Source organism: Schistocerca nitens, chromosome 8, assembly GCF_023898315.1.
Source record: "Schistocerca nitens isolate TAMUIC-IGC-003100 chromosome 8, iqSchNite1.1, whole genome shotgun sequence".
In the NCBI taxonomy this organism is placed as follows: Eukaryota; Metazoa; Arthropoda; class Insecta; order Orthoptera; family Acrididae; genus Schistocerca; species Schistocerca nitens.
In genome coordinates this window covers 407,536,132-407,608,220 of record NC_064621.1, presented here as the reverse complement: position 1 = coordinate 407,608,220, position 72,089 = coordinate 407,536,132, and positions in this window count along the sequence as shown.

Here is a 72,089-nt window from a genome sequence, read left to right as displayed (position 1 = left end):
GTGATGCTTCCTAAAATTATTACTTACATTCTTGTGATTACATGTCGATGCTGCTCTGCTGTCTGACCACATGGGTCGACAGAACAAACGATTGATTACAAGCAAGCGTTTCATTTTCTACTGTAGCTTAAAACTGAACGTTCTTCATTTGTTTGTTGCGATTTCGAGACAATGTCTGGTAGTGACCTGACAGTGTTACCATACACTAATGTGTTTGTATCTGCAGAGTGTTTAGTGTGAACCTCTGCGTAAAGGAGACTACAATAGAGATGCAAACAGTCTGCAGGGTAGTGAGAGGGCTGGCAAACCTGCAACCACAAACTGCTCAGTACCACTCTAAAAGTACAGAGAAGAAGCCAGAATATACGGTGTAGTAATAACTGTATGAACAATTCTCCCAGATTGGAGATTTCTGTGAAGGCAAGAGACAATTCTCTGCTACGCTACCGCAGCTTTTGTTATTCTTTTCTGATGTACGAACGCAAAATACTGAATGCTTTCTCACAGCATTCATATCACAAACTGAAAATCTGTTTGCTTTCCGGGCAGTAGGCACCAGCAACCTAATGTAAATATTAAATGTGTTAACTATTTATATGTAAGAATTAAAAACTGCATTATATAGTGTGGAAAGGTGAGGAGGTTTTCCTCAACAGTTTTTGTTTAGTATTTTGCCTACAACGATGTACTTCTTGAGCACTGGTAACTTTCTGAAAATGAGTACTCTTTTCGATACTATTCACCTATTACGTAGAATATTGTGTATAATTGGCTTTTAGCGGCACGCATCACTACCAACCACAGCAAAATTTACTGGGTAAGAATTTTTTAATTTCAGAGGACTTCCTTGTGTGACATTGTAGTTTCAGCAGTGGTGAGAAACTGCTTTTACTGATGCTTGGGGTTTTCACTAATACAATCGAAAATAACATTACATAAACTTTGGGAACGTTACGGTCCAGTTTGCTTTTATCCCATCGGTTGTTTCAGTAAGGCTGAAGGGGAACCCAGGCGCTGTGGGGAATTTGTGCACCACCCACCAGAAATTTCCGTTAAGCATTTTTGTTGATAATTATTACTGTACCTGCGAAGCAGAAACTATAGAGAATTTTCAGTAGCAGCTCAGTGAAATAATGCTTCTCATCTGAAAATATATTTCCGTGACTAACTATAGGAGCAAAGTGCAATTTTCTCTTGGCAGTAGAGTCCTCTTGTTAATGTTGAGTTTGTCGATTAGAATCTTCAGTCGAGAAAGGCGGCCACTTCAAAAGAATTTCCCGGACTGTAGTCAGAAGACACATTAAAAAACGTCTGTCAGAATAGGCTTGTAAAATAGTTCGTAGCTGTATCTGTCAAGTGCCAAACTGCAGTAGCATTGTATATGCTTCAGCGTTTTCAAAGATAGGTATGAAAATATTTGGTTACTTTCGAATGAATTATTACCTTGAATTGTTTAGAGAATATACGGGGAACATATGTTAGGATGGTATGATAATAATTTACATCCCATTCTCCAGGAATCTGGTATCTTAAACACTGAGGAACCTCATTCGGAGATAATAATTTTATCAATATAACCATGGTTCCACAGTTACTACAGCTTAATGGAGATCGTTAGAACGCGAATATTAACCTACTCGTAAATCTAATTCTGTAGGGAGACAGGGAGATGAAAAAGATGCGATCGAATCCCTGTACATGATTGCTGGTCAGGTACATTGGTCAGCCGCAGAGTGATTTTCGGTTTGGCAAATGCTGAAATGGGCTCTAAACGACGCCAAAGAAAATGTGATACAAAAGCAGTTACAATATGATAAAGCACTAAAAATATACAATGACTCAGAACTACAAAATACATAAGAAAATTAATTGCTTCTTCGAATAAAATAAAAATTTATATACGTGCGTCAAATTATATGGGATTTTTATGTGAGTGGTGCCTGCTCGTTCGGACAAGGCGGAGAGAGAAATCACGGCTCAAATACTGAAGACCCAAAGAAACTGTACACCAGCCTAATATCATGTAGGGCCCTCGCGTACACACAAAAGTGCCGCAACACGACGTGGCATGGACTCGACTAATATCTGAAGTAGTTGGGTTGGGTTGTTTGGGGTCATCGGTCTTCTGAAGTAGTGCTGGAGGGAACTTACATCATGAATCCTGCAGGACCGTCCATAAACCCGTAAGAGTAGAGGCCACGTTGCAAGGCATCCCAGATATCCTCAATAATGATCATGTCTGGGTAGCTTGGTGGCCTGCAGGAGAGTCCCTGGAATGTTCCTGGAGCAAGTCTGTAGCAATTTTGGACGTGGGGAGTGTCGCATTGTCATGCTGGAATTGCCGAAGTCCGTCGGAATGTACACTGAACATGAATGGATGCAGGTTATCAGACAGGATGGCTGGGTACGTGTCACCTGTCAGACTCGTATCTAGACGTATCAGGAGCCCCATACCATTCCAACTGCCACGGCGCACACCATTACAGACACTCTACCAACTTAAACAGTCCCCTAGGGTCCATGGATTCATGAGGATGTCTCCATACCCGTACACGTCCATCCGCTCGATACAATTTGAAACTAACTCGTCCGACCAGCCAAAATGTTGGCAGTCATCAACAGCCCTGTGCGGTGTTTACGCTCCCATGCGAGGCGTAATGCTTTGTGTCATGCAGAGATCAAGGGTACACGAGTGGGCCTTCGGCTCCGAAAGCCTATATCGGTGATGTTTCGTTGAATGGTTCGCACGCTGACACTTGCTGATGACGCTATACTGAAACCTGTAGCAATTTTCTGAAGGGTGCACTTCTGTAAAGTTGAACGACTCTCTTCAGCCGTCGTTGGAACCATTCTTACAGGATTTTTTTCCCGTCATGGTGATGTCGGAGATTTAATGTGTTACCGGATTCTTGATTTTCACTGTACACTCGCGAAGTAGTCGTACGGGAAAATCCCCACTTCATCGCTGCCTCGGAGATGCTCTGTCCCACCGCTCGTGTGGCGACAATAACACCGTGTTCAAATTCACCTAAATCCTGAAAAGCTGCCATTGCAGCAGCAGTAACCGATCTAACGACTGCGCCAGACACTTGCTGTATTACATAGGATTTGCCAAACGCAGCGCCAAACTGTGGCTGTTCACATGTCTCTATATTTGAATACGCATGCCTATACCATTTTCTTTGGCGAAGGTGTATATGCACCGTGAGAGCTAATATGATCACTCAGTGCAGGACACTCTTCGCCCTACATCGTTCATGACTTTGCGTAATGCGACGAATAAACGGAGGAAAAAGGACTAGGGGCGCTACTTTCGTAGTGTTTCGGGAATAGGAAACTGGACTGAAGGAGGCAAGTGTGCTTGGCTAGCCCGTACAGTGCACCTGACCACCGCGTAATGGTGGTGGTGTTAAGTTCCTGCTGGGGTCACCGGTCCCTACGCTTACACACTATTTAACCTAACTTTAACTAAGTTATTGTAAGGACAAGACACACACCCATGCCCGAGGGAGGAAAGGAATCTCCAACTGGGAGAAGCTGCGAGAACCGTGACAAGGCCCCCAAGACAAAGTGGCTACCCCACGCGCCTCGTGCAAAGGGGGCGTAGGTGGTTAATGCTACTATCGAGTCATGTACTTGGTGATTACTTTGTACAAGTTTTGCTGTACAAAGTAATCACAGATGGCGCTTCAATTGATACAAAACCAAAAGTAGCGTAATAATTTACTTTTAGCAAACTTGCCAACAAACGCGGCATTGCGGGATATCCATTCTGCCAGTTTTACATTTGAAGCGAAAACAGAAAAATGAACTGTGTTTGTATCGCACTATAGATAATATTTCATTTCCTTGCATTCCTAGAAACGCCTTTGCATCTTTGAAATTATGAACCAGTCTTACGGAGATATTTACGTAATGTGCAAATGTTTAAGTACCGTATTCAGACAGTTTCTGTACACTGTGCACAACTGCTTCGCGTGTCCACAACGTACTTTCGTAAATATTTCAAAGGAAAAGACTGTTAATAGCTCTATAGATTGCTACTGTTTTCGGCTACAGCCGATTGCGCTTCGCAGTAGGAAGCTGTTAAATGCGCTGCCAGGTCAAAAATTCCTTAAGCTGCCTACACTGCAGGAGTGGCTTACTAGTAAAGAATAAATTTATTAAAACTTCATGAATGAGAGGGAATTTTTTGATGCATCGCAGCGTTTATGATGTCATAGCTCTTGAACTATATGCCGTAGAATGCTATATTTTTGTGTAGGTACATTCAGGGCAGACGTGGATACTGTCTGCATCAAATGTTGCGAAAAGAGTTCTTAGCAAAGAAGCAAATAATTTATACGTCACACACAATGCGACACTTTTCACACATCTTATTGTTTATGAAATATCTACTGAACTATGATAGGAAGGTGGTTCTAAACCCCACAGCGATTGCTGCGTGAAAGCGAGGGATAATATCGAGTTTGTTTTAAATTGGCCCAGGGGCTTAGGAAAAGATGTGGAACACACACACACACACACACACACACACACACACTCACACACACACACAAATACACACACACACACATAAACATACCCATTGTTATAATATAACATTACGCAAGAATAAGGGACAGGTTGATAGTACACGTGTTGTGACACCAAGGAATAAATTCCCTGGTATTAGAGGGTAAAAATTGTAGAGGAATACAGAGATTGGGATACATCCAGCTAATAATTGGGGACATAGGGTGCAAGTGAATCTCTGTGAAGAAAAGGTTGGCACAGGAGAGGAATACGTGGCGGACAGCATCAAACCAGTCAGAAGACTGTTGACTCAAAACAAAAAAAAAGCGTGTTTAGCATGTAGTTTGTCATTAAATGACAGTGCATGACCAAGTGTTCATAAAATGCCGTCCATAGCATTTGAAGATGGCCTTAAAAGGTAGGAACCCATAGGAACCCATATTACCTTACAAGATTACTATGTCAGGAATAAAAACAGAAAACAATTATGTAAAAAACAGTATGAGTATCTTACAGTAAATTAATCACCATATCCACAAACGGAGTGTTTTTCCGAAAAAGATTTTCAGCATATCAGTAGGTACGCTAAAGAAATTGCCTTCGGATGATGCCTTCCAGCATCACTAATGGGGTTGGATGATCGCGGTAGACTTGTGACTTCAGGTAACCCAGCAAACAATAAAGCAAAAAGATCATAGATCCGGTGACCTGGGAGGCCAAGAGTGACGGACATGGCGGCTCAGCATGTGATCCTCACCAAGGCATGTGAGCACGATCTCTTTCAGACGTGTAGCAAGCAGTAGTGATTGTTAATATTTACTTAGGCCATAACTTTCAGAAACCAAACGTAATGATTACCAATGGAGGAACAAACGTGATGTAACATTAAAAAGAAAAGGCTGTGAATCTAAAGAGTGCAGATCGTATATAACAGTGGAGGAAATAGAAAAGAAATAAAATCACCGTGCACGCTGTTCTGCCGAGAAAGACATGTTATTGAGAACTCGGAGAGAAGTAGTAAAGGCAGTGATGACGTTTTTGTACTAAAAGTACGGTTTCTCAGCAGACCTAGATCCTCCAGTGGCTTGGGATATTACAGCGCCCAGTCAATCTCTTCTCGAAAAAAGTAATTACATTCCTCGTTAATTACTGCCGCGCACCGTCTACTACGAATCGGCATTTGTATTCGCTCATCCTAAATTAATTTCTAAAAGCGTACTCTAAAAGAAGTTATTTTCAAAGAAAATCAGGCTTCCAACCTTCCGTCTATCCATTTATTTTTCCAATCATAATGACAGCTTTCTCATTTTGTGTTGTTCACTGCCATGGCATTCAAAGAAGTGGCCACACAGAAACCAAGAACTCGGATTTCCTTTTACCACTCGACACAACCACACGTTGCCGCTCTGTGAAAGTAGCACTGACGTGCACTTTGTGACATGTCTAACCACAAGCGACTTTCCCCCTTCTCCCCATGCGCTATGAATCGCTCTTTATGTGTAAATAGGCAATTAGGCTAACTGATGACAGTGGCAATGGTAACTACCTTATGTCATAACTGCTTTTAATTTACTCTGGTTGATACTGCCGTTAATATGTGGTTAAAATTTTACAGGAAATGTTAACATTTCTGTAGCTAGGTATGCATCCTATTCTACAGGGACCTACAAGCAAACAAAAATGTGTCACTCTCTACGAGTTGACCGAAGCTGTAGAGACAAAACACAAATTCTGCACAAAAAACAAAGTCGTATAAGTTATTCGCACAAGTACATCAACAGAGTACTTCAGTCTTGTTGTGTCTGCCGATCTGAAGAGTGTAAAGTAGTAAAACTAGTGTCTTCCGTGTAAAACACTAAGTCAGCACAGTTCGTTATGAGAAAAACTATGTGAAGTCCTACCACAGAACTGATCATTCATATCACATATATAATTTTAAACTGCTGACTTTTCGCGAGAGAATTATGAAAGGGATAAATCGCAAGCTGATATGAAGTGACACTCTTTAAATGTTTATACTAGGGAATTTTTTGATACTGACGAATGTCAGTCAACAACTGACAGTGTGGTGGCATAGATGTGTTCTTACCTACCCCCTGGCTGGTATGACTGCCACCATACCCTCGGTGGTGACGGTTCGTGATCTCGTTGATCACTGGTCCGGAGCAAATACAGTGAAGCTAAATTATATAAATCATTTGGAGCAATTCAGTAACCTAATAATACTATGACGTCTGCTCTTAAGAGTCACAATGCAAAAAAACACACTAAAAAAAAACAATTTTCACTGCTCCACCATAAGTTGTGAAAAGACGCCACCGACCACTGATTGTTGAGAACACCACCCGGTAGGAATCTTGGGCAGCAGACTAACTAACACTTTATTATACAGCTCACGCATTTTTCCGTATGTCTCACAGTAAAGTAGCATTTGACTCTCGGCTCAGTTATGACTGAATCTAATCATGCAATAAAATTTACGATACCAACGACAATAGTAAACTGTACTTGTCTTAGCAGCGTAATAGACTCTCTTTTCCAATATAAATTTCACTAAAAAATGTGGATGTATGTTTTGTGTCCCGTCTGGAAGGTGGCGCGTGGATCTGCTCCTGAAAACTGACAACAAGGCCGAATGAAAGGAAGCGAGTAGGAGCAGGTGAAGTAAATCACGTCGGTACTACAAGTAAAGTAAGAGATTTCCTACTGGTTCATATACAACTGAATACGTATCTTTGTACAGACGAGCATGTAGGTGTGCAGCTGAAGTCAAGATAAGAAAGTCTCAATAGCAAGCTAAGGTAAAGCGATGGTTCTCGGCCGTCTGCTCTTCATGAACTGGGCGAAAGTGGAGCGGCGCTTGTAGAACTGCACAGCGTCGGCTAGAGGACGCTGTGGTCGGCGAAGATCTTCTGCTCTCGTTGTGCCAAACTATGCTGTGGCATCAGAACTATCGATACTACTTCCCTCCCCACTGAAACGGCGCACCGTCGTGAAATACGGCTTCCGAATGCAGGTGGAGGGACCCAGGGGTGGCGCAACTGAGAGGATGGATAGCGAAACAGCCTTGGTGTGCTGCCCACTCGCATCCCCGAATTGCTTGTGAGGGGGTGAGGAAAACGCACCGTCGAAAACCTGGCCAGGACACGCAACGCCACTAGGTATGCTCGGATGAGGAGGCGGAGCAAGAACCACCATGGGCGACGGCGGCGGCGGCATGACGACAGCCTCAGCGTCCATCGGTTCTGGCACCGTGGGGGAACACAACGGCAGCAGCGACGGAGGCGGCCGGAGAGTGTGGCTGTGGCGGCGGCAGTGAGACGCGCCCGACCAGTGCAGGAGACCAGATCTGCGGAGGCGACAGGAGCGCCCGCCACGGAGGGGCGAGTGGCATAGGTGCCATCGGTGGAGTCGTGGGCTGAGGCGGCGGAAGCTGCGAGGCATCCAGTTCTGCCAGAAAAGAACCAGCGGCAAAAACCGAGGACGGTACAAACGGATCTGGTTCCGATCTCGATTGACAGTGCCAGAGGGAATATAAATTAAAAATAAGGCGCAGCCAAGCTGGCGAAGAATGTGCCCCTCCTCCCAGCGCTGCCTGCCAGAGAAAACGGCATAGAACATAAAATAAAGCGGCACCAAGCCAGATCAAGGCGAAGCAGTGGGTGCACGCAGCGGCGAATGCAATAGATACAGGAGCGGTTGGGCACGGCTATGTAGCAATTCTACTGGGAAATAGGTACCACACGGCTAGAAGCGAAAGGAAGCAAGGAAAGTCCACAGTGTGCACTTGCGAGAGTGCATGGCACACAACTTGTTCATCTGCCACTTAAACGTATACACAAAGCCCTCAGCCTCGCTGTTTGACTGGGGGTGGGAAGGTGCTGAGGTCAGATGGCGAATGCCATTAGCAGCACAGAACCCTTAAAACACTGAGGACGCAACTTGGGGGCTATTGTCGGAGACAATAACTTCAGGAAGGCACTCAATGCAAAAAGAGTCAAAGCCCGAATAGTACTGGCTGGTTCAAATGGCTCTGAGCACTATGGGACTCAACATCTGTGGTCTTAAGTCCCCTAGAACTTAGAACTACTTAAACCTAACTAACCTAAGGACATCACACACATCCATGCCCGAGGCAGGATTCGAACCTGCGACGGTAGCAGTCGCGCGGTTCCTGACTGAGCGCCTAGAACCGCTAGACCACCGCGGCCGGCCCGAATAGTACTGGCAGATGTAGTAGAAGACATAGGCACAACAAAAGCAAAGTTGTTCTACGCATCAGTAACGATCAACCAGCGGGTGTTCATAAAAGGAGCCTCAAAATCAATATCAACATGCTGAAAAGGTGCACTAAGTGTCGGCCACGGAGATAAGTACTGGAGAGGAGCAGATTGATGCTCCGCGCAAAAGCGACAGTTAGCAAGCAAATTCTGAATTTGTGTATCAATGTCAATCCAAGTGCAGTGATTATGCGCTAATTACTTCATCCGCACTATACCCCAATGACCAGCGTGCAGTAATCGGAGGATTTCCGACTGCAACAAACGACGTACAACCACACGAGACTGGTCATTGTCAGTTTGTACAGACAAGTTGTGACGTTGCGCAAAGTAACGTCGAACAAGGGGATCACGAATCTACATAGCAGACGGAGGTCATTGAGTACGAATATACTGCGAAAGCATCTGCAAAGAAGCATCGGCGGCTGTCGCGGAAGCAATGCGACGAAAATCCACCGGATAACTATCAGCTAATTCCTCATCCCTCGAATCAATAAACATGCGTCATAAGTCGGAAGAATCAAATTCGTCGTCAGGACCGATAGGAAGGCGAGATAAAGCTATGACACCGCCATGCTGGGCCGTAGGCTGAAACAAAATTTCGTAATTGTAGCTAGACAAAAACAAAGATCAACGTTGCAACTTTTGTGCAGTAAGGGCTGGAACTGGCTTTGAACGGTGAAACAACGACGTCAGAGGCTTATGGTCGGTGACCAAATAGAACTTGCGACCGTACAAAAAATCATGAAACTTTGTCACTCCATATGCAATAGCTAAAGCTTCTTTCTCGATTTGAGAATAGTTTTGCTGGGCAGAACTGAGCAACTTAGACGCAGAAGTGATCGGGTGATCGACAGAATAAATGCGGTGCGAGAGTACCGCTCCGATACCGTGAGAAAATGCATCAACAGGCAAAACAACTGGTTTGCAGGGGTCGAAAGGAGTCAAACAGTGATCACTCGAGAAAGCAGATTGGAGTTTGTAGAAAGCAATGTCACATTCCGAAGATCAAACAAAAGGCACGTTCTTACGCCTGAAGCGATGCCAAGGCGCTGCAATCTGCACTTCATTTGTTATAAACCGAACATTATACGTAATTTTGCGCAACACAGGCTGAAGTTCTTTCAAATTCCCGGGCGCTGGCAAGTCTCTAATCACACGGAGATGTGACGGTGAGGGGTGCATGCCCTGTCCGTTAATCATATGTCCTAAATACTGAATCTCAGTTTGAAAAAATTTGCACTTGTCTATGTTACACTTGAGTCCTGCCTGCAAAAGTATAGTAAATAATTCTACAAATGTTTGTCAGGGGTGTGACCTGAGACGACAATATCGTCCAGATAATTGGAACAACCAGAGACAGTGGCACACAACTACTGCAAGTAAGATTGAAAAATAGCAGAAGCCGAAGCACAACCGAACGGAAGGCATCTAAACTTGAACAATCCAAGGTGGATGTTGATCTCAAAATAGCGCTGCGACTGTTCGTCGAGTGGAATTTGAAAGTAAGCGTCCCGCAAGTCAATAGTGGATAAGAATTTTCCCGCACCAAGCTTATCTAAAATATCTTCAGCATGATGTAATGGGAACGTACCTATCACTGTCTGGGGATTTACCATAGACTTAAAGTCAGCCCAAATACGGAGTTGACCGTTTGGTTTCTTCACACACACTATAGATGAAGGCCATTGCGAAGCAGAAACAGGTTCAATGACACCACTGTCTTGCAAATCCTTAAGTTCAGCAGCTAAGGTGACGCACAGTGCGTGCGGTACCGGGCGTGCATGCCAGAAAATAGGCATGGCATTGTCTTGAACTACAACATGCGCTGCAAAGTCTGCGGCACAACCAAAACCATCAGAAAGGAGTTCAGCAAAATCATCGCATATTGCGGCAACAATGTCTGCATGGTCACTAGCGTTGATTCAAAGTACATTGTTCTGAATTGCGAGGCCAAAAAGTTCAAATGTATCCATGCCAAAAATGTTCGTAGCGTGACTAGAGCGGAGTACACGGAAAAATATGCTGTACATGTCGTTGCACCATATGTGGCTTGCAAACTAAACACGCCGAGCACTGAGATCTCCTGTCCAGTAAATTCAGTCAACGTGGAATGCGAACGACGAAGCGGGGGCGAACCAAGCAAGTCATACGTTGATCTGTTCAGTAAAGAAACAGACGCACCAGTCTACAGCTGCATGCGAACAGGGCGTTCATAAATGTTCAAGGTAACAAAAAGTGTCCTCGCATCGCGCGGAATGTAAGAAGAAGTGTATGGCAAAACTTCGTTTATTCACACGATGACCTGTAGAAGCAAGTGAAGCAGAAGGTTGTGAATAAATGGCATTAACGTCCATAGGCTGAAGTGAATCATGATCACGGCGGTTGCCATTGTGTTGACGCCCACACGAGTCACGGGAACGGGAGACAGGTTGTGAATTAGAGTTTCTCTTACTACACACAGCTGTAACATGACCTTTCTTATTACAAAAATAACGCTGTGCTAGACAGGATGGGCAACTCTTCCACCCGGGGTTACGTCGAACGCGGAAGTACTCATATCTAATGTATCTTGTTTGTCTAGCAAGTCCACCTCTTCCTGCAAAGACGGGTTTTCAAATCGTATGGTTTGCTCGCGGATGTGCCACATTCTGCGCAATAGTGTCTCTAATCATGATATCCGCGTATGAGCGTCCACAGGAACAATTAAAGTCACAATCAGATATTAGTCCCAAAAAGTCAGATAACCATGATTTATTTCACTGAGTAGGGCCATGCCGTAGACGAAAGAATTTGTAGCGTGCAGCTACCACATTTACACTGTCATGGAACTGGGAGTTCAATGCATCAATCACTTCGTCGTAAGTTTTAGTTTGTAGGCGGGTGGTGGGAAGCAATTTTACGAGCACACGTTGGCAATGAAAAAGGCAAACCGCTCTGTAACTGAAATGTTGTAAGCTGCGAAGTGTGCCTCGAGCTGGGCAATGTATTCTGGCCAGCGTTCAACGTCATGATTGAAGGCACGAAATGGCGGCGCCGGAGGTACAGGTGGAGGTGTCGGAGGCACCGTAGTAGCTTCAGTTTGTAGTGTGACCAGTCTGTTTACAGCAGCAAGCAGCTGCGTCATTTCTGAGCCTGAAACCATACAAGATCGGACAGCGAAGCCTGTTCCTGTGGCGAAGCCATCGTTGATACGAACTTAAAGACTTATAGCGAAGGGTGGAAGCATTCATACACTGACTCACACAGGTAAACTTACAAAGCTAAAGCAGTACCGATTAAAAACGTACGACCAGGTACACTACAAACTATGGTTAACAGAGGGCAGGGAACTGTGAGCATCATTTAATAACCCTACTCCGGTGCACCTATACTTTATCCTTTCAGCCTGATCCAGGCGGCAACAGAAAACACACACTGTGGGCGAGGGGATCGGAGAGCGGGGCACCTGTAATGTTCTCATGCGTCCACGAAAACTTGCTAACTGACGTTCTGATTATTTAGAAGGCGCAAAACTTCCCTATCACACCCGTGAAATCCCAGCAGATTTTAGTGTGAGATGCACGCGTTCGCTGGTCTTGCCAACCAATCTGACTCACAGGCACGACAGTGCTTCTTGGAATTGTCAAATGTCACACGACACAGGACGAATAAGTGCACCGTCGTGACACACGATATGTCTGAGATGATATGCGGTTCCACTGTCGGTACAAACGGAAACTGTACTGGCTCATAGCCCACCACAAGTTGCATCCGCAAGTCTCACCCACTAGGGAAAGATTTGAATTTATCCACCACGGGAACACCAGAAGAAGAAGAAGCAAAGGATCAAAATCACTTTCTAACAAGCCTCGTCCAGGGGCTGAATTAGCAAAACAGCACGTTGTACCAACCAATCGAACTATCCTCCACTGATTAAATCTCCCCCCCCCCCCCCCCCTGTTTGTTTGGGTTGCTGACCTGGTATCCAAACCAGACACAGGACAGGGGTCTCAACGCTGAAGGAGAAAGCCTCTGTTTTGTGTATCCTGACGGGAGCCCATAAACGAGTCAACATCTCTCTTATCTCAAAAAAGACGATTTTTAGACTAGGGAGGCGTCTTTCTCACGGTAGACGTGGCTGTGTTTCTTCAAAAAACGTCTGCCTTGATGAGACCACAGTCCCTCATTTTGGAAGAGATTAAATCTTTACAGGTCCACCATTTCCAGTTTCAGAAAGAAGGCCATTAAGCTTACCTTTCAGTCGTGCCTGTGAAATATATGTTTCTTTTTTATGCTCACTAAAAGAACCTGGCGAATTTCTGGCATCAGGGGCGTTGCAATCCTGCTTCACTAAACACGTGTACCAACAGCTCTGATCGTAATGTCCCATACTCTAACATGAAATTACTTATACAGTGAAGCGCCAACGAAAGTGGTATTGGTATATGTATTCAAATATAGAGATATGTAAACGGATAGTATACGGCGCTGCACTCTGCAAAACCTGTATAAGACAGCAAGCGTCTGGCGCAGTTGTTTGATCGGTTACGGCTGCTACAATAGTCGCTTATCAAGATTTAAGTGAGCTTCAACGTGGCGATACAATTGTTGCAGGAGCGATTGGACGCAGCATTTCCAAGGTAGCGATGATTTGGGGATTTTACCGTACGACTATTTCACGAGTGTACCGTGAATATCAGGAATGGGGCAAAATATCAGATTTTTCGACACCGCTGCGGCCGGAAAAAGATCCTGCAATAACTGGACCAACGACGACTGAAGAGAATCATTCAACGTGACTGAAGTGCAACCCCCCTACAAACTGCTGCAGGTTTCAGTGCCTGGTCATCAAGAACAGTCAGTCTGGGAACCATTCAACGAATCATAATCGGTTTGGGTTTTCGGAGCCGAAGTTCAACTCATGTACCTTTGATGGCTGCACGATACAAAGCTTGAAGGCTGGCCTGGGTCCGTCAACATCGACATTGAACTGTTGATGACTGGAAACATGCTGCCTGATCGAACGAGTCACGTTCCAATTTGTCTGGAGCAGATGGACGTGTACGGGTGTGGAAACAACCTCATGAATCCAAGGATCCTGTATGTCAGAAGGGGACTCTTCAAGCTGGTGAATGGTCTGTAATGGTGTAAGGCGTGTTTAGTTGGAGTGATATGGGGCCCCTGATACGCCTAGATGCGAGTGTGACAGGTGACACGTACGTCAGCATGCTATCTGATAACCTGTATCCAATCATGTCCATTGTGCATTTCGACGGACTTCTGCAACATCAGTAGGACAATGCGACACTCCACACGCCCAGACATGCTACAGAGTGGCCCCAGGGACATTCTTCTGAGTATAAGCAATTTCGCTGGCCACCAAACTCCCCAGACATGAACATCATTGAGCATAACTTGGATGCCTTGCTGCGTGCTGTTCACAAGACATCTCCTCCCCATCGTACTTTTACGGGTTTATGGACATTCCTGCAGGATTCATGGTGTCAATTCCCTACAGCACTATTGCAGTCATTAGTCAATGGCAAGTCGTGTAGTGTCACTTCTGCGTGCTCGCGGAGGCCCTAAGTGATATTAGGCAGGTGTACCAGTTTCTTTGGCTCCCCATTGTAGTTTTATGACCATTCCACAATTTGCACAAAACCTCGGATTACAGCAGTCTCTTTTAAAAGGCTTTCTCAGCCCACTTTCTGTCATGTGGCACCCTTGCGATGGATTGTCGCCAAGACCATGTAAAATGTTTAGCGAGCCGGCGCCCTCCTACTCCGTCCCCCCAGCGGGGAACAGCAGGGTGCCAGGCCCTGAGGTCCCTCTCAGGCACAATTCGCAGAGCACTGCTTCCCAAATCGTTACCATAGCCAGGTCACTGGACACAACTTTTGTGGCATACAATCCACCTTTCACTCTGTTCACCATTTCGTCCTCTACGGCCCCTCGGCTGCGATGCACTGGCGGAATTACAGCTTTGGGGGCGTGTCGTGAGTCGTTCTTGATTAGTTCAGTCGGCGGAGCAATTGTACGCGAATGGCAAAGGTCTCGATTAGAGCGTCGGTCCGGCACATACTTTTGTAATGCCACGTAGTTTCATATCAGCGCACACTCCGCTTCAGAGTGAAAATTTAATCCTGGAGAAATTCCTCAGGCTGTGGCTAAGCCACGTCTCCGCAGTATGCTTTCTTCCTGGAGTGCTAGTTTTGCAAGGTATGCAGAAGAGCTTCTGTAAAGTTTGGAAGGTAAGAGACGACGTATTGGCGGAATTAAAGCTGTACGGATGGGTCGTCATTCATGCTTGGGTAGTTAGTTCAAAAAATGGTACAAATGGCACTGAGCACTATGGGACTTAACATCTCAGGTCATCAGTCCCCTAGAACTTAGAACTACTTAAATATAACTAACCTAAGGACATCACAAACATCCATGCCCGAGGCAGGACTCGAACCTGTGACCGTAGCAGTCGCGCGGTTCCGGACTGAAGCGCCTAGAACCATTCGGCCATCGCGGCCAGCACAGTTTTAATCTGCCAGGAAGTTTCAGGTACGATGTATATTTGGTAAAATTTGTGCCACAGATGCTTCTGCTTAGTCGATATTCGGAAGTGTTTGACGAGGACTTTTTGTCCAAACTGAAACTCTAGATTTCCAGCTTTCCTGTACCACGTATCCTTTGACTTCGCACCTGCCATCCGCAGACATCCTAAAACCAGCTGTTCAATATATTGTTTCCTGAAAGTCAATTACCTCCGCGAGTCAGGCCGTTGAATTGCCTATTTTTAGCACAGTCAATGCTCCATTCTTGTGACACCGTGTGGCAGCTCATTCATTAAGTCCTGAAAATCATGTAAGAAGGTATTCCAGGTGGTGTGTCTTTTCGTGCAGTAGCTGCGGCAGATATTCCCGAGGCTTTTCAATTCTCACGCTACAGGCGGTCATTCGGGATGCTTTATGAATGCATAGATTGGTCTTATCCTGTGCCATCTAAGCATGGACGTCTATTTATTTGAGCTAAACTGTGGTCCATTGTCAGAAATGATTCTGTCCGCATGTCCTACATGTGACAGGAAATATTTGCAAAAAGCTTTGCTCACTGTTTGTGCGGTAGCCTTCTTCAGCGGGGCCATTGTGACGTATTTGGACGCTAGCTCCACGATGACTAGTGTGTAGCAGTATCCCCTACTTGTAAGCGGGAGAGGTCCCACGAGATCTGTGACGGCCATATGCTTTAATTTCGTCGGAATAATAAGATACTGTGGCATCTGCGCTGTGACTGTTGAGTGTTTCGAAATTCGATATGCAATACTCACTGCCAGTACTCTCCTTATCCTCCTTTCCCTATCACTAAAATAGCACATTGTGCGTAGCTTCAAATAGCTCATTCTGGCACCGAAGTGCGCGTATCTCAAGAGTGTGTGCCATATCACTTTATTTACTAGTTCATCTGCGATACAGATGCGCCACAATGCATGTTCCCTTGGCTACGGTAGGAAAGCACTCCTTTACGTAACAAATAGATCTGCTTAGTTTTGTTTCTGCGCGGTCCTTGACTCTCCCCAGCAAGACTAACAGAACTGGATCTTTCTCCTGTTCTCTCCCAATGACTTTGAAGCTCACGGTCACATAATTTAATAGCCTATAGTACAGACTGAAGGGCTCCTCCTTCAGTGGATTCACACTATTTCTCTCCAGGTATATATGTGATAGTGAAAAAGCACCAGCAATGATATTATGTTACTCAGTGAGTGACTGTAAACCGAAATTCTTATAATGAGGGAACCTATTTTGTCAGTCTTTCATTGCAGAGTTTTGCTGTGAGAAGAAATTGTAACGCGTTTTGGTCGGTGTATACTCTCATTTTTCGACCATACAAGAAGAATGTGAGTAGCCCAGAGTACCTTTGGTACTTCCAACTCGGCGACTGAGCTTTTGCTCAGGAAACGGCTTTCGAAAGATAAGGTTTTGTGTACCACATCACCACCTTCTTTATACCTCTGGAAGATCATAACCCCCAGACCAGAATAGGAGCTGTCCGTGACCATAAAAAATTCCTCTTCTAGAGTGGGGTGAGACAGGATTCACGAATTAACGAGCGCGTTTCTGAGTGCCTGAAACTCATTCTCAGCCGCGTCGTCCCATACCCACGTAGACTTCTTTCCAGTATGTAGGCAAAGCCGTGTCGTTGCCAGTTCTTTTGCATCTATAAACCTATTGTAGAAACTGATAATTCCAAGAAACATACAGTGTGTTTTTTTATTGTTGGGATAGGAAATTTCGCTATTCTTTCTACTTTTTCTGGATCCGGAGGGATTCCCTCTGAAATAATGATGTGTCCAGAATGAACTGGCAGAAGTTTAGCATTGAGGACGGGGCGTGAATCGTGCTTGGGTAGCTCAGATGTTAGAGCACTTGCCCGCGAAAGGCAAAGTTCCCGAGTTCGAGTCTCAGGCCGACACACAGTTTTAATCTGCCAGGAAGTTTCAATAATGATGTGGTCTAGGAATTAGACTCTAGATGTCCCGATACGTTATTTGGTAATATTTGCAGTGACACCACACTTCCTGAATGTACAGAGGATTTCCCCTAACGTCATATTGTGTTGCCTCCATGTCGGTTTTCCAGTCAGTAGATCATCCACATAGTTGGTGGTCCTTCACTTAATAGAGCCACTAAGAATTCTGTCTAGTCCATTAATGAAGGACCCAAAGAGACATTCAGACCAAGTGGTAACCGTTTGAATTGATAGCATTTACCGAACACAAGAAATGCCGTTTATTTCCGGCTGTCAGGTTGGAGGGTTATTTGCCAGAAGATTGATCTTAAATCGATCATGGAGAAAACAGTGATTCCATGGAAATTTTGTAGTAGCTCTTGTAGCGTCTTCGGTTAGTCCGTTTGGGGTTCAGTTATCGCGTTGATTTGGCACTTATCTATCACCAGGCGCATCGTGCAGTCTTGTTTCTCAACCACAACGAATGGATTATTGTACGTGGAGGTCGCTGTTTCGATAATACCATCATCCAGCATTTTCTTAATCTCCATATAGACTTTCGTTGGTGGTATCGTGTAGAGAAGCAAGAATACGTCGGCATTTTCTCTTAACAGTTCAAATGGTTCAAATGGCTCTGAGCACTATGCGACTCAACTGCTGAGGTCATCAGTCGCCTACAACTTAGAACTAATTAAACCTAAGGACATCACACACATCCATGCCCGAGTCAGGATTCGAACCTGCGACCGTAGCGGTCACGCGGTTCCAGACTGAAGCGCCTTTAACCGCACGGCCACACCGGCCGGCTCTCTTAACAGTCTCTCCAAATCATCCTCCTCGCGCGTTGGGATATTGTCTAGGTTGCTCAACATGCAGTGTATTGCCTCGTACCCCTGTGGCTTCATATGTGTCGCCTCTTGTACTTCCGTATCGACATAGAGGTAGTACCACTCCTTCTCCATTGGTAGGGTAGCTCACGTTTAAACGCTCTACCGGGATCTGTGCTCGTATTGCACGATCTCCAAATGACAATCTGACCACGCCCTCTTACTATAGTGTTAGTTCACGACATCCTACACCCAGGATGGCCTGCTGTTCACTTAAGAAGTGAGTACCAAACACTATCTCGATAGACAGAGCGGGGAGTATCAGGAAGTTTGTCTCTAGCATATGCCCGTGGCAATTAACCTCCTGCCGAGTTTGAAACTTCACTTCAGTTTGCTTCCCAGGCAAGGCATCTTTTATTCTTGTCTTAATGATTTTGAGCGCAGGTCATGGGTACTTTTCAATGGGTCTGTTGTATGAACTATCCGATATGGCTGTAATGTGGCATCCACTTTCGATAATTCCCGTCAGCACGACGTCACCTACGGTTCCATGAGCGATAGGGTGTAAATCCTGTCTGCTAATCACCTCTTTTTTCTCATGCAACAGTTCTCTTATGTCCTCATACTCCAATATGCTGATGTTGCCAGTACCGATATTACGTGCGATTCTGTTTTGGGCTAAGGCCGCAGTTACCGTCAACCAGATCCTACGCTGATTTCAGCAGTGGTTCCAGTTTGAGAGGTAAGGTGATTTGATTTCCTCTATGCCGTTCTGGTGACCATGTTTCGGACTCGGCCTGTGAATCCCTCCATTATTTCTTGTTTTCCTTGAGTCCCAGGCCGGCTGCACTAATTTGTTCCATTTGTATCCTGTTGTTACTTCCGTTTTCGTGAAAGTTACCGTCACACGTCCCGCATCTGCTCCAATCATTCCAACGAGGTTCAATATTAAATCTTTGATCTTGATAGTGATTTCTTGATGCCTTGTTTCTATTTGTATAGTGCCCATATTATTGCCTCCAATGCACCTTGCAAGCGTCGTTCATTATGTTTCATTCGTTCCCTCGCGTTTTGTGCTTCCTTGACAGAGACTAACTCTCGTAGAGCGCTATTGAATGACTCTGTTGTCTCATTACATTCGTCAATGAGCAGTTCCTGGTACTTCAATGGCAGTTTCATGCTACAGTGTCGCATCCTTACCACTATATGGTTGGTCGAGGTAACTGTTCTTGTTGACAAGCAACCCGAAAAACTTTAGCGGACTGCAGCACCCCTGTTTAATAATTTTTTTGGGTGCCCTGTAACCAACACGTATTTAGGAAAGCCTCTCTGAATTCGAGGTAATTGCGACAGTTTGCTGCAACGCTCTGCATGTACTTTGCTATTGAACCTCACAGGTATGCACAGACAAACTGTAATTAGTATACTACTGGCCATGATTCGGGTAATACCCCATCATACTGAGCAATCCATGACTTGGGGTGTAATGAAATGTGGTTGTCTTTGTAAATTTGAAAATTTGGAATTGAGGGAAAAAGTTTTAAGTCGAATTTTTCTTAATTTTGAACCCCTGGACTTTCTCTAAATTCTGGCGGTCGTGCGCCCGAGATTTCATGGCCGATCGATCCCTGTACTCAGTTGTACCCTCGTCTCGTGTCATCAGTCATGTAGCAATGTTTCAATACGTGTGAGTCACGTGCAATTGTGACCCGGGTCAGTACTTTGTGTACTACGCGCCACTGACTGCGCGAGCTCGGCCGAGCGGCATACCCCGTTCAGCAAGCGCTACTGCCGTATATCGGCCTGAGCCGTGGATGCGGCTCCAGCTTGGGTTTCACTGTTTTTCTATGACATTCCCGGTGAACAACCACCTCACGGCGGCGAGCTGTTGCTTCTGCCTGAATTTCTACACGAGCGAACCGTTCGCATGTTTGTCCCATCTCACCCGCAGCTCATTTGCTGGTAGTGAGACACGTTAGCCTGTCTTTGATTTCTAATATTTCTTCCTATGGCTTTTCAGCTACTCTCTGTCAATGTTTTTTAAGAGTAGAAATAGCCTTCTTGATTGTGCTCACTTCGACCTTTGCCAGCGCTGTCTGATCTCGCAGTTTGGGCATTTTCTGCTCGTCTCGTGCTATTCTGGCTGTCCTTGCCTCATGTCTGGAATCTACCGCTACTTCTCGCGTCTCATCTGACTTTTTCATAATGTCTTCAACCTCTGCTTTTACATCCTTAATTTTCCTCGTTGCCAGTTTTGTAAATGTCTCGTCGTTACTGCTGTGGTAGCAAAAAAAATGGCTCTGAGCACTATGGGACTCAACTGCTGAGGTCATTAGTCCCCTAGAACTTAGAACTAGTTAAACCTAACTAACCTAAGGACATCACACACATCCATGCCCGAGGCAGGATTCGAACCTGCGACCGTAGCGGTCTCGCGGTTCCAGACTGCAGCGCCAGAACCGCGCGGCCACTTCGGCCGGCCTGTGGTAGCCGAGTGGCCACTTTTGTTACGGTAGGCCGAGTTTGTGAGTTCGTGAAACGGCTTCTGGTGCTTTACACCGCTAAGACAATTTCTTCCTATCAACATTACACAATTATGCCCTAGGGTCAGGTAACAGGATAGGGGTACGAAGTTTCTACAACTCTCCAAGAAATTAATAACTAGTTACACAAATGAGCTAAAAATGTTTAGTTATCTTTGTGACTTGTTGGATAATGAAATGAGCAATACTGCGTGTAATACAACACAGAAAGGTCCTCAATCGCTAAGTGCAAATAATCATATGTCACCTTCACAGTACGTAGCAAATGAGATTTTACAACAGATGTCTGTTCTCTTCTAAGAGTTCACCAAACGACGTTTCCTGTCTAAGTCATCCCTGGACGATGATCTATAACCAAGTGGGAGGGAGCTGGTCTTCTGTCTTCCGAGTAGGCTTCTGTCCTATGTCGTCCGGTCATTGGCGGATTGTACTTGGTTGGCAGTTGATCGAGGCGAAGTCGATATCTTCACCCTCAGCGCCGCCCGTAGTGTAGCTTGCCCAAGTAGCGAGTCTCTACGGCTCTGGCACCATCTCGCATCCTTGCGGCTGTAGTGCTTTTGCCCTGGCTGTCTCTAGTTCGGACGACATGGCACTCAACTTCATTCCTGACTTGATTTACGTTTTCGACAACATCAGCCCTCCCTCGATTTCCTTAGTTTGTTTCGTTACTTCGTCCCGTCTCTTTTCCTCCTTCTCTTGTTGCTTCTGAATTTTACTAACCCCATTAATGAGGATCTTTTCTCTTTGGTCTTTCTGCCGTCACTTTTCTTCCCTTTCCTTCCCCTGTCTTTCGTCCTACTGTGGTGTCTTTTCTTTCGTTTTCTTCCACTGTCTTTCCTCCTCCTATCGTCTATTCTCTGCCTCTTGCATAAACTGAATGATAGATTCTAATTGTGTACTTTCTATAATGTCCCCGGGATTAGACGCTCGTGACTCCACTGCTCTATGGCACAATGACCGCAAAATCAGACTGTTACCTTCCCTGACTGTACTTCTTTCTGTATTTGCGGAACCTGTGTGACCTGCTACCTCAGCGTCCTGCTCACCTTCATTTCCTGAGTGAACTGAACCCTCAGCATCAGAGTATTCTGCGTTTGACATTTATGCCCATTTTCGGAATGATTTAAGTGAGCTTTTTCCACCGTCCTATCTTGTTCTGCGTCAATGACTGGCTCGTGTTATATTTTGGACGACAACAGTGCAGAGCCTTTCTCATAATACACACAAGCTTTTCTTCTCGTAAACATTCAGATCCAGTGCTACTTCCACAAGGTTCCAACGCAAATGCATCTCGCGCCTCAACTCTACTCTGGTCATTTTTCAAATGATGCTCCAGTATATGCCGAAACCCATGAAACTAAACCTACACTAAAATGTCGCACATACACCACAAAACAAAGTTTCCACACAAAAGGTTGCACAATGCCATTTCAACGACTCAACATTGGACAAGAAGTGACGCAAAAGTCACAGACGAGACACGATGAAAAACAAAATTGGTGACACGGGCGGTACATACACTGAATTGAAATAACAACAACATTAAAAAAATTTGTGAGATACAACGCATGGTGCCAATACCGAGCCTAATTATTTTCAGTGCACCACAGTCTCACTTTGAAGAAAAGAAAAACACGCGCCTGTTCCGAGAGATAACACACTACTACCTCACAAACATGCCACGATTAGAGATCCTGGCCAATTGTAAACAGTCGCTTGCTCCATCATAAATATATGTCCACGTGATGCTAAATGTTTTTATCTTTACATAAAGATAAGTGTTGTCTTCACAAAAATCTCAACATTGCGAGATACCCCGTTAATCCTTATATATAAAATTCTCGTGTCACAGTGTTAGTTGCCATACTCCTCCGAAACGGCTCGATCGATTCTGATGGCCGGCCGCGGTGGTCTCGCGGTTCTAGGCGCGCAGTCCGGAGCCGTGCGACTGCTACGGTCGCAGGTTCGAATCCTGCCTCGGGCATGGATGTGTGTGATGTCCTTAGGTTAGTTAGGTTTAAGTAGTTCTAAGTTCTAGGGGACTGATAACCACAGCAGTTGAGTCCCATAGTGCTCAGAGCCATTTTTTGATTCTGATGAAGTTTTACTTGTATATTCGTTACGTCTGAGACTCAGTCGTAATCTATTTTTCATAACCCAAAGTGATAAGCGTGGCACACCCGAAAACTTTTTTTCGTATTTGTTGGACAGAAATTTTAATTTTTATTTTTTATGATGTGGCATTACAAAATACACACAACCCTAAATTTTCATTCTTCTACCACGAACCCCTATTTTTAACAGCGATTTTAGTAATTTAATAACTTTTAACCGCGATCGATAAATGATCAACTATCACTTGATCAGTTATCCCCTCCAGGTGTCTACCGGTGATAGTCTTTCACTGTTTCATAGATAGATAATAGAAGAAAACGTACCAAAAGCAACAACTCAAATGTCCCTCTTTGAATCGACGAAACTAGACCGAGAAATTTAACTAGGTAGCATGCGTCATATGCCCAAGCGACATTTAGGCCTAGCGCACACGCATCGATTTTTTTTACGGAAATATATAGTACGATCAAATTCGTTTAGTGAAACAAAGAAGTTTCTATGCTCTCCTTTGTTCCTCTAAAAGAATTTAATCGTACAATATTTTTACGTACGATAAAAATCGATACGTGTGCGCTTGGCCTTATTCATAATGCTGGCAAACACGTTTCGACACGAAATTGCCGCTATGTTTGTATGCTCATGGACGAGCCGTGTATCGACTGCAATTGTTATATCTGAGCGATCTACCATAGAAACACTATTTCTCAAAGCGTACGATCATGCCGGACTTCCCCCTAAGCCTTTTGTCACTCTCTACACAGTTTTCGGCCATTATTATTGTTTGTGTCACGAGCTCCCGCCAACAACGGCTATTGTGTTACACGTATACATTGTGTTACACGTATACATTACTCTTACAGACTAGAGATAATTTATATGGCAAAACAACGTTCGCCGGGTCAGGTATAACATATAAAGATTTGCTGAGGCGGAACGAATTTCGCAGGGTATAGCTAGTTTTTATACAGGGTGTAAATTTTAAGATGACAAACCAGAATAGCTCAAAAAATAAGCTTCACGCGAAAAAATGGGTAGGATTCAAAGTTTTGCTTTTTACGAGGGGGACATCTGCTGGTGCTAAAATTAGCCCGCCAGCCCAGCCTCCTGGGGTTGGGGCGGGAGTCAACTTTAAAATTTCAAATGGGAACCCCCAGTTTTCATTGCAGAATCAGATTCTACATAAAGAACTACGTACATTTTGTCTTAAAGATTTGTTTTGGTTCTTGATAGTTGGCGCTGTAATTCCGGAAAATCGATTTTCTCATTATTGCGTGCATAATGGTTACGGAGAATTTAAAAATACCTATTTGCTTCGTAAATTTTGATTCGTTAAAACTAAAAATCTCCCTCTCTCTCCATAGGGTGGAGTTTGAGAGCGAGGAATTAGAGTTTCAAAAATGTTCACCCAAATATTAATTTCTTACGCATATTAGGATAAGTTTTGTTTGTTTCTTGGTCTTGAGGCCACACAACTTTTAATTATGAAACAAATGATCTGACTAGCTAACTAACTAACCAAGCATCCTACTTACTAACGAGTGAACTCCTTTTTTATTTATCCGTAACCATTTTCCACGCAAAAATTAGAACATGGATTTTCTTGAATTACAGCGCTATCTTCCAAAAATCAAAACAAATGTTTAAAACAGAACGTACGTAGCTTTTTATGTAGAATCTGATTCTGCAATAAGAAATGAGAGTTCCCATTTGAAATTTTAACGTTGCCTCCCATGCCCCCCCCCCCCCCCAGGGGCGGGCTAATTTTAGCAGCAGCAGATGTCCCCCTCTAAAATAATCAACTTTGGATTCTACACATTTTTTGTGTGAACCTTATTTTTCGAGTTATTCTGGTTTGTCAACTTAAAATGTACACCCTGTATATGAAATTAGTGAATCTACTAATGGTACTTTTATTGACTTTGTATGCTGTCACCTTCAGTACTCAGATTATTAATTTAGCACGATTGTATTCTGCATTTTTGTTGTATCTACGTAACACCACAATAAAATGAAAGCAGTGAATGGTTCGAGTAGTATGAATGAGAACAATGGCGTATTTAAGTTTACAAAAATATTGACAAGTTTTTATTCATCCTTTTTAACTACAATCGAGCTGATAAACCTTACAAGGAAACGACAAACATACATCAGAAAGGGAATGGTACTTGATTGGCAAAGCATTCATTGGCGTGGAAACTACAAGTTCTCCCCTGAATTAATATCTTTTACACCACAATCTGACTTCGTTTACACGAATCCACCGTCAGGCCAAATTATATTCAAATGGAACAAGCTAGGACCAGGTATACCAAAAACTATGGTTCACGGAGAACAGAAAGTTGTGAATATCATTTAACAACCCTACGCCTTCATCCAGGCGGCAGCAGAAGACAATACGATGTGGGCGAGAGGAGAAGCGCGGCGGCAGCTGTAACGTTGTGACGCGTTTATGATAACTTGCACACTACGCGGACTGGCGTTCTGATTATTACATGGGGAAATTTCCCCATCACAGCCCTTAAATCCCGGCAGATTTCAGTATGAGGTGCACGCTTTCGCTCGTCTGACCAACCAACTCGTCTCATAGGCCCGACAGTGTGCTTCCTGGAATTGTCAAACTTCAGTTTGCTGACTCAGGACGAATATGTTCATCCTTGTGACACACGATATGTCCGAGACATATTCAGTTCCACCGTCGGTACAGCTGAAAACTGCACTGGCTCTTAGTCCACAACAAGTTGCGTGCACAAGTCTCACCCACTAGTGAAATACCTGAGGTTCTCCACCATGGGAGGACTGGGAGAGGAAGAATCAAAGGATCACAATCAGTTTCCACTAAGCCTTGTACAGGAGCCGAATTAGCAGAAAAAACCGCCTCCACGTTGTACAAACCAATCTAACTGTCCTCCACTCATCGAATTTCCCCTCTTGACTATTCCGCTGACCTGGTAACCAATCCAGACACAGCAATGGGAGAGCAAGCCTGTGCTATGTGTATCATGAGGAGAGCGAATCAGCGAGTCAGATAGTCTCTTGTCTGAAAAAGGATTTTAGACAAGGAAGGTGCCGTTCTCACGGTAAGAATGGGCACGTTTCGGCATAAAACGTCTACCTAAGCGGGACCACATTCCCTCTGTACGAAGAGATCTAATGTTTCCAGGGTGACCATTTCCAGTTTCTGAAAGAATCCAATTAAGCTTTCCTGACAGGATTGACTGTAACATATATGATTTCTTCCGCTCGCTTATAGAACCTGGTGACTTCTTGCAGTCAGTGGAGCTACAATCTTGCCTCCAATAAACACGTGCACCAGCCGCTCTGATCGTGTCGACCCAGCCTCTGACATGAGAGTCCTAATAGTTTCATAACTCTCCCGCCGTTTGCACAAAAGCTCAGTTTACAGCAGTCTCTCTTAAAAGGCTTCCCAACCTACCTTCTGCCACCTGGTCGCCTTCACGACGGACTGTCGCCTGGACCAGGTAAAATGTTTTGCAGGCCGGGCCCACCTGCTCCGACTCTAAGTGGAAGAGTGGAGTGCCGTGGCCGGAGGTCCTTCTGCAGGTACAGTTCACAGAGCCTTGCTTCTCCGTATCACTCGCACAGCCAGGTCGCTGTGTACAGCATTTATGGCCACAGTCCATCTTTCTTCCTGTTCTCCGCTGCCTCCACTATGGCCCCTCTGCTGCAAGTTCTCTTCTGGCTACACATGTGGCTATAAGATAATTCTGCTCACAGTTTCCTCGTGTAAAATGGTCATAAACCACACATACTAAATGTAGTATTGGATAACACGGAGCTCGTGACCTAAAACATGAAGATTAATCTGACCGATCGAGTAGTTAAAATGAGATAGTGGCTTGTCATCTTTCAACACATTACCTGTGTTCACGCGTAATCGCTCTTAACACAACCCAGGGAATCTTTACAACAGAGGCCAGGTGAATAAAGCGTATTTATGTCACACGTTTACCACTCCTACCACAGATCTATGAATCAAAGTGTGTGACACCGTACTTACGCTGGAACCTAGATTGATGAATGTCAAGCGTAATGTCAGTGAGCTTCAGAAATGGGTTGGCAAAACGAAAAACCCTGGTTCTTTTGACCTATTTTAAGTTGACAAGCTTTCATCAGGTGACGATTCTGATAACCTGAATCGTAGTCTCAGTTGAAAGGCCACTACATAATTAGACTCACGACAACAAATTAATGCCTCTTAGGAAGATGTATAAGAAAGATGAGAGATTAGGTGTAAAGCGCGAGGGGCACAGCTTTCCTTTTGCGAACCATTTCTGAATGTCATCAACATTAAGTTCGTTACTCAACAAGTGGGCTCCTGCGTAAGGGCCCAAAATATCAAGTTCGACCGGTGCTGATTGATATAATAAAGACCTTCCCCTCGGCTGACTTGAAGCTCGCTCTTCATAAAGCCCTCATCTAAAAACATGAGAAACTTCAACTTAATGTCAAAGCTAGAAGTATTATATATAACACAATGAATAAATCTGTCCACTCTTTTGAACACAATGTCAGATCGATCGCCAAAATGTTTAATCAGGAAGAAGCTAATATGATACCGGCAGACAAAGGGAACACTGAAATGTTACTCTGCAGCAGGGATTAAGGTGAGAAAGTGTTAAACTTTTTGCGGGAAATAGTATCCGTGCAGTAGGATTCGATCCCCTATTGGAGTACGACAAAATCCTCAAGGCACATCTTGACGGTTGACAGTATGTAATTCCTCCGAATGACCTGTATAAATTGAAAGAGATAAACCCTAGAGCTCCTATTCTTCGTGCACAAGGTAAAACTCGCAAACCTTGTTAACGACATTTGAAACCCAGCATATCAAGCGTTAAAGGATAAAGCTACGTTTAGTACTCATTTTCGTTATGCAATAAAAAACATCTGGTCGAGTGTCTCATAAATTATTCATTTCCAGACGGTTGTATTCTTCTTTCACTTGATATAAAAAATCTCTACATCAATGTGCCTCTTACAGACACAATCGGTATGGTTTACGGTAGCCTGCTCAGTAATTCGCCTGTAATCACTGAGGATGTGGATGAGATAATCTCCATTCTGGAGGTACTTACTTCACTTAACTATTTTTCATTTTCGGTGAGTGTGTGTTGTTCTTTGCATAACTTATTTTAAGTAGTGTGTAAGACTTGGGCCCGATGAAAAATGGTTTAAATGGCTCTGAGCACTATGGGACTTAACATCTGAGGTCACCAGCTCCTAGAACATAGAACTACTTAAACCTAATTAACATTAGAACATCACACACATCCATGCCCGAGGCAGGATTCGAACTTGCGACCGATGCGGTTGCGCGGTTCCAGACTGAAGCGCCTAGGAACCGATGACGTAAGCAGTTTGGTCCCTTAGAAATTCACAAATATTTCAATAGTTTCCATTTGATAGTAATATTTATAAACATGCTGATGGTTTGGCTATGGGGAGTTACCCCTCAGGCTTTCTCGCCGATGTAGTCGTAAACAATCTCGAACGGGTGTTTCTCCCGTGTAACTGCATCGATAAAACTATTCTCCCTTCGAGCTACATTTGAAAACTTTTCGCCACCGCCCGCCATCCACTAATGATTTAGATATTTTGCACGTTGCACAATAATCTAGAAGATGAACAGCCTCAAAGAATTTAAAATTTCGAGAAGAATCTATTTTAAGAACTTACTTTTCATAACCAAGTTTACTTCAGGACTACGATGTCACTTTTTTAAATGAATTTCTAAGAACACGTGACTTTGGTTGCCACCCTGATATTGTTAGGTATGGTTCCTAGTTTTTATCTTATACAAGGGATTTACGTTTATATTACTTTGTAAATATATTCTGTTTTTTTCCCGTCTGGTGGCACAACCTAGTACGGTGACGGCCACTTTGAGCCATAGCTATGTAGTAGGAGTCGTAACAGGGTGCCATAAGGATACTTTATACAGTTGCCCTATGTTATATACATGCCTGCGTTGCGTTAAGATCGAGTACCCGTAAAAAGAGGTAATGCGTGACTCTTGTACGAGTTTATTCCTTATTCTACTCACTTCCCTTGTGAACCAATGTCTTGTATCCTCAATATTTGTTCCTTTTCTCCACTCTTATTTACTTGTTTTATAATGTTTGTTCCGCTTAATGCTCTTCACCATAAAACATATTCTTGTTCATTTCCGTAGGTGGATGTTTGGTGTATGTTTCATCGGATTACGTGCATTTTCACTATTGTGGGACGCTCTGTTTTCCCGTTGTCTTTGAGTGCTTTTACCCGGTAAGTTTGTCTTATGTTACGCTCTTTCCACAACTCGGTTCGTTGGTTTCCAGTTGCTTTTTTTAATCCAAAATGAAGCTTTATAGTTTGCTCCTTGATCATACGTTTGTATGAGGAAACTTGTTTTTTCCCCCTACATGTCTGATAGTGTTCCTGCAAGAATGAAACGCGTCACAAATTAAATAAACAGAAAATCATTTTACAACCGAAATTCCCTTTCCTTTCTTGAACATTTGAAGAGGTTGCTATACCATTAGCGGAAAGATGAATGGCTGTGATTATCAAGCTCACACAAAAGTTATCTTGTGCAAATCGCTAAAGGCACTGACAAGTTAAACATCTGAAGATATTCGAACTTACATTTCTGGATGCTGCAGGCGTGAAGTAGTAGCTTTCCGCAATAATGAGCCACAGTTCTAACCATAATATCTCGTCTCAGCATGAAACATTCATCATACTTTGTGTGGAAAAACGGTACACTTCTTTGTATTGTTCTTGGAACATCGTTAAGAGTCAAAAACGTACTGTGGCCTTCGCATGTTGCTGCTCCTCTCATATTCACAAGGCACTATTGCACAAATAAAAAATGCACAAGAAGCACTCTCATATGAGCTTTACTCTTAGCTACATTAGTTCTCCATTACAGCCTGTCGTTGTCAAAGGCCGTCTATAGACCAAAGCTTCCCTTTAAACTACTCACATAGTTGCGGTGGCTCCATACAACACAAAGTTCTTTGCATACCCTGTGTGTCTACTGCTCATTAACAAAATATTTCGGGCAACGTTACAGTCATAAGAAGATCGGTTTATCATATTTACTATACAACGTACACGATGGCGCAATAGTTTAAACACAATAAAAATTAAAAAAAACTCATAACAACAACAAAAATTAGACATTTCAATTATGACGTATTATACAGCAGTGTCACAAACTAGGCTGTAATGCCAGACGTTCTCCAGAGCAAGGGAAAGCGTGGAAGTGCAGCTCGGCAGCTGAAAGCAAGAAGGGACGGTCAAGTGAAATCAACAGACGGAAAGGAAGTAAGTAAACTGTTTATTATTTCAAAATTAAACACCGTATGCGTTAACACTACCAGACAAGCCGGTCAATGCCTTTATGGAAAACTTTTTGGTCTTGCCAACGGAACCATTTTTGTAAGCAGGCGTGCAGCTCTGTTCGTAAGAAATCTACGGCTAGGAATGTCTTTCTTTAGGGCTAAAAAAACATGGAAACCCAATGGGGAGATATCGGAACTTAATGGAGGATGTGTAAGGGCTTTCCATCGAAACATACACGGAGGTGACAAATCATGGGATAGCTCCTAACGTCATGCCGAACCTTCTTTTTACCGGCGTAGTGCACCTCGACGTCGCACGGACACAGAAGCTCGCTGGGAGTTCCCTGAGAAATATTGAGCCCTGATGCTTCTGTAGCTGTCCATAAGTGCGAAAATGTGCACGAACAGATCACTTTCTTACGTCCTCTAAGTGTTCTATGCGATTTGTGTCGAGTGATCTGGGTGGCTATATCATTCGTTCAAGTTGTCCAGATCGCTCTTCAACGCAATCGCGAACAGTTGTGGCCGGGTGACATGGTGCATTGTCATCCATAAAATTCTTGTCGTAGTTTGATTATATGATGTTTATTAATGGCTGCAAATGGTCTCCAGGTAGCCGAAGATAAGTTTCGAGTGAACGGACCATAGGACGTGGTTCACTGAGTAGATTAAAATTACTTCCATTCCTATTGATCCGTGGGGAGGAGGTCCTCCAGGATGTAGAACATGTCATAAAAACAATAATACATGACAAATATTTACAACTAAAACAAATAAGCTAATGTACCTTCCACAGGTCCCAAGTGGAATGGTCATTTTTTTTGTCTTTTTTGTTTTTGAATGAACTCTATATGAAAAGATCATTTTACAACACTCATTTACTAAGATCGCATTAATGCACTGAATTTGAAATTAAAAATTAAAGTTTTTTATGTAATAATAAACATATAATACAACTACTACAATACTTATTTACAATGAACACATTACTGCACTGAAATAGAGCAGAAGTGAGATTGTACAATTTAACTTCTGGCCCATTTCAGTGCAGTGTTCATTGTAAATAAGAATTGTTGTAGTTCTATTACATGTTTATTACCTTATAAATAAAAAAACATTTTTTTAGTTTTAAATTTAGTGCATTAATGCGATCTTATACACAAAATCAGTTGGCTCTACTGAGAAATTTATCAATGGAGAAGGAGTTAGACACCAAAAAATCCATTAGGCTTCTCTTAAACTTAATTTCAATGGTTGTTAAGCTTTTTATGGCTACTGGCAAGATACTGAAAATCTGTGTTCCTAAATAATGCACACCTTTTTGTACAAGAGTACCGTAAGTGATTTTAAATCCTTGTGAAGATCATTCTTATTTCTAGTACTGATTCCATGAAATGAGCTGTTGGTTTGAAAAAGTGATATATTGTTAGTGAAAAATTTAGTTAAGGGATAAATATATTGGAGAGCAGTATTCAGTATCCCTATTTCCCTAAACAGGCCTCTGAAGGAGCAGAGGCCACATCATTATGGAGCCAACACCAGCATAAACAGTGCCTTGCTGACAACTTGTGTCCGTGGCTGGTAGAGTCTGCGCCACACTCGAACCCTACTATCAGCTCTTACCAACTGAAATCCAGACTGATATCATCACGCCAAAGTTCTTCTTTCTTCTAGGGCGCAACTAAAATGGTCACTGACGCAGGAGAAGCGTTGCAGACGATGTCCCGTTAGCAAAGGCACCCTTGTCAGTCGTCTGTTGCCACAGCTCATTAAAGCAAAATTTCGCCTCCCTGTCGTAAGGGAGACGTTCGTTGTACGTCCCACATTGAATCCTGCGTTTATTTCACGCAGAGTTACTTGTCTGTTAGCACTGACAACTCTACGAAAACGCCGCTGCTCTTCGTCGGTAAATGAAGGCCGTCAGTAATACCGAAATTTGGTAGTCTCGGCACATTCTTGACAATGTGGCTCTCGGTATATTGAATTCCCTAAGGATTTCCGAAATGGATTATCCCATTCATCTAGTTCCAACTGCCTTTCCGTGTTCAAAGTCTGTTAATTCCCATTGTGTGGCAATTAACATGCAGAAAAACTTTCCATACGAATAGCTGACTACAAATGACAGCTCCGCCAATGCACTACCCTTTTATACCTTGGGTACGTGACACTACCGCCATCTGTATACTGCTATTTCATGACTTTCGTCACCTCAGTGTATGCAGTATGGTGGCCGACCGGTTCTAGGCGCGTCATTCTGCGACCACGCGACAGTTCTGTCGCAGGTTCGAATCCTGCCTAGGGCATGGATGTGTGTGATGTCCTTAGGTTAGTTAGGTTTAAGTAGTTCTAAGTTCTAGGGGACTGATGACCTCATGTGTTAAGTCCCATAGCGCTCAGTGCCATTTGAACCATTATGCAGTATGCTCGAAACAACCTTGGGAAAATATGGACTTTCCTGTTTGTTATCCAGGTTCTTTCGACTATGGTGCAGAAGTTTCGCTAGAAACACAGTCATCATCTCTCCCCACGTGATTATCCATCTTATAAAGCCGCGATGAAAGACATTCGTGTCTGTCGATTTGCGCCGGAAGGAGAGGTTCACTCCTGAGTACAATCAAGGTTCCGTTGGAAACACCAGCTATTTTTCCATGAAGGCACTGACTGTCTTATCTTACCGCGGGATAAATGTATTAGCAGTTATGGCGAATTCTATTGTATTAATAAACTGTGTACTTAGTTTTTTTCCATACGACTGACTCTCATTTGATTGCCCCCTCTACGTGACTTATTGTGGATGCCACAGTTTCCATATCTCTTCCTCACTACCGATTCACATCATCTTGTACAGCCCACCTGTTCTTTAAAGTTAAAGTAGAATTTTGTGCTATGAATTGAACTTGTTTGCAACATTCGTACACGAGATTTATTTTTGGGCAATTACGAATCAGATTCTACAGGCGCATAAATAATGTCTCTGCAATCTCTTCCGAGGCATATGATGTGTCACATTAATAAACTTGTGTCGGTACAATTTATCCCAGCTCCGTGACCCGACCCTGGCATCCCAGGCAGTGCCACCCGGGCGCTACGTCTTCCTCCACCAATGATGTCATTCGCTTGCGGTACAGGCTCCTCAACGAATGTGTTACGTCACACTAGTTTCCTCACGAACGCTCAGCTACGACTCGGGAGAGGCGGGAAATCGTTATGCGGATGGAAAAATATCCAAAGTATCGTAGCTTTTTCATTTGTTACCGATAGATTGACTATACTTAACCGCGCAGCTACGGAATATTGGTGTGAAAAAGTTACTCGCTCCCCACTGGAGACGGCCGCTGCAGTCGTAACAACTACAGGTCACATTGTGTGACGCACGCTACGGGACGTGTAATATCTCATTGGCATCGAATGCGGTAGGGATGGGGTGGGGTTAGCACAACGCTCTCCCGACCGTTGTCGGGTTCTAGTCCTTGAAGCCGCTACTTCCCACTGAAGGGCTCCTAATCTGGTATTACGAGGTTGAGTGCACCCTGCTCCAGTCCTCTCCGGCAGTGTCGGGAACTGAAACCAGGTCCTCCACAGAGTAGTCAATCCGCTGATTGCCACTACAGTGGAAGACATACACACAAAAATGTACTCTTCAATAAATTAAATGCTGAGAAGTTTACGGATATACGGCGAGAATTGTTGCCCCGAAAAAAAAAGATGGTGGATATTTGTCCCTAGCTCTCCCTACTAACGGAACATAATTATTTGGTAAATGCATCGGTAGAGAAACACTCTTTTCAGAAACACGCTCCTACGTCGCGTGGTAGTTACACAACTTTTGCAGAATTGTGACAAATGACGAATTTTCAAATCAAATGGCTCTGAGCACTATGGGACTTAACTTCTGAGGTAATCAGTCCCCTAGAACTTAGAACTACTCAAACCCATCCAACCCAAGGACACCACACACATCCATGCCTGAGGCAGGATTTGAACCTGCGACCGTAGTGGCCGCGCGGTTCCAGACTGTAGCGCCTAGGACCGCTCGGCCACTCCGGTCGGCGACGAATTTACAATCCGAGACTATTTCAGTCGATCCGACGCGGTAAATGTCACAAAGCATGGGGTACATCTTTTTCACATTCACTTACTAGCATTTAACTGGGGATGTCGTCGCTGCAATTACCGTGTTGTTTAACTAATACCTAAGCGTTGATATGTATGACAAAAGTGTTGCAACTGGGGGATGCTGAAAGAAGAACAGAATATCTTAGAGCATGAATAAATGGAGCATGAAGTAAAATCACCCAACTCTATCCATTCGTCTTTCAGTCTATTTTAAAGCGCCGTAACTTGTTAGATCCGTGCTTATATAGGTTCATGTACCCATGCATAGACTCGTTAAATTTTTTCTTTGTTTAACTTCAAGCCACTCCCCTGTTACATCTGCACTGGTAGCCATGTGTCTTACGCCATAATACTCATAATACGTGTAATGGCCCTTTTTCCCTTCTCAGCCTCTCCATCGCGCTGTCGCTACTTTCTTTCTATTTTTGGGCATTATCTCCTGTTAAGACCATTTTTCGACGATACGACATTTCATCATTAATAAAAGTGAAAAATAGCTTTCTTTCTGTGTGTGTTGTGTCGCATTCTGAGAGTCTCATTAAAAAAAAAATACAGTGCAAATGGAAGATGAGTCCTTATCGACGAGGCGAACAAATTTTGTTTTGCATTTGTTAATGTAGACTATGTAATGATATCAGTCAAGATTCGGCGTAATGTGAGCAATTTTCTCCCTCAGTCTGGTGTTTTAATTCACTTAGATGTTTTCCTTCATGTCATAAGACTAGCAACGAATATTCAACCAAAATCGACACTTCAGAGATCGGACTCTGCTCTTTTATTCTGGATATTTAATGAAGAGGCAACAAATTTATTATGTTACCGTTCTCTTTAATATTTATTTGTATTTGTATAGAATGGTAGAGAAGCAGTGATTGCACGCACATTAGAGTCGCGATTAGGATCTTCGGCTGGCGGTGGTGGCCTTTTTGAGATTGTCAAGTAGGAAGGCAGCATGTAGGGAGCGGGGAAGCGGCATGGTTCGTCATTCGCTCGTAATGTAGGCCTTGTTAGCTGAGGCAGCTACAGGAAGAATTTGTGATTGAGCCCGGCCCGGCAGATGGTACCGGGACTTGGTAGTTGAGCAGCATTGGTATCAAGCTGGCTTTACTTGCATTTACTGGAACGCATCGGCAAACTTCTAGAAGAGGAGTTGTTTCCATGTTGAGCCATCGCAGTACAAGGGCATTCAAAGTGAAACTCAAAGTGTTTGGATTAGATCAGTTGTGTTTGCAAGCTGCCTTCCTCAATTTCGTGAATTTAGAAATTGAATTTGAACTTTGTTGAGAAATTATACCGTTCTATTAAACAAAATTTTTTTTTGTTCATATATAGGTAGCCAGCAAAGAATTTTGTGAAAGAAGACATTGTTCGTAACAAGCTGTATGTTTATCCTTTATTTGTCGCATGTTTGGCAAATTTCGAATCGTACGTTATTTTCCAGCATCTACAAAAGTTATGAACACGGACGAATATTATATTAAAATATAGACACTATGGATTATCATTAACTATTACGGAAACTATATTTGCATTCCATAGAGGCACAGTTTCTCACTTATTCGCTTTGTAACCTGTGGCATACACTCTGAAAACCATTCCATACATTCATCCATATGTGGAATAAGACTTTTACGTTGCCAATTAGGACTGCTAGAAGCAAATAACTACTTCACCTCTTTTGTAAAGCATACGACTTTCACATTCAGACTGTGGCAGAACTCAGCTCTTCTACTATCTAGCAAAGAATATACACTAAGACAAGATAGATGATAATCGATAATGTAGCTGTGTGTACATTAGGGGCATTGCTGGCTTGTTTCTAAGTGCAGTTGAATTTTGTGTCTAAAATGAAATTTACTGGAACGTTTGTTACAACTTCAAAACAGATTAATGATGCCACATTTTAAATTCAAGGTGATATGCATAGAATGTGCATTATAAAACAGTATCTACATATATTGAAGGTAGAAATACAGGTGTAGTTGTTGTGGTCTTCAGTCCAGGACTGGTTTGATGCAGCTCTCCATGCTACTCTATCCTGTGCAAACTTCTTCATCTCCCAGTACCTACTGCAACCTACATCCTTCTGAATCTGTTTAGTGTATTCATCTCTTTGTCTACCTCTACGATTTTTACCCTCCACGCTGACCTCCAATACCAAATTGGTGATCCCTTGATGCGTCAGAATATGCCCAGAAATACAGATATAAATTATAAATGACAAACGTTAGGAACAGTTATAAAAATGACACAGGATGGCGATGAAATAATGTACATAGCCTTAGTTTTGTCAAGGGCTGTAAGTATCAGAGAAGGGTGGAAATTCTCACATTCTATATCTAAAATGAAAAGCGAGGAAGTAGAAAAGATCATCATGTGCCAAGAGATGCGTAGAGCAGCAGAAGTTATCCATCCACCATGTCATTAATATAGTTTGAAGAAGGTGGCCCCGTCATCTTCAGAGCCCCCTTACACTACCTCCGTTTCTGACATGTATTCTCATTAAACACAATAAACCGAATTCTCTTTGCTCGGAAGTCTTCAGTCTGCTCGCTACCATGTCGAAGTTCTGATATTTACAACGCACTTATTGTGTACAGTCAAGAAACATATCATCAACCTAACCTACGGAATCGTGTTTTGCAACAACCTGTAATCAGACATGAGCTATCAAGTTCGCAGCAAGAGCAGATGCTTTAATGGTGGCTTTCTGTTATTGTTTATTATTACTGGATTTTGAAATTAGTAATTAATTTTATGTTATTCTGGCTTTTAAAATGTTTGACCCAAATGGAAGTCTGAATCAAATTAAAATTATCTTTGGCTAAATGAGCAATTAAAGCAAGAAAAGTACGTACTTAAATATTATTTGCAAATATTTTTAAATATTGAAATTTGAATGAAATTTGTCAGATATTACCACCATAATAATTAATGATTGATATTCTATTAGCTGGGCTCCTCTATCGGGATTGTCTGTTGGCGAGTATAATTTTGGGACGTGATTTACGCCTACAGGTTATCGGACTTGGTTTTGTGAAAAGTGAAATTTTGAAAGCAGTTTCTATTCTGGAAGCAAACCCTACGTATTACACTGATCGGCGCCCTTAACACGCGATCATTCACTAACAGATATCCCCACACAAAGTAAGCCATATTTAATTATCAGATTCATGAAAAAAAGCCGAGGAAAAAAGATATGATTAATCGTAATAACAAACACAACAAAATTAAATAGTTATTAGGCAAAATGAGCACAAATAAGAAAATCTCTGCATTACATAGACCAAGTAATATATTTTATGGTCGTACAAGACAATGGCTGAAGAGGAAGAAATATAACAATAAAGTTGCGAGTCCTTGTCCACTTAAATTACATAGAAAATCCAATTACAGAGATATTAATTTGATTGTAACAGCAGTGTCTCCTGTCAGTGATAAAATCATCTCTGCACTACTGCGCGAAAACACACAGTCACGAAATCCACTAACACTGGGGGAAACATTCGAACGTATATGGGAAAACTCTGAACAGCGATTCAAGATTTAAAAATTATCTAATTTTTTGCTTCTTCATTATATGGAGGTGACAACATACGAAACGTAAAGGGCTGGATAGTAGTAATATCACAGAGTACACCAGTTTCTAGTGAAAACAGGAATTAAAATTCAGAAACAATTTGTTCTCTCGCATAAAACAATTTAAAACAAACAATATCTTTTAGTAACTAGATAATTCATGAGCATTTTGTGCACTGCTTCGATACAAAAATTTCCTTGTAGACGAATGAGCTCATCTTCTTCGAAAAAATCTTTTTCAGGTCCTTTCCACTCCCATAATTGGTATCAGGAAAACATACAACAACATCTACAACTGCGTCTACATGCATACACCGCAGTCACCTTATGGTGCTGGCAAAGGATATCTCCTACTATTGCCACTCATTTCCTTTAACGTACCACTCGCAAATGGACGATGAAAAGACGACTGTCTGTAAACTTTCGTACGAGCCCTAACTTCTCGCATCTTACATCCGTGGCCCTTTAGCGAACTGCACGTTGGCGGCAGCAGAATACTTCTACGGTCAGTCTCAAATGCCGGATTACTACATTTTCTCTGTAGTGCTTCGCGAAAAGAAAGTCATTTTCCATCGAGGGATTACCATTTGAATTCACGAAGTAGGTAACACTTGCTTGCTGATTAAACTTACCGGTAACACAGCTGTATTTAGTGCCAGTTGCTATTTGTCACACCAAGTAGAAATTCTATCCAAGTCGTCTTGCGTTCTCCCATACTCGCTTAAAGACAACCTTCCTGTACACTAAAGCGCTACCAGTAAACACCAGCAAATTGCTGCTCATCCTTTCTGTCCGATCATGTATGTATTTGGAGAATAAGAGCGGTGTGTATCACAATTACATGGTGCAGTCCTGACGATACCGTTTTCTCTGATGAACGTTCGCCGTCGAGAACAACTTACTGGATTTTATTACTTCAGAAATTTTCGAGGCACTCACATATCTATGATCCTAATCGTTATGCTCTGCCCTTCGTCTGCATTGGAGCCCCGTGTCAAACGCTTTCCGGTTATCGAGGAACACGGGATCCAGCTGTTGTTTTCCGTCCACAGTTTGCAGGAGAAGTGGGCAAACTAAGTTTCACAAGAGCTACGCTTTCTAAATCCGTGTTGATTTGTGGACATAAGCTTTTCAATAGCATGAAAATATATTCGAACTCTGAATAAATTCAAGAATCATGCGTGAAATGGATGTCAAGGATATTGGTTTGTAGTTACGCGAGTTTGTTCTTTTACCCTTCTTCTTTACGGGCATCACCTGTGCTTTTTACCAGTCGCTTGGGACTTTGTGCTGGTAATAATCATGCTTGAGAATGTGTAACGAATGATGTACATGGGTCAGAGCTATTTGGAGCTACAGGCGTTATGAATCTGATTATATCGAATAATGTATCATGAACAATAATAGATTCTCTAATGAGGAGACCAGCTGTTGATATTACCCTAGGCTCCCTTTGTTCGTCTACATCTAAATTCACATTCAAATGCCTGGCAGAAGGTTCATCGAATTACCTTCAAGCTATTTCACTACCGTTCGGATCTCGAACAGCGTGGAGGGAAAACAAACAATTCACTCTTTCCGAGCGAAATTTGATTTCTCTAATTCTATTTAGGTGGTCACTCCTCCTAATGCAGGTGGAGGCCAGAAAAATATTTTCGCATTCGGGGAAGAAAGTTGGTGAATGAAATATCTTGATTAGTGTCTGGAGAAATGAGAAACAACTGTTTTAATAACTACCACCCCAACTCGCGTACCTTATCCATAGCACACTCTCCCCTATTCCGCTTTAATTCAAAACTTCTGTGAACCTGATCGTTGTTCTCTCTCAGTTCTATATGTTGCGGATCCCACACTGCACAGCAAAACTCCAGAAGAAGAGGGACAAGCGTGGTTTACACACTCTCTTTAGTAGACCTGTTGCAAGTTTTCTGCCAATAATTCACAGTCTCTTGTTCGCTTTCCCCGCAATATTGCGTATGAGTTCGTACCAAATTATTAACAGTTTTAATCCCTAAATACTCAGCTGATACCACAAACTTTAGATGTGCGTTATTTATCGTGTAACCAAAATTTAGCTGACTCTGCTACTTAACCGTTTTTTCCAAAACAATCCCATATAATAAAATCGGAATATAACGAAGCATTAGATTATAATAATTGATCACTACTGAGAAATGAAACGCATAGTAGCACTAACTATTGTATGTAATTAATGAACTTAATTCGCACCTTTATTCGGTTTTGCATGTTTACTTAAGCGTGAATCCACCTGGATGCACACTGGGATCAGCTGGCAGCTCTCGAGAGAGCAACAAGGTTGAGCAACAGACTGAGGGACCACCCACCATGGTGAATTCTCAGAAGCAATTGCCAGAGGGGCGACAGGCCGATACTCTCACCTGATAAAATTTTGCTTTGAGCTACCACAACTGGACGCCGCTCACCCAACAGGCAAGACAAATAAGAACCCCTGTCGCATTGGGCGTCCAGCAACAACTTTTTTATGACTGAAATGTCGAAAGAAGCGAAATGCTGTTTAACAGCAAGGTCCAGGACACGCGCTATTACAAGGCGCAGAAAAGCTGTGTTTCTCTTAAATGCACCAGACGATATCGCTGAAAGAGACAGAGACAGAGTGAATGGCCTTTCGTATGTATATAATGGTAGAATGCACGTTACTGATTAACTGCCTAAACACATGGAAGGTGACTAGCATATTTTAAAGAATCATGTTACTGTTCGACGCTTGGAATATCCTTAGCCCTGCCAACCCAAACGGAGTTAGGAACACAGAACGTAGAAACACAGATTTTCTTTTTAAGTTACGGTCATTACAAATTCACTCATTTTCAGCATTCACTTTCTCCTCCACTGGCCTACGATGTTGTCATTGTCCATCTACAAGCAGATGAGCTGAGGAGCTTAAAAAAATTCGGTCTGACTATAAATTAGCAAAAGGCGAATGTCGTCTGGTGCGCCACCAATGAATGATACTGCAGCCGCTTCAGTCTCCACCTACAGATTGGTATTGTCCAGTCGCGAATGAGATGATACGTGGGGACAATAAAGCCAATAACCTCAAACTCCTGAAGCCTTGCTATCTGATTGTAATGTTCAATTTTCTCCCAACTCCAGCCACAGTTGCCTTCGCGTCTTTGATACTACCAATAATCGTGATTCAACTTCACGCCAACAGTTTTTTCACATTCATAAGCCAACACACAGTCTCACTCCAGACCATTTTCTCAGATATGCCAAGTACTTTAGAACTGTTATTACTTGTCAGATGGTTTATGAATTACTTTAAAGTAATTCTTGTTTCATATAATAGCCATTGAATCCATAATTCCAGAATAAGGATGGTGCCTAATTAACCCTCGCTGAATGAAAGCGCCAATTATCATGGTATCGATTTGCACAACAGCCCCTGTCCCCTTGTAATTCCTCTTAGTACCCATGTGGATGACTTTATCTTACTTTATTATTTAGAGTCAATGTTCACCTTTCAGATCACACAGATACCTTGCCAGAATCATTTTAAATTGGTTTTGATCATCTGATGAGTTAAGAAGGTGCTAAATGAAAGAATCATCTTCCATCTATATAAGAGGGCTGCTGGTCCCATAAATCGTTAGTATAGATCTGCCTATAGAGGGCCTGTAATACTTCACTGCGGACGCCAGATATTGCTTCTGTTTTTCACGATGCACTTACGTCAGTTGCCCGAACTGTAAACCTTTCTGACAGGAAATTGCGCATACGGACGCACAAATGAGGCGATTCTCCTCAAGCACGCAATCTGATTAGAAGTTGCTTGTTAGCAACGGCGTCAAAAGGCTCCTGGAAATCTACAAATATGTGATCAATTACTTCGTCGGAATAAAGAAGTATTGCGTTTCACAAGGATATTTTCTGAATCGGTGTTGGAGATTTGTCAATAAATCGATTTCTTTGAGGTAAATCACAATATTCGAATACAACTTACGTTACAGAATTCCACTGAAAGTCGACGTCAGTGATAGGGCTTTTTAATTCAGCAGATTACTCCCATATGTATTCTTGAGTATAGATGTGAGCCGTGCAACTTTCCAGTCTTTAAGCAAAGATCTTTCGACTAGCGAGGTGATGTATATGAGTGCTGAGTATGGATTTGGTATCACAATTCTCTAAAAGGAACCGAATGTTTTGTACGACTTCTTACACGGTGGTACGGAGAGTAAAGAGTGGTGTAGCAACTGTCGTAAGAAAACTGGACACGAGCAAAAATTATTAGTGAGCAAGTAACACAGCAAACGGAAGATTTACGTAACGCGTATTTCTCCAAACTTTGGAATATGCAACAATAGAGCACAGCTAATACAATAGCAACAACGGTGGAATTGGAGCAGCGACTTTGCACCTTCTGCGCAGTGTCCCGTAAGGAAGTTGCTCCGAACACGAGTGGACTCAGTAGCTACCGGGGCCGTCCTACGCTGACGTCTAAAATTAAATCAACAAACAGCCATTTCCCGTCCTGAGTCTAATTCACGATATCATCACATAAATTTTCGACCAGATATCCGTACGGCCGTGTTCTGCACGGGATATGGCATTCCGGCCAACGTATAATCACGCCAATGATGATGTCATGGCAGTTATGAAACTAGATAGTGTTTGCCTGGTAACACCAGATCCACAATCGCTGTGTACACGATCACAGACGCTGCAATGTGGCACAGGTAAGATGCCTACCAGACTATCTGCAGTGGAGGGCCATAGAAAGTAAGGGCATAGGGCGGTCGCAAACTGGTAGGGCCCGATGGCTTAATGTGAATCGCTGTGTTGTCTCTCGGACGTGGTGACAGTTGACAAAGACCGAAACGATATCCCGAAGACCAGGACAGAGCCGACCACGTGTGACGTCAGAAGACAGGACCGTTATTTGGCTGTAAGAGCACGACAGTACCGCCTTAGTACTGCACGGTACTAGTATCTTACCTCGCTACATCCACTGGACGTGTTGTATCGAGGTAAATGGGGCGCAGAAGGCTTAGGCAAATGGCCTTTATTGTCGGAGCCTTACTGTGCGCCTACCTATTCACAAAAGAGTGTGTCTACACTGGAGTCACCAACATGCCACCTGCACAGTCCAAAAGTGGGTGAATGTTTTATTCACAGATGCGTCCCGATGTAGTATGGAGAGTGATTCTCGATGGATTCTTGATTGAAAGTAGAAGACGATTTCGGGACCCAAAAATTGTGGAAAAAGACCGCTATCTAGAAGGGTTCCTCAATGTGGTGGGTAGGGATTATGTTTACCACTGGAACTCCTCTCAGTGATATTGTACGGGTGAACCGGCAAGGCTTAACTGCAGTCAAGTATCGTGACGAGATCTTGGGATCTAATTTGTAATTTGCAGTTGTCGCCAGGTGCTGTGGGCCCAGACGTCGTGTAGACGGACGATAATGCTCGACCTCATAAAGTATGGTTGGTTGGCGTTTTCTTGGAAAATATTGCACTCATGTCGTGACCTGCTCGCTGTCCTGATTTGAATCCCATAGAGCCTCTCTGGGATGTGCTAGGGAGACGGTTTGCATCACGTCAGCATTCACCAGCCCCTGTCCAATACTGCAAGGAGCTCTGCAGGAACAGTGGGCGTTCAAATGCTTCAAATGGATCTGAGCACTATGGGACTTAACATCTGTGGTCATAAGTCCAATGGAACTTAGAACTACTTAAACCTAACTAACCTAAAGACATCACACACATCCTTGCCCGAGGCAGGATTCGAACCTGCGACCGTAGCGGTCACGCGGTTCCAGACTGAAGCGCCTAGAACCGCACGGCCATACCGGCCGGCCAATGGGTGTTATTGCCTCAGCATGAGACTGATGACTTCATTCAAAGCATGCCCCGTCGTTGTCGGCGTTCATTGCTACCAGTCAATCCGTATTGAGCACATTTACCAGTTGCTGTTATGTGTGTGCAAATCCGTTTAGTTGAGGAAACGAAGAACATCTTTGTCTACAGTTATGGAGGTTGCATTTGTTTACGTTCTGTATTCTGTACATTGTTTCTGCTGTACTATCAACAGTTTACACAGTTTTGAGGCAAAAGAAATGCAACGCTGCAAAATTTCAGTTTGTAGCTTTAATTTTGGACACCAGTATATATCGTGGCGACAGACCGCACTCGCAGCCCATAGCCACTGGAGGTATGGCTCAGCAGCTGTGCTCCATTGGACCCAGCACATCCCACACGACCACTATCGCCACTGGACAGAAACTTACAATATCGTAGCTATCACGCCCGAGGGATGGTATCAGTATGTCATACCATACGTATCTGACATATAATCTGGATACGTGACCTTGCCTTTCATATTTACCTTAAGCTGCTTCACCACACTGAGGATATCTACGTCGAAGTTATTCTTGTTGGCAGCTGTTCTCGATAATGCTCGACCTCATAAAGTATGGTTGGTTGGCGTTTTCTTGGAAAATATTGCACTCATGTCGTGACCTGCTCGCTGTCCTGATTTGGTGAAGACTGCCAGTCTCGCTAGCGGGATGAAAGCAGAGCTCACCATCTGCAGCATCGTCGACAGGACTGACTGCGGACCTTTGGTACAGAGCCGAGTGGAGGGTCTGAATCAGAGGCTGAGACGGTTCTGCGACCATGTGGGCTGCAGATTCCTCGACTTGCGCCACAGGGTGGTGGGGTTTCGGGTTCCGCTGGATAGGTCAGGAGTCCACTACACGCAACAAGCGGCTACACGGGTAGCAGGGGTTGTGTGGCGTGGGCTGGGCGGTTTTTTAGGTTAGATGGCCTTGGGCAAGTACAGAAAGGGCAACAGCCTCAACGGGTGCGGGGCAAAGTCAGGACATGCGGGGACCAAGCAGCAATCGGTATTGTAATTGTCAACTGTCGAAGCTGCGTTGGTAAAGTACCAGAACTTCAAGCGCTGATAGAAAGCACCGAAGCTGAAATCGTTATAGGTACAGAAATCTGGCTGAAGCCAGAGATAAATTCTGCTGAAATTTTTACAAAGGTACAGACGGTGTTTAGAAAGGATAGATTGCATGCAACCGGTGGTGGAGTGTTCGTCGCTGTTAGTAGTAGTTTATCCTGCAGTGAAGTAGAAGTGGATAGTTCCTGTGAATTATTATGGGTGGAGGTTACACTCAACAACCGAGCTAGGTTAATAATTGGCTCCTTTTACCGACCTCCCGACTCAGCACCGTTAGTGGCAGAACAACTGAGAGAAAATTTGGAATACATTTCACATAAATTTTCTCAGCATGTTATAGTCTTAGGTGGAGATTTCAATTTACCAGATATAGACTGGGACACTCAGATGTTTAGGACAGGTGGTAGGGACAGAGCATCGAGTGACATTATACTGAGTGCACTATCCGAAAATTACCTCGAGCAATTAAACAGAGAACCGACTCGTGGAGATAACATCTTGGACCTACTGATAACAAACAGACCCGAACTTTTCGACTCTGTATGTGCAGAACAGGGAATCAGTGATCATAAGGCCGTTGCAGCATCCCTGAATATGGAAGTTAATAGGAATATAAAAAAAGGGAGGAAGGTTTATCTGTTTAGCAAGAGTAATAGAAGGCAGATTTCAGACTACCTAACAGATCAAAACGAAAATTTCTGTTCCGACACTGACAATGTTGAGTGTTTATGGAAAAACTTCAAGGCAATCGTAAAATGCGTTTTAGACAGGTACGTGCCGAGTAAAACTGTGAGGGACGGGAAAAACCCACCGTGGTACAACAACAAAGTTAGGAAACTACTGCGAAAGCAAAGAGAGCTTCACACCAAGTTTAAACGCAGCCAAAACCTCTCAGACAAACAGAAGCTAAACGATGTCAAAGTTAGCGTGAGGAGGGCTATGCGTGAAGCGTTCAGTGAATTCGAGAGTAAAATTCTATGTACCGACTTGACAGAAAATCCTAGGAAGTTCTGTTCTTACGTTAAATCAGTAAGTGGCTCGAAACAGCATATCCAGACACTCCGGGATGATGATGGCATTGAAACAGAGGATGACACGCGTAAAGCTGAAATACTAAACACCTTTTTCCAAAGCTGTTTCACAGAGGAAGACCGCACTGCAGTTCCTTCTCTAAATTCTCGCACAAACGAAAAAATGGCTGACATCGAAATAAGTGTCCAAGGAATAGAAAAGCAACTGGAATCACTCAACAGAGGAAAGTCCACTGGACCTGACGGGATACCAATTCGATTCTACACAGAGTACGCGAAAGAACTTGCCCCCCTTCTAACAGCCGTGTACCGCAAGCCTCTAGAGGAACGGAGGGTTCCAAATGATTGGAAAAGAGCACAGGTAGTCCCAGTCTTCAAGAAGGGTCGTCGAGCAGATGCGCAAAACTATAGACCTATATCTCTGACGTCGATCTGTTGTAGAATTTTAGAACATGTTTTTTGCTCGAGTATCATGCCGTTTTTGGAAACCCAGAATCTACTATGTAGGAATCAACATGGATTCCGTAAACAGCGATCGTGTGAGACCCAACTCGCTTTATTTGTTCATGAGACCCAGAAAATATTAGATACAGGCTCACGTAGATGCTATTTTTCTTGACTTCCGGAAGGCGTTCGATACAGTTCCGCACTGTCGCCTGATAAACAAAGTAAGAGCCTACGGAATATCAGACCAGCTGTGTGGCTGGATTGAAGAGTTTTTAGCAAACAGAACACAGCATGTTGTTATCAATGGAGAGACGTCTACAGACGTTAAAGTAACCTCTGGCGTGCCACAGGGGAGTGTTATGGGACCATTGCTTTTCACAATATATATAAATGACCTAGTAGATAGTGTCGGAAGTTCCATGCGGCTTTTCGCGGATGATGCTGTAGTATACAGAGAAGTTGCAGCATTAGAAAATTGTAGCGAAATGCAGGAAGATCTGCAGCGGATAGGCACTTCGTGCAGGGAGTGGCAACTGTCCCTTAACATAGACAAATGTAATGTAATGCGAATACATAGAAGGAAGGATCCTTTATTGTATGATTATATAATAGCGGAACAAACACTGGTAGCAGTTACTTCTGTAAAATATCTGGGAGTATGCGTGCGGAACGATTTGAAGTGGAATGATCATATAAAATTAATTGTTGGTAAGGCGGATACCAGGTTGAGATTCATTGGGAGAGTGCTTAGAAAATGTAGTCCATCAACAACGGAGGTGGCTTACAAAACACTCGTTCGACCTATACTTGAGTATTGCTCATCAGTGTGGGATCCGTACCAGATCGGCTTGACGGAGGAGATAGAGAAGATCCAGAGAAGAGCGGCGCGTTTCGTCACAGGGTTATTTGGTAACCGTGATAGCGTTACGGAGATGTTTAATAAACTCAAGTGGCAGACTCTGCAAGAGAGGCGCTCTGCATCGCGGTGTAGCTTGCTCGCCAGGTTTCGAGAGGGTGCGTTTCTGGATGAGGTATCGAATATATTGCTTCCCCCTACTTATATCTCCCGAGGAGATCACGAATGTAAAATTAGAGAGATTAGAGCGCGCATGGAGGCTTTCAGACAGTCGTTCTTCGCGCGAACCATACGCGACTGGAACAGGAAAGGGAGGTAATGACAGTGGCACGTAAAGTGCCCTCCGCCACACACCGTTGGGTGGCTTGCGGAGTATAGATGTAGATGTAGATGTAGATTCGAATCGAGTATTTGCTTCGTCTTATTCGGTGAAGTAATTTCGGAAAGTCATGTTTACTAACGCTGCTGTAGTAGTAGTGTCGTCATTAACAATACCTTCGTTATTGCCCATTGAAGCTATTGATTGCCTCTTACTTTCGGTGTACTTTACATACGACCAGAGCCTCCAAACTGTTAAAGGAATCTCGCACTGAAGTTAGTAATAAATTTCGAGCTTCGAGGAAAACTTTTCCAGTCTTTGGGATTTTGCGTTCTTTTACATTTGGCATTCGTTTTCGTACATCCTATATCAATGTGAAAACTGAAATGCTGGCTCAGATCATTTTCCTACTAAATTTAATCGAGTTTTTACACAGAAAAATTAGTAGTACGCCAACATAGAAACATATAGCAAAATCTGATTAACATGTTGTTCTGAACACATTTATCCTGGGAAGAAGTTCTATGCCAGCTGGATTAAAGTCACACAGTTTCAAAAAAATGTTATTTGTCCATGGATATAAGAAATTACTACAGTTACATAATCAAATCTACAGAATACAGAAAGAAATCAGAACAAAGCAGTTTCTAACGGTTAGATGGAATCGAGAATATTCAAGAGCTATAACTCGGTTCTAGCATTAACATCAGACGTTGGATGAATACTTGGTATACGAACGCACTACTTCCGAAGTTAAAATGCTTTTAAAAACACAAAATAAAGCATTTTAGGTAGTTAATGTTCTTTGTTTAGTAACAGAGACAGTATGACTTATGGAGCAAATACAATGCTCTTTACAGTAAACAACTAAATTCAGAAAAAGAAAAACGTTACTTTCAGTACAAGAACCACCGGATCATCGGATATGTCTGGCATATCATGTATTTTGCTGTTGGATAACAGTAGAAAAACCGAGCGAGGTGGCGCAGTGGTTAGACACTGGACTCGCATTCGGGAGGACGACGGTTCAATCCCGCGTCCCGCCATCCTGATTTAGGTTTTCCGTGATTTCCCTAAATCGCTCCAGGCAAATGCCGGGATGGTTCCTTTCAAAGGGCACGGCCGACTTCCTTCCCTGTCCTTCCCTAATCCGATGAGACCGATGACCTCGCTGTCTGGTCTCCTTCCCCAACACAACCAACCAACCAACAGTAGAAACAACAAATGCCGGCCGGAGTGGCCCAGCGGTTCTAGGCGCTACAGTGTGGAACTGCGCGACCGCTACGGTCGCAGGTTCGAATCCTGCCCCGGGGATGGATGTGTGTGATGTCTTTAGGTTAGTTAGTTTTAAGTAATTCTAAGTTCTAGGGGACTGATGACCTCAGCAGTTAAGTCCCATAGTGCTCAGAGCCATTTGAATCATTTTTTTTAAAAAACAACAATCATTTTTGCTCTCCCGTTTCACAGAACGGGAAATGCAGAGAACAATTAATTTAAATTTCATTACACCAGTCAATGAGCAGTCTTCTTGTTTCGTAGGTCTCAACTGTCTTATGAATATATTCAATAAAGTATGGTGGCAGGATGAGCTTAATAAATACTAGGTAACAGAATTTCTTATTCCTATCCTCAAGACTAATCCTTCAGTTGCGTAATCTTATATACCGGTAACACTATAACCTTGTATAGGGAGAAACCTGCAAAAATTAATAAATAGATTAGAACTACGGAACGCTCTTCGAAAGTCTCATTCTCGTTTCATGAAAGCTAACGCGACAGTAGATGATTTACTCTGTTTTCTGTTGTTATAAATAAAGCTTCTCAATCAAAATAAATGTAAGTGCTGGGATTTAGGATATCCACAAAGCGTATAACAGAGTGCAATTAAAATTACTGTCTCAGGAAATAGTAAAGCTTGGTATACCAAATAAATTCATCCACGGGATCAGCAATCCCATGACTGCTGATCGTTAGAAAAAGATGAAATCATGGGTCGGAGATTAATAAACGTATGGCTCTGAGCACTATGGGACTCAACTGCTGTGGTCATTAGTCCCCTAGAACTTAGAACTACTTAAACCTAACTAACCTAAGGACATCACACACACCCATGCCCGAGGCAGGATTCGAACCTGCGACCGTAGCAGTCGCAGGGTTCCGGACTGCGCGCCTAGAACCGCGAGACCACCGCGGCCGGCATTAATAAATGTAAGTCTACTAAAAATTGTAATTTTTGGTCCCTTACTCAATATCGTATACACATTAGATCTTGAAATTGTTATTTCTTCACTCACAAAAATACTAAAACATATAGACAAGATTTGTGCAACACACGGTAGGAAACCTTGATAAAGAAATTAAATGCGAAAGTGGGTGGCTCTATTACAAAGAATTTGAAACACCAATAGAAAACTCAACAGTAGTAACTAATCCACGCACGCAGCTATGTCGATTGCGAAAAGTAATTGCCTAGCGTTGCTTACCTACTGTTTACACGGCGTCTCGTGTGATGGTGCATTGGCGGATCCTGGTGTTGGCCTGTTTTCGTGGAGCGATGCGTGTTATCACGGCTTGTACCTGGGAGCCGTGCTAATCACTCATCGTATCTGAGCGTAGATGTGCACGTCATGGGCCGAGCCTTTGCCTGCTGGGGAGCTGCATCTCTGCCCTTTCTGGGCGGTGACTGGTCATATCCTGGAGTTGGGCTTCGGGCGTGATCCTGCTGCCTAGGCTGTTACACGTGGCCACGCACACCGACCATGATTCGCTTGGGCCTGATACAGGAGCAACGGTGCGTTTCAGAGCTCTATACATTGTTTTAAATGTTCGGTTTTCTACTATTACGCAACCTTCGTAGCTTCACAGCCATGTATGCAAGGTGAAGAAAACGTTTAAAACTAATATTCTCAACAATGAACCTGTTATGTGTTCATAGAATAAACTGCTTTGCAGCCATGTCCATTAGTTTGATTCTCGGTGGTACGCCCTGCTAAACACGCAGGACAGGACAGGTAGTCTAAATTGTGAAAAGGAACCACAATAAGCGGCTGGCACTTACACTCGAACATACAACTTCAGTTTTTGACCAAACATTACAAGAGCCAAGAAAATTTTAAAAAAAGCAACACAACATTAATTTTTGGAACTTAATAACCGCCTGAATACACCATACAATCACATGCCTTAAGGACGAGACCACTTAAATTTAAAATCGGCTGAAAGCCAATAACTTAAAACTTATACCAAAATCAGAAATAAATAAGGCAGAAGGCCTTACATTAAATCAGATTCTCAATTAGGCTCAAGGTCCAAACGATCTCACGCCATAAGAGCAAAACAACTTTAATAAAAAAAAATCCGCTGAAGGCCCATCTCTTAAGACTCAAACCAAAATTAATTTTTTAAAAGGCAAAAGGTCGTATCTTACAGAAGTATTTTAATTAGGCTGAAGGCCCAAGCAATCTGACACCTTAAGAGTAAAACTAATTTAAAAATCGGCTGAAGGCCCACCACTTAAGACTCCAACGAAGTCTTTTAGAAGGCCAAAGGCCTTACCTTAAAGCAGTTCATTAGTTAGGCTGAAGGCCCAAAATATCTGATACCTTAAAAGGAAAACAACTTTAATTCAAAATCGGCTGAAGACCATGGCTTATGAGTCATCAAAATTATTTTTTTTAAAAGGCCAAAGGCCTTACTTAGAACTGGTCTTTAAATTAGGCTGAAGGCCCAAACAATGGCAAAACAACCTAGAAGCCATACAAATACAAATAACAAGAACAAATATGAAAAGACAGTACACCCAATGGCGCTCAGAAGTTTCTAAGGGTCGTCCTGGAATTCAAAGACTAATGGTCGTTTAGGTGAGACAGGCAGTTGGTCCAAACATTCTCGATCCGACGACAAACTAACCGACAGACAGTCAACGGACCCACTGACAAGACTACTTCTGCTCCACCGCACTAGCACACTAGCACAGCCTTGAGCAGTCGCTGGTGAAGTATCAATGCAGCAGTAGTGCAGCAACAGTGCAGTAGGGAGTCGCATATTTAGCTTTCATATTTGTTTTGTAGTTTGATTCTTAATTTCTTTCGAGTGTTTGTGCGCTTGCATCTTTAATTAGATAGAATCCTTGCATATTCTCGTATTTGAGAGAAGTTATATTGCTTATTGATAGCTGTAAAGTATAAATTCGCGGAGTCGTTAGCGAGTTGTTTGTTTTGGACAGCCAGTGCTTTCTGTTTATTTCGTAGAGTCAGTTAGTAGCAGACAGATGCCAGTGCAGTTTCATCTGTGCTTGCAGAGTGACGTGTGCGAGCAGCAGTAGCAGAAACTAGTCGTACATTGAGTTTTTCGTATTAGTTCCGTAGGTTTAATTCAAATTACTTCGTGTGTTTTTGTACTTGGGTGGTGAAATTTTTTGGATCTTTGCAATTTTCGAATTAGAAAGGGGTAGTATCAAATTTTAATAACGGTAGAGTGTAGCATCGCGTTGACGGTTGCCATTTGTACTAAGACAGGAGTAGGATCGCATTGAAATATCTGTATAGTGGCGTAGTCGTGGTCATTTGATCGCTTGGTTCGTAAGTAATTGTTCATATCGCAGCTCAATCTGGCTCTGGTGACGCAACTGTGTAGTCGCATATTGCTGTTTTATTTGTCGCAACTCTATATGTCCAGATATTAGAGGTAGGATGTATAGGGTGTGTGCGTGCTGTGTGCAGACGCAGGAGGAACTGGCCGCGGTTCGCGAGCAGCTGAGCGTGCTGTTGGCCACGGTCAGCCGCCTTCAGGCTGCTGCCTCAAGATGCAGCGACGGCGGAGGGTCTGGTGCGTCGCTTGAGACACCCCAGGTGTCGCTTGCTGCGTCCGCTGACTCAGACACCGAGGCACTTTCTAGTGTACCAGGTGCGTTGGGGCCGCCCTCACCTCAGGGTGAGTGGCGGACTGCCACGCGTTCGCGTCGCTCGAGGCGGAGGGTCAATGTGGGGGCTGGCCGGCTGGCCTCGCCCGTTCATCCTGTCAGTGAGCAAAGGCTTGCTGGTTATTGGGAGCTCCAATGTTAGGCGGATCACGGAGCCCCTTACGGAAATAGCAACAGGGCTGGAAAGAAATCCAACGTGCACGCGGTTTCTCTGCCGGGGGGCCTCATCCAAGATTTGGAGGCGGCCTTACCTGCGGCTATCGAGCGTAAGGGGTTAAGTCAAAATATCGTTCAAATGGCTCTGAGCGCTATGGAACTTAACATCTGTGGTCATCAGTCCCCTAGAACTTAGAACTACTTAAACCTATCTAACCTAAGGACATCACACATATCCATGCCCGAGGCAGGTTCGAACCTGCGACCGTAGCAGTCGCGCGGTTCCGGACTGAGGCCCTATAATCGCTAGACCACCGCGGCCGGCGGGGGTCAGTCGTCTGCAAGTAGTTACTCACTTCGGCACCAATGATGCCTGTCGCTTGGGTTCTGGGGCAATCCTCAGTTCGTACAGGCGGCTGGCGGGTTTGGTGAAGACTGCTGGCCTCGCACGCGGGGTGCAACCAGAGCCCTCTATTTGCAGCATCGTTCCCAGAGTGGATCGGGATCCTTTGATTTGGAGCCAAGTGGAGGGACTCAACCAGAGGCTTCGTCGGCTCTGTGACGGTCTTGGTTGCAGATTTCTAGACTTGCGCTATTGGGTGGGGAATTGTAAGACGCCCCTAGGTAGGTCAGTGGTTCACTACACAAAGGAAGCGGCTACTCGGGTAGCAGAGTACATTGGGGTTTTTTAGGCTAGGCAGTAGTGCGAGGTGTCCTGGTGAACACCCACCAGTCGACGTGCAGGCAGGGAAATCAGGACGCGCTCAGTGTAAAGACACTTCAGCTATCAAGATATTAGCAGTAAATTTTCAGAGTGTTCGGAATAATTTTTCTGAATTTACTGTCCTCCAGGAAGCGTGTGGCGCGCAAATTATTATCGGGACTGAGACCTGGCTTAACCCTGAGATAGGAAGTTCTGAAATATTTAGTGAGGGTTGGAACGTGTATCGGAAAGACAGATTAGACACCGTAGGAGGTGGTGTCTTCATTGCAGTTGACAAAAATATTGTGTATATTGAGGTCGAAATAGAGTGTGATTGTGAAGTTATGTGGACACGTTTAACAGGGTTAGGAGAAATAAAGTTAATGGTGGGGTGTTATTACCGGCCACCAGGTTCCACCGTGACCGTTCTAGAATCATTCAAAGGGAGCCTATACTCTGTATCGCTGAAGTACCCGGTTCATGCTATATTAGTTGGAGGCGACTTCAACCTACCTTGTATAGACTGGGATGTCAATGGATTCATTACAGGTGGTACAGACAAGCCGTCGTGTGAATTACTTTTGAACACATTATCCGAAAACTTTCTTGAGCAGCTAAATCGACGCAAACGCGTAATGGAAATACAGGGGATTCAAAAAGAATACCAACACTTTAGGAATTTAAAACTCTGCAACGACAAAAGGCAGAGCTAAGCACTATCTGTCGGCGAATTAAGGGAGCTATAAAGTTTCATTTAGTTGTACATTTGTTCGCTTGAGGCGCTGTTGACTAGGCGTCAGCGTCAGTTGATGCTAAGATGGCGACCGCTCAACAGAAAGCTTTTTGTGTTATTGAGTACGGCAGAAGTGAATCGACGACACACTGAGAATCCGCGGGAAACAACTCAGTATGAACGTGACTCGCCTAAGGTGAACGTTTTCTGTGCCATTTCAGCCAATAAAGTTTTTGGTCCCTTTTTCTTCGAAGGTGCTACTGTAACTGGACTACAGTATCTGGAGATGTTAGAGAATTGGCTGTTCCCTCAGCTCGAACAAGAAGCACAACAATTCATATTTCAGCAGGATGGAGCGCCACCACATTGGCACTTATCTGTCCGTAACTACCTGAACGTCAACTACCCGAGGCGATGGATCGGCCGCCAGGCAGCTCGTGACAGAGCACTTCAACACTGGCCTCCAAGAAGCCCTGATCTTACCCCCTGCGATTTTTTCTTGTGGGGGTATGTTAAGGATATGGTGTTTCGGCCACCTCTCCCAGCCACCATTGATGATTTGAAACGAGAAATAACAGCAGCTATCCAAACTGTTACGCCTGATATGCTACAGAGAGTGTGGAACGAGTTGGAGTATCGGGTTGATATTGCTCGAGTGTCTGGAGGGGGCCATATTGAACATCTCTGAACATGTTTTTGAGTGAAAAAAAAACCTTTTTAAATACTCTTTGTAATGATGTATAACAGAAGGTTATATTATGTTTCTTTCATTAAATACACATTTTAAAGTTGTGGTATTCTTTTTGAATCACCCTGTATTTTAGATCTGGTAGCCACGAACAGACCAGACCTCATCGACAGTGTCAGTGTTGAGACAGGGATTAGTGATCATGATGTTGTAATTACGACTATGGTTACGAAAGTTAAAAAGTCGGTCAAGAAGGCTAGGAGAATATTCTTACTAGAAAGAGCAGATAAGCAGTCGTTATTTTCCCACTTAGTAAATGAATCGACATCATTTACTTCCGGTACGATGGACGTGGAAGAATTATGGGCAAACTTTAAACACATTGTAAATCATGAACTGGAGAAGAATGTGCTGAAAAAGTGGGTTACGGACAGATAAAGCCCACCATGGTTTAACAGCGCAATTCGGAGAATGCTCAGGAAGCAAATACAGTTGCACTCGCGGTACAAGATAGATCGGGAGAATGAGGACAGGCAAAAGTTAGTAGAGATTCGTGCTGCTGTAAAAAGAGCGATGCAAGAAGCATACAACCACTACCACCGTCATACCTTAGCAAAAGATCTTGCTAAATACCCAAGGAAATTCTGATGTTACGTAAAATCGGTAAGCGGGTCGAAGGCTTCCATCCAGTCACTCACTGATCAGTCTAGCCTGGCAACGGAAGACAGCAAAACGAAAGCTGAAATTTTAAATTTAGCATTTGAGAAATCTTTCACGCAGGAGGATCGTACAAACATAATGCCGTTTGAGTCTCATACAGATTCCTGTATGGAGGACATAGTGATAGACCTCCATGGGGTTGTGAAGCAGCTGAATGGGTTGAAAATAAATAAATCGCCAGGTCCTGATGGAATTCCAATTCTGTTTTACAGAGAGTACTCTACTGCACTAGCTCCTTACTTAGCTTGCATTTATCGCGAATCTCTTGCCCAACGTAAAGTCCCGAGCGACTGGAAAAAGCGCAGGTGACGCCTGTACATAAGAAGGGTAGAAGGACGGATCCTCAAAATTACAGACCAATATCCTTAACATCGGTTTGTTGCAGGATTCTCGAACATATTCTCAGTTCGAATATAATGAATTTCCTTGAGACAGAGAAGTTGCTGTCCATGCATCAGCACGGCTTTAGAAAGCATCGCTCCTGCGAAACGCAACTCGCTCCTTTTACACATGATATCTTGCGAACCATGGATGAAGGGTATCAGACGGATGCCATATTCCTTGACTTCCGGAAAGCGTTTGACTCGGTGCCTCACTGCAGACTCCTAACTAAGGTACGAGCATATGGAATTGGTTCCCAAATATGTGACTGGCTCGAAGACTTCTTAAGTAGCAGAACCCAGTACGTTTTCCTCGATGGTGAGTGTTCATCGGAGGTGAGGGTATCATCTGGAGTAACCCAGGGAATTGTGGTTGGTCTGGTGTTGTTTTCTATCTACATAAATGATCTTTTGGATAGGGTGGATAGCAATGTGCGGCTGTTTGCTGATAATGCTGTGGTGTAAGGGAAGGTGTCGTCGTTGAGTGACTATAGGAGGATACAAGATGACTTGGACAGGATTTGTGATTGGTGTAAAGAATGGCAGCTAACTCTAAATATAGATAAATGTAAATTAATGCAGATGAATAGGAAAAAGAATCCTGTAATGTTTGAATAATCCACTAGTAATGTAGCGCTTGACACAGTCACGTCGATTAAATATTTAGGCGTAGCATTGTAGAGCAATATGAAGTGGGACAATCATGTAATGGTAGTTGTGGGGAAGGCGGATAGTCGTCTTCGGTTCATTGGTAGAATTTTGGGAAGATGTGGTTCGTCTGTAAAGGAGACCGCTTATAAAAGACTAATACGAACTATTCTTGATTACTGCTCGAGTGTTTGGGATCCCTATCAGGTCGGATTGAGGAAGGACATAGAAGCAATTCAGAGGCGGGCTGCTTGATTTGTTAGAGGTAGGTGTTACTGAAACGCTTCAGGAAGTCGGGTGGGAGTATCTGGAGGAAAGGAGGCGTTCTTTTCGTGAATCGCTTCTGAGGAAATTTAGAGAACCAGCATTTGAGGCCGACTGCAGTACAATTTTACTACCGCCAACTTATATTTCGCGGCAAGACCATAAAGATAAGATAAGAGAGATTAGGGCTCGTACAGAGGCATATAGACAGTCATTTTTCCCTCGTCTGTTTGGGAGTGGAACAGGGAGAGAAAATGCTAGTTGTGGTACGAGGTAACCTCCGCCACGCACCGTATGGTGGATTGCGGAGTATGTATGCTGATGTAGATGTAGAACAGCGAGTTCAGTGGAACAACGTAGAAGGTATTGGCGCCCACAACCAATTATACATATAGCTGTCAAACTACACAGCGTGCCGGACAGTGACAACACCATGAGGAAAATACAGTGCCTGAAATTACGTCACCAGCCGGGGCAGGTAACCGGAACGTTTATGACCACAAGGCAGAAGATTCCGCTGGTGCACTTCAATTCAAGATAACCAAGTACAGTTAAACTCCGCAGTAGGGTGGCTAAAATATGCCAACATTGCTCGCGGGAATGTCCCAACAGCCGACAACGAAATGCAAGCTACACAATGCGAACAGTCGTGACTTGCCGGTAGATTAGGTCAAAATTCATCTTTCGTGTCCAGGATCGGTGAGCCACAGACCTCGTAGCAATGAGATCAGCACCACTCACTTCGACCAAATTTGCGTCGGCCAATGAGACGACCAACCGAACGACCAACCAACGGTCGTCCTGCTCCTAACTCCCTCCGTCGGACAGTTCTTGTGTGTCGTCAGCCGTCGGCGAGCACTGGCTGTCGGCGCCTCACCGGCGCTCCTTCCCCGACTTCACTGTTGCTACGTCCCAGCTGGACTGGTGGTCCGTCTCCGAACTGACTGCCAGACACATGACGACCCGGAAATACTATCGGTCGCATCAGAGATGGTCCGACAATGCACTTATCGATACTCGGTGCTGCTGCCGCTCACGGACAAGTAAGGTAGGGAGTTAGTGACGCCAGTTAGTGGAATAAGAAGGCGACAGTACCGTAATAGAAGATGACACACTATAAACGGGATAAACGTGAGCCGTGCACGACTCACTTGGTTTTCTGGGATTAAGTACTGTATATCAGCGAAATTGTAATACCCTTTGGCTACTTTACTTCTGTGTATATAAAATTAATTTTCTTCATTCTAATTTTCTCATCGATGTAAATGATATGGTTATTGGTGCCACAGGCTATTCTGGCTGTCAAAGACGTATATATAATTTCCAGTAATAGCTGTCAGCTAATGCATATTGCAGAGACTTCTGTTTGAGAAAGTGTTTGACCAAATTTGAATTCGAGTGACTATTACTGGTTTTTGAAAACTGAAAAAAGGTTTCTTTTGTAAATCAGTAAATAATTTTCGTTCAGAACTTGTTTTATTTTCTCTCACCTCCTTACTACTCTCAGATGCTGATCACCTACCAGTTCAGTAAAGTTAACAATCCGGCACGTAACTTGTGGATCAGTCAAAACAGTGATAGTCACGACATTTCCCAGTAAAATCGTATACTTAGCTTCTTGGAATATTGTTGATGCACCCTTAATATAAGATCCACATCAAACAGTTTAATGCATCCATCGGTGAAAGGCGTAAACGAACTAGAGTATTATGTAGTGTGTGGTGGGGAGCCTACACTAGAATATTACTCAGCATGTATATAACACTCACAAGGACCATAACTGACTATGGCCTTCTATGTATCACAGTGCAATGGAGCAGTTTGTCGACATTGTCTCCACACGACTTTCACACTTAACTGCCTTGAAGACTTGAGCAAATGGGACAAATTGCCCTACAGATGCATCAGGATGTTCTTAGGAGCAATGAATTCAATTCCTGCGCTCTTAGTAGAAGCATGCGAAACTCCACTTTATGTCGGAGACAGCTACTGTCGGATAAATATTATTGAAAGATATTGATAATTGGTGAGCATCCAGCAGTCACAAGCATAGATTCATTCTATTCTGTGACCAAAATGTAGAAGAAAATCCACCCCAGTTTCCTACCAAAGCCGCAAGTTACGGAATGGTCTAACAATGAAAACTGTAATTACGAAACAGCCTACAATTTGTGAATGTAATTATTTAACTATAAAGAACCACTTAACTGCAAATGTAATTATTAGCGAACAGAAGTAACCTGTCAATATTTACTCTACGAACTGCATAATGATGAAGTCCCATAATCCTTGACTGAGCGTAGTGGAACGATGTGGGAGACCCGTACTGCCGTACTGGGCTATGTCCTGGTGGTGGTGGTTTGTCGTTGCCTTCCTCCGACCGTAATGGGAATGAAAGATGACGATGAAGACAACACAACAACACCCAGTCATCTCGAGGCAGATGAAAATCCCTGACCCCGACGGGAATCAAACCCGGGACCCTGTGCTCGGGAAGGGAGAACGCTACCACAGTAAATTGAAGAGCATCTTTGAATAACTAGACATCAAGTGAATGTAACAGAAAAGGGTACAATGTTCTTGTATTAGCTATTTTATTATCATTGTAACACTTGAATCTAAACCCCCATTGTTATTATACGACCTGCTCAGCACTCCAGTTGACCTTGACATTGTCAGTGTGTGTTTTACGAACATGTGTATATGGAAAATGGTTGTATGACGAAAAGGCCAGAAACCACTAAAGAACCTACGGAAAATGGTTGTATGAAGAAAAGGCCAGAAACCACTAAAGAACCAACAATAATCAGTAATTTGATCCTTGTACTGTCGCTGTTACCGTTATATTTAGGGTTATGTCAACTCATTGTCAACACCTACGTGACAGTGGAGTAAACGTTCCTGTGAATAGGATGTAGGTGCAAATAGAAAACTGAGCATCTTACGCCACTTTCTGACGAATTCCAACAACACAAAAGCTGCAAAATAATATCAGCAAAGTACTCCACGACGTTGTACTGCAAAGTCTACAACTTAAAGAAAGTTGACGTAAGTCATCCAAAATAGAGGGTTCCTGGCCTAAAATTTGCACCGCAAATATTGCGGAAATGAAAAGTACTATTGACGACCGGTTTTCACAGAATGGATTGGTAGTCGGGGGCCCATACTTTTAGCCAGTAAACAGATTGTAAAAATACTTAGTATGTGTGTTTTTTATGCAAACATAGCTTTTCTAATTGGAACAATGCCTATTGACAGTAACAAACTAAAAAGAGAATAAAGTATAATGTCATTGGGGTTAATTGCAGGACTATCGATACCGTTTTAATTTCAATAATATGAATGTGACATTAACGTTTCAAGCTGTATGTGAACTAAGCATTCGCAGACGTGAAATACCATACCTGTGAGCAGTAATAGCTCCTTGACATCTGATGGATCAGTTCCGAAACACGTCATATGAGCAATAAAGTCACAATTTCTGGCCTGGTGTATGTCTTTCACCATTGCTGTTCAGTCTGCCTGAATGCAGAACTACTAATTGTTTTAATTTCAAGTTTGACATCGCATAACAAATGACCAAAGAAATATATTTCTCGCACGAAATACACTCATGCTCATAAATTAAGGATAATTGCAAAACATGGTGCCACACAAAATGGCACTACAAAACTGGCGCTAATGGCATAGGCACATAGGGAACACACCCGACACAGATCTGTAAGTCTACGCTATGGGTGACAGGTTGAGAAAACCGTCCTGAAACACATGTGCTACAAAACGCCACTGTTTCCTGCGCATGTATCCCGGTATCAATATGGGATATGATAACCATGCACACGTACACAGGCCGCAGAACGGGTTGGCATACTCTGGATCAGATTGTCGAGCAGCTGCTGGGGTATAGCCTCCCATTCTTGCATCAGTGCCTGTCGGAGCTCCTGAAGTGTCCTAGGGGTTTGAAGACGTGCAGCGATACGTCGACCGAGACCATCCAAGACGTGCTCGATGGGATTTAGGTCTGGAGAACAGGCAGGCCACTCCTTTCGCCTGGTATCTTCAGTTTCAAGGTACACCTCCACGATGGCAGCTCGGTGGGGTCGTGCGTTATCATCCTTCTAGAGGTAGGTGCGACTCACTGCACCCCTGAAAAGGCGGACATACTGGTGAAAAATGACGTCCCGGAACACCTGCCCTGTCACAGTTCGCCTGTCAGAGACATGCAGGGGTGTACGTGCATCAATCATAATCCCACCCCACACCATCAAGCCACGACCTCCACCATGTGCTTTCAAGGACATTAAGGGGTTGGTATCGGGTTCCTGATTCAATCCAGATGAAAACCTGGCGAGAATCATTGTTCAGACTATACCTGGACTCGTCCGTGAACATAACCTGGGACCACTGTTTTACTGACCATGTACTGTGTTCTTGGCACCAGGCTTTACAGTCTCACCTGTGACCAGGGGTCAGTGGAACGCACCTCGCAGGTTCCGGGCGAATAAACCATGTCTGTTCAGTTGTCGGTAGACTGTGTGTCTGGAGACAACTGTTCCAGTGGCTGCGGCAAGGCCCCGAGCAAGGCTACCTGCTGTACTCCGTGGCTGTCTGCGAGCACTGATGGTGAGATATCGGTCTTCTTGTGGTGTTGTACACTGTGTTGTACACTGTCCCGTACTGTAGCGCCTGGAAACATTTCCTGTCTGCTGCAATCGTTGCCATAATCTTGAGATCACACTTTGTGGCACACGGGGAGCCAGTGCTACGACCTGCTGTGTTAGACCAGCCTCCAGATGCTCTAGTATTCTACCCCTCATAACGTCATCAATAGGTATTCTTTGAGCCATTTTCAACACACAGTCACCATTAGCACGCCTGAAAAGTTTGCAAACTTACTCGTTGCACCGTTCTCTGACATGCACCAACACACCTCTGTGTATGTGGACTGCTGCCAGCGCCACTCTGCGACGACCGCATGTCAAATGCTCCGCATGGTCATACCCCAAGGTAATTTATACCTGCAAACAGCCCACCAGAGCGTTGTTTCACCATGTATAAGCATTATCCTTAATTTATGACCTTGAGTGTAATTAGAAATTATCAAATTTCGGGTTTTCTTCATTCACATCTACTGTGAAATCACACTTCTTGTGAAATTGCATAATTGTAGATCAAGGGAGGTACCCTGTATGTTTTGATGAGTGAGCTTGCGAGTATCTAAATATGTTACCTAAAGTGTCGTAGCTTTTGGATGCAATGACTTAGAGGCTTACATTTATTACACCACCACGGGCCATTAGATCTTAGTATGAGACATAAAATTCAACTTGATGTGTGTATCATTTCCTGGGAAAAAGGGGTCTTAACAGACAGACGAACAGGTAGTGTGTCAGACAACCAAACACAATGTCTTTGTTTCGTGTGATATAATCACAGATGTACTGTTTCCAAGCTTTTCCCTTTTGTTTTAGTGGGATATTTTCCTTTTTACCAAATTTCATGATTCTTGGGCAACGTGAAGTACCGTATAGGTTTTGATGAGTCAGTTTGTGTGTGTCAAACCACACATATCGCCGCATCTTTTGAGAGTATTGACTTAAAAGCTTCTATTTTTTACACCGACTATGGATCGTAGGCATGAGTATGGTAATTTACAGTTTTCGGATTTTTTTCTTTTGTCTCTACTGTGAAACCTTGCTTCTTGCCAATGTTTTTTATTCTAGGCCCATCGGTTTTGATGAATGGCCTTGCGAGTGTTAAAATATCTTATTTTTATGAGCTGACTTCGAAGCCACAATTATTTACATAACCTAGGGGCATAGACATAAATTTGAACTTGGTACGTCCACCCTTTCCAGAAAAAAATGGTTTTTAACAGACAGACAAATGGACAAGACATCTGTGCTATAAAGTTGAGGCATGAAACCCTAAAAAAGTCGAGATACGTCCGCGTAGGACTCGAGCTCCAAGGATTCCGTACAAATCCAATTATATGGTTCAAATGGCTCTGAGCACTATGGGACTTAACATCTATGGTCATCAGTCCCCTAGAACGTAGAACAACTTAAACCTAACTAACCTAGGGACATCACACAACACCCAGTCATCACGAGGCAGAGAAAATCCCTGACCCCGCCGGGAATCGAACCCGGGAACCCGGGCGTGCGAAGCGAGAACGCTACCGCACGACCACGAGCTGCGGACAATACAATTATATGTATAGAGAGTTCATCCATCACGGTACTGAAAATTTTCCGTTATATCGATATCGATCCTGGCAATGTATCAGTCCAAGAAATTCTAAGACTTTCGAGTGCAACAAAAATATTTTATCGTGTTATATAATTACAAATTAACAATTTCTGAATTTTTTCCTTTGTTTTATCTTTGCAGCGTAGCTTCTGAACAAATTTCGTGATTCTAGGCCAGAGGAAAGTAGCTTAAGGTTTATATTAGTGACTTTGTATTAAAATTTGTGATATGGTTTGTTGGTTGATTTTGGACAGGGTACCAAACAGCAAAATCGTCGGTCCCATCGGGAAGGATGGGAAGTCGGTCGTGCACTTTCAAAGAAACCATCCCGGCATTTGTCTGAAATGTTTTGGGGTAATCACGGAAATCCTAAATCATGGTGGCCAGACGCATGTTTGAACCATCGTCCTACCGAATGCGAGTATAGTGTGCTAGCCATTGCGCCACCTCGCTCGGTTCCCGTTTTTCCGCCTCAGTTACACTATGTTAGCGATTGCTGGGAAACACTATCTCCACGCACATATACACCATAATTACTCTACCACGCAATCATTTGGGGTTATACTCGTTTGATACGAGGCATTCCCGGGGGCCGCATGGGGGGGGGGGGGGGGGGCACTGTGAGCTGAACCGCACAGTAATCCTGGGTTCAGTGTAGGACGGCGGTGGGGTTGGTCGACTACTGTGACCTGTTGTGGGGTTGTAAACCACTGAGGGCTACGGCGGGACGAAGCCTCTCTGTCGTTTCTAGGTCCCCGGTTTAATACACAGTCCTCAAGCTATCCGCTGAATGTGTGCATTGTTTACTAGGAAAGGTGTTGGTAAGCAGCTGCATTCACTACCAGCAGCACTTCATGGTTGTTATTTACTGCGCTTGACGCTCAGCCCTGGTCCCTCACGAGCATTGTCTTATTACCACTGTTATTCCTTCTTCGCGATACATAGCTGCGACTATTATACCATTTCTAGCAGACATGTGGACAGTCCCGTTGCTAAACCAACAATTGGTGTAATGTCTGACACGATTACCTCTTTCTACCATTCCCTTCCATCCCAAAGTCGACCGCATTTTACTGTGCTGATTCCTTACAACAGAATGATGTGTACACAGCAACTCACTGTCACGACTTCTGACAGTGTTAGGAGGGTCAGATTTGGACTACACCGTCTACAGTGCTTCATAGCTACCAAAATGCCCGTTGAAGGGTTTTGGCTATAATGCTGTTCGCTGAGCTTTGCCTGTTGGTCAGTGTGTGGCGGTTGTCGAGCTCGGAAAGAGCTTTCCTGCCGCGTCTGACACGTGGAAAGGCAGAGCGCTCTCCACTGAAGGAGGCAGCTGCCACCGTCAGCCTCGCCAAGGCCGGCCGCAGGGCTGAACTGGGAGCTGCAACACTTCACAGTCATTTCACGCTGAGGCCGACACCTGCTGTACAGCCGGTCACTGCGCGATGAAGGACAGCGTAAAGCGTACTCCTTGACTCCACGTAGCATACTCTTACCAGACGATGCACTAAGAACACGAATGAACAGCGTGTTAAATATTTTGACATTTAAAGTCTGCGCTACGGGTTTGGTCACTGGTAAATGTTGTCCCTAAATAAGCCACCAATAATTTTGTACAAGAAAAGTTTCTTTTAACCCCCCTATCTACTAGAAATGAGCTGTTAAATACTAAGTACGTACAATTTCCCGACCTTCCCCTACCCAACAAGCAGCACCTGACCAACGGGCACAGAAATGAAGCAGATGCACAAGTGTTTAAAATATGACATCATTACATGGTTTCGTATTGAACTGATACCACGATGTAACAATGTAAGAAGGTAGGAAGACCTTAAGTAAGAAAGTTGCTGCATAATAAATTAGGTTTTGAAACAGCAAAACATCAGTCTGGTGATCAGCCAAAACAATATGTCCTCTGTTAGCCGCGAAACTAAATGCCGGGGGCACATGCACATGAATGAACAACGAAAATATGTAAGAGGAGGGTAGACGATTGGGGAAAGCTAGTGAAGGAGACACAAACTGTAAGTGGGGCGTGTTCTGTAAACTTTCATTTTTACTTTATTTTTTATTTATTTACTTATGAATTTTTTTGAGTCATGTCTTCTCACTGGTTTGATACTGACCGCCCAGAAGTCGTCCCCTGTGCCATCCTGTTCATCTCAGGGTAGCACTTGCAATCTACGTCCACAATTAGATGTATACCAATCCCTGTCTTACTCACAGTTTTTACCATCTACACCTCCTTCTAGTATTATGGAGGTTATTTCCTGATGTCTTAAGAGAAGTCCTATCGCCCTGTCCCTTGTTCTTGCAGTCTGTTCCATGTATTCATTTCGTCGTCGATTCTACGGAGAAACTTCTCATCTCTTACCTTGTCGATAGACCTAATTTTCAACGTTCTTCTGTAGCGCAACATCTCAAATGCTTTTATTCTTTTCCATTCCGATTTTCTCACAGTCCATCTCTTGCTGCCATAATATGCTGTGCTCAAAACGTACATTCCCAGGAGTATCTCTATCAATTTAAGGCCTATCTGACACTAGTAGACTTCTCTTTGCCAGGAAAGCCTTTTTTCCATCGTTAGTCTCAGGTAGTAGAGTTCCTTAACTTCCTCTAATTCGTGAACTATGACAAGTTTCCACTACTTCACATTACTTCTCCTTTCTTCGATTTACTCTCAATCCACATTCTTTTCTTATTAAGCTGCTCATCCCATTCAACAGATCCTCGTATTCGTCTTCACTTTCACTGAGGACAGTAATGTCATCAACGAATCTCAGCACTGATTTCCTTTCATCTTTCTTTTATTTCCGTCTTTGATTCTTGATCTATAGATTGAATAGCAGGGGCGAGGTACTACATGTCTGTCTTCCACCCTTTTTAATCCATGCACTTCGTGCTTGGTCTTCTTTTCTTGTTGTTCTCTCCTGGTTCATGTACACATTCTATATAATCCGCCTTTTTCCTATAGCTTCCCCTTATTTTTAACAGCATTTCTAGCATCTTGCACTGTTTTGCACTGTTGAACGCTTTTCTCCAAGTCGACAAATCCTACCAATGTGTGTTGATTTTTCTTCAGTCTTGCTTCCATCATGAAACGCAACGACAGAACTCTGTCTCAGACGCCTTTACATTTCCTACAATCAAACCCATCGTCACCTAACGCATCGTAAATTTTCTTACCCCTTTTTTCTGTGTGTCATTGTTGACAGCAACTTGGATGCATGAGCTATTAAGCTTATGGTGTGATAGTTTTCACACTGAATGACTATTAATGTAAGGTAAACGATTATGCCAAACGAAGAATGGTTACGACGCAGCGTCTGGAAACGGCGAAGCTGTTGAGCTATTCGTATTCTGCTGTCGTGAGCATTAATAGAAACCGGTCGAAGGAGGCTGAAACCACAAGTAGGCTATATGATGTTGGACGTACATGTCTCATAACAGAGTGTAAGGTTTGATGTTTTCCCACTCTGTAAAGCATAAAAAGCGATCTCGCAGGATCTAGCCCAGGCACAAGAGTTATTAAGCACACTGTGCAGCGCACATCGCTGAACTGACGCACAGCTGCAGACGACACCTGCTTGTTATCATTTTAACCTTACCACAATCCTCAGTTACGAGTGCATTGGGCACAGGATCACCGACGTTGCGGAATGGATCAATGGGAACGTATTCCTCGGTCAGATGAACCAGATTTCTTTTTGTTGTAACGTCGAAGGTCATTCCCAGATACCGCGCCATCCAGGCGAAAATCTGCTGACACGTGCGCACTTTAACGTACGCAGCCTTGAGGGGACGGTACCATGCTGCAGGGGACACTTAGCTGGGCTTACACAAAGGCCCGTGGCAGCAATCGAACATACCATCACAGCTGTGGGCTACATGAACATTATTGTGTTTAATTTGCTTCATTTCATGTTTGATGCCGGGCCAGACAGTTACAGTATCTACCAGCAGGGTACATATCCATGTCGCAATGCAAGAAACGTGTTCAGTGGTTTTAGGAACGCGATGGTGAACTTACACTGATGTCGTGGCCGTCAAATTAGCCTCGATGTGGGACGCTATAGGGAGCCAGCTCCGCGCCCAGAAGCCACCAGCCTGAACTCTTCGGGAGTTTCGCGACCTGTGACCTGTGGGCAGGGATCTGGTCCCACATAAGTACTGACTTGACGAAATCATGCCATTTTGAATCACTTTTCGAAGTTGAACTGAGTGCGGCGGCGCAGTGGTCAGCGCACTTGTAGATGTTGGAACTCGGCGGAATGGAGTTGCGAGAAATGAATAAGTCCTAGTTTTTGAGAACATTTTTTCTGAAGAAAATCAGCGGTCAAGCTAATCAAATGGGTTAAATCAACCTTCATCGAAAAAAAAAAAAAAACATCTGTAATGGGTACCGGTTTTGGTCAGAATATGACCATCCTCAGACTATTTACATCGAAACATAAATACAAAATGGACTTTGAGGGACGACTTAAGGTGTTTTAAGACAATTACTCTCACAGTTCTTTGAGATAATTTGATAATCTTGTTCTAGGTTTCATATAAAGACATTTTCTCTTCCATTTGATTTTATTCCTCTTTTTATTTTGGCAAATAATTATTATAATTTGAGGTTTGTTACCATTTTATGGAAATTTTTATCACTGCAAGTAACTATATCCACAGAACCGTTTAAATGTTGACTGTTTATGCTTAATTTGTTTCCTGAATTAAATGACTGGCGATCGTAAAAATTGTACTCCTCCTTCCATTCGACAGCCCTTTACATAGACCAAGCGAGGTGGCGCAGTGGTTAGACACTGGACTCGCATTCGGGAGGACGACGGTTCAATCCCGCGTCCGGCCATCCCGATTTAGGTTTTCCGCGATTTCCCTAAATCAGTCCAGGAAAATGCCGGGATGGTTCCTCTGAAAGGGCACGGCCGACTTCCTTCCCATCCTTCCCTAATTCGATGAGACCGATGACCACGCTGTCTGGTCTCCTTCCCCAACAACAACAACCTTTACATAGGCAAGTTATCCGTGACTCCAGGTGGCTGGGGAAAATTACTTTTAATGTGTAAACAAGCAGCTTCAAAACATTGAATTATTAGTCAATTGATTTACCGGCGAGTAGCTTATACCACGTAACTCATAACTGCACAAGCAGTACGAATCTATGACAGGGCATGCGGTTATGATTTCATTTAACTAACTTCTTTTGTAATGAGACTGGCCTGTACAGCTGTCGAGACTTCAGCATGAGCACTAAACATATTTGGAAAGTCTCTGAGTGACACACTGGTTTCGCATCCTGCAGCATGACGACCACGTCACCTTCTGGCGACCCAGATTTAAGTTATCGGTGATTTCCTTGAATCCCTTAAGCCAATAGCGGGATGGTTCCTTAGGAAAGGGCACGGCCAATTACCTTCGTCAAACTTTCCTCATCCGAACGTGCGTGCCAATGACGTCGTCGTCGACGGGACGTTAAAATCTTCCTGCTTTCCGAAATTGGATCAACATACAACTAAAGAGATGGTCGTAGTGTTCTCACTCATTAGCAGAATTCAACAAAAGTAATTTCCATCTGCTTGTAGCAGACCTTTTAGTCTCAGGATCGACAAGGCGACAGATAGAATAACTCCTCTTGGCTTCTGTTTAGGCACACGCTAGTTTCAGTGGAAGGCATATATCCGATATTTGCTTATGGTTAGTTACAGAAAAGTGCATGAAATGTACTCACGAATATCGACATGATCACTGCGATGCTGTAATGCGATAAAACAGTGCGCGCTCCTCGTTACCTATATAATCACAAATTTCAGATTTTATGATTACTAAATTATTTGAAAGCATATATTGCTAATACGCAACGATAAACGATATCGAAGATTTATACAGAAGACATCGTAATAATAATTTCACTTTTCCTTTCGTAAAACGTGTTCGTTCATTACATCACCAAAGCTAATAAACTTTCTAATTGTGTGGTTCTTGCTCATTCGCTCTTCGCAGCCATATTGCAAAGACTTCTGATGGAGGCGGTGACAACAGAAGACTGTAACAACATAATTTAAGTCAATTGTTCTCTCCAAGAACATTATATTTATGGAATTTGCCATGCTAATGAAGCGGCTCATAATGCATCGTATTTTATTACGTCTGTTTAAAAATACAAGAGGCGGCAACGTATTTTGAGCATGTAAGAACACCAAGAGAGACGTGAGGACACGTCATTTTCACCGTTGTTGTTTCTTACGTATTCAAGGTGTAAAGACGCAAAAGAAAAAAAGAGAAACAAATAGTGTTAGTAAAGCAAACATTTGCAGTAACTGTAGCCGTTTCCTGTGGTTCTATTTTAGGCTTTTGTGCGTTATCGTTATGTAACATCCACTTACCCTACTTTCTTTGGCTGGACAACCTGGAATGCGATTATGTTCAGAGTTGATCGTGTTGGAACCGTGTTTCAGTTCCTTCTATTTGAAAAAACATTGCTTCCATTTCTGTACAAGAAATTTTGATGTACAGCAGAAATTTCTGTTTGGTTGCGGTTTCTCAAGGAACGATTGCCGGCCACAGTGGCCGAGCTGTACTAGGCGCTTCAGTCCGGAACCGCGCTGCTGATACGGTCGCAGGTTCGAATCCTGCCTTAGGCGTGGATGTGTGTGATGTCCTTAGGTTAGTTAGGTTTAAGTAGTTCTAAGTCTAGGGGACTGATGACCTCAGATGTTAAGTCCATAGTGCTTAGAGCCATTTGAACCATCAAGGAATGATTATTGTGATAAACTGCCAGACTGTGAATAAAAGGACCAAGTCCGTCGTACTGCTGTGAGAAATCCAGCCAGGCATAACAAAGACAACCCAAGGTTCCAGCGTCAACAAGAGTTTAGCCAGCGCAAATGTTATAACCGTGTAGATAGGAAACTACATGAGGATTTCGCTGTTGTGCAGACAGCATTGTCCTCCCACCGTATCGCCCCATGTGATGTGACAATGATGAAGAAGGGGGTGTCTCCAGCCTGTTGCTCTGTTATTGCATCCTACTGCGATGATGTGCGGCAGTAGGTTGTCGGATTGAATGAATAGTCATACCGTCTAAGTCAATGGCTACAACAGATAGTTGTAGCACCGTAGAAACGTATTGCACCGTAGGAACGTAATGCATAATTGACTATCATATACCCACTATCTATATTTATTTCGTAACGTGACAACAGCATTGTTCCAGAAAGAAACGCAAACCGCCAAGAAAAATTTAATTTATGAAATGAACAAGTATGAGGGTGAGTCAAATGGAAAACTTAAATTTGTAATAACAAATCGAAATTTCGCCCCGTTATCGTGTAAGTTGGTAAGTGTGCTACAAACAGCGTGGACTGTAGGTGGCAGCTTAGTGCAGAGGCACACATACCGTCGCAGTATCTGTATAAAGATGGCCGCCCCACTTGCGACTTGCACCGGGGAAGAACAGCGTTCTGTTATTCGGTTTTTGCTTAGTGAAGGTGTCCAACCTATTGAAATTCATCGTTCATCGACGAATGAATGTTCAGTACGGTGATGCATGTTTGTCACAGCAGCAAGTCTGCAAATGTAGTAGGAAGTTCGCAATCGGTGTGACTTCAGTGGAAGGTGCTCCTCATCCAGGTCAGGCACAACGAGTTGTGACTCCACAAAACATTGAAGCAGTTGAAGCCATAGTGAAGGAACACCGCCGAGTGACACTGAATGACATTGCAGCATGTTTACAGATTAGTCATGGGTCAGCACACCACATTGTGCATGATGTGCTTCAGTTTCACAAAGTATCTGTAAGATGGGTGCCACGGCAGCTGACTCCTGAAATGAGAGAACGACGTGTTCATGCTCTCGAAGAACTTCTTCGGTGCTTGGAACGAGAAGGTGATGGCTTCCTTGCAAGAATAGTTATTGGGGACGAAACCTGGGTCTTCCTCATCCACTATACTCACCAGACCTTACCCCAAGTGATTTCCATATGTTTGGACCACTCCAAGACCAATGGGAGGAAAGAAGTTCCGTTCTGATGAAGAGGTACGCTACGCGGTGCATTAATAGTTGCGCGGAGTACCAAAAGTTTTTTTTTTTTCCTAAAAGAATTCATGCACTTTGTAAGCGCTGGAGAACTTGCATTGATTGTGGGGGAGATTATGTTGAAAAGTGATGCAGCTTTGTACCACTTCTACACTATAAATAATATTTTTAAAAAAATATTTAAGGTTTTCATTTGACTCATCCTCGTACGAACATTCAAACGCAAAAGTTTAAATTACAAATTCTACAAAAAATCGGTGTTTGCAAAAGCTTAGTCTAAAAAACGAGCATTCAATACCTATGCTCTGTCAGAAGAGGCAAATAACAAGGAGTTCGAAATAAATAATGTCATACGAATAAGGCAGTTCATAGGCCTAGAACGCATCACTGTACAAGGACTTCTACTTCTATTTTCCCAAGTTAATGTAACGCACGGTTGTTCTTCATTCGACTAAATATAAATGACTTTGCTTTGCGATCAAATGGAAAAAACAAAGTGAACAAAGAAAGTTATCATTCTGTATAATATTCACCATTCCGTAGCATTCTGTGTGATGAGACGGATGGCTATATAATGTTTTTGGTTTCTCGACGTAGTTCTGATATTCCTACAATGTCCAGTGGGCCTGTAAACTACTGGGCTTATAAACCTGAAAACGTCAGCAAACGAATTATTTGTTTTCAACATTCCAGTCCCTAGCATTTCTAACTTTCCGTATCTGAAATAAAGCTCTTGCGTGAAACTGAGAGGTTGTGAGGAAGCACCTACTGAAAGCGTTTAAACAATGTTGCTATAAAAAGACCTATACAAAAAATTTCCCTTGTAAGACATGTGCATAATACTACGAATTCATCAATTTATTTTTTCTCCTTTCCTCATTTCCTAGCATAGTCCAGAATCAAAATCCTATTCTCAGCTGTACAATTCTATTAAACGTCAGCCAGTATAATCATAGTTCAGCTCAGGGGAAGGTTTTATGCTCTAATCGCTATTTGGCTATCTGAACACGAGCAGCTAACTAACACTTGCAAAATCGGAACGACTGAAATGTGTTTTGTATTTGTGGAATACGTTTTTTTGAAATGTCCACAAGAAAAGACACCATTTCTGATTCAGGGTTCTTATTATACATATAATAGAAATTCATCCACAGCCGCAATCAGATACTGAAATAA